The sequence below is a fragment of the Lepisma saccharinum genome, unplaced genomic scaffold (assembly GCF_977018435.1).
Source record: "Lepisma saccharinum unplaced genomic scaffold, izLepSacc3.1 HAP1_SCAFFOLD_449, whole genome shotgun sequence".
Taxonomy (NCBI): Eukaryota; Metazoa; Arthropoda; class Insecta; order Zygentoma; family Lepismatidae; genus Lepisma; species Lepisma saccharinum.
In genome coordinates this window covers 172,430-244,518 of record NW_028143146.1, presented here as the reverse complement: position 1 = coordinate 244,518, position 72,089 = coordinate 172,430, and positions in this window count along the sequence as shown.

Below are 72,089 nucleotides of genomic sequence, written 5' to 3'. Positions count from 1 at the left end.
GCAATTGCCCGATAGAACCTCTCAGAATCAGTACAATTGATGATGAATCTGCTATTCCAATTGATATGCTCTTAATTGAAGAGGATGGCAAATATCATTACACTCTGATACATAATCTTCAAGCTTTAGTGAGAACACAACTAGACAAATCTAATAGAATATTTAAGTTGTGCAGAAGATGTTTAAGTGTATTTGATGGTCAAAAAATGGTGAAGAGGGTTCCTGAAGAGAATGCAGAAATTGCTAAGAACAAATTAATTGAGCATCTGAAATATTGTGGCAATCATAAACCTGTTCATATGGTGATGCCAATGCCAAGTGAGAATTGCAAATTCAAAAAAATTGAAGCCTTGTTGGAACACCCAGCATATATTGTCTGTGATTTTGAATCAATCCTCAAATCTCTTGCATCCTGCAATCCAGATCCTGAAGAATCTTCAATTACACCATACCAGCTACATGAACCTTCCAGCTTTTGTTATGTGGTTGTACAGGATGGTGTTGTTACTAAAAAAGATTCATACTTGGGGCCAGATGCCATCAAAATATTTGCACATAGAATAGAAAATGAGTGCCGTGACATAGCATCTAATATTTTATTAAAATCAAAACCCATGTTGCCTTTAACAGAGAAACAGATTGAAGATTTCAACAATGCAGAAAAATGCCCGGTATGTGATTCTGAATTTTCAGATACAAATATCAAGGTGAAACACCATTCTCATACAGATGGTCGATATAAACAGGCCCTGTGTAATAGCTGTAATATTAAGATCAAGAGACCAAAATTTATCCCTATATTTTGCCATGGAGCATCCAATTATGATTTCCATCATTTGATCAGATACGAGGGGTTTGACAAGCAGAATTTAAATATTTTAGCTGAAAATGATGAGAAATATATATCTATTAGCAAAATAATTAAAGTTAATGGTGTTTCTATTCACATAAGATTTCTTGATTCTTACAGAATTTTATCTGCTAGCCTGGCTACACTGGCCACTCAATTATCTGATGATCAATTCAAAATCACATGTGCTTTGTTTCCAAATCAGGACCTGAAATTAATTAGGCGGAAGGGTGTATATCCATATGACTATGTTACAGATTTTTCTAAATTTGATGAGTGCTCCCTGCCACCACAAGAAGAGTTTTACAGCAAAATCAGAGGATCTGGAATCACTGATGAAGATTATCACCATGCCCAATTGATGTTTAACAATTTAAAATGCCGGACATTTGGTGATTATCACATGGCATATTTGAAACTTGATGTGACCCTCTTAGCAGATATATTGCAAACATTCAGAAAATCTTCTATGCAAAATTATGGACTGGACCCAATATATTTTTACAGTGCCCCGGGCCTAGCATGGGATGCAATGTTTTTAAATACCAAAATGCCATTGGATCTGATCCAGGATCAAGATATGTATCTGTTTATGGAGGAAAATATAAAAGGAGGTATGGTGCAATGTTCTCAGAGATATGCCAGAGCAAATAACAAATATATGCCTGATTATGATCCAGCACTGCCATCAAATTATATATTGTATGTGGATGCAAATAGCCTCTATGGTCACGCTATGATGGATAAACTGCCATATGCAGGGCTTGAGTGGGTTGAAAATTTCAATATTGAGGATCTTCAGAACTTTGATGACAGTAATTATGGCTTATTCTTAGAGGTTGATTTGACAATTCCAGATCATTTACATAACAAATTTTCTGATCTGCCCCCAATTCCTGAGGTTCAGTGCTCACCTGGCTCTAAACAGAGGAAATTGATGATGACACTGGAGGCAAAACAGGGTTATGTTATATATTACAAAAACCTCCAGTTCCTGATGAAACATGGTGTTCAAGTGACCAAACTTGGCAAAGTCTTAAGGTTCAGGCACTCAAGATGGTTGAAACCATACATTGATACAAACACGGAGCTTCGAACATCTGCAAAGAGCCAATTTGATAAGGCCTTGTTTAAATTGATGGTCAATTCTGTATATGGCAAAACAATTGAAAATGTCAGAAAACATACCGATGTTAAAATAATTACTGACCCCAGCCTGAGCAAAAAATTGGTTGCAAAGCCTAATTTCAATTACAGAAGAATTTATGATGAAAATATGGCACTTTTCAACATGAAAAAAACAAAGATTAAGTTTGATAAACCTATTTATGTAGGGGCTGCAATATTGGAATTGGCCAAATCACATATGTTAACATTGTATTATGATGTGTTGAAACCTTTTTATGGTGATAATATAAAATTGATGTACATGGACACGGATAGTTTTATTCTTGATATTAAAACAGAAGATGTTTATCAAGATATGTCCCAGCCTGAATTGTTTAAATATTTTGACACCAGTGAACATACAAAAATTCAACACCACCACAACAAAAAGGTGCCCAGCAAGTTAAAAGATGAGACACTTGGTGATGTTATTGTGGAATTTGCTGGGTTAAGTGCCAAGATGTACAGTTTTAAAACATGTAGTGCTGTTGTCAAAAAGGCCAAGGGCATTGGCAGAGTGACTGTTGACGAAGAGCCTGAATTTGAGGATTATAAAAATTGTCTCAAATCCCAGAGTTTAATCAAAACATCAGAATCCAGAATTCAGAGTGTGGATCACTTATTGACTAGCAATATTGTAAGAAAAGTGGCCCTGGACCCACATGATGATAAGAGATGTATTTTATCATGTGGCATTCATACTTTACCATGGGGTCATTGTGATTTGAAAAATGGGAATCAATGCCCAATTCCAGAGCATGATTTGAAATAAATAAACATGCCTATGAACTTATTTGGGTTCAAAAAACAGGCTATTATGGATCTGCCAGCACCACAATACTCTTCTGATATGATATCTAAACTGAGTGGCTTGTTAATTATTCATCTGAACAGCATACTTACAGATGTTGATGATGAAACAGGCAAAATATTGTACATATTTAACAATAATTTAAATCATTACCAATTACCTGTAGGTGGGCAATTACAATTTATTACAACCCCTGAGGGTGATGTTAAAATTTCAGTAGGGAGAAATATTTACAGAATTAAGCACTCAAACATGGTTTCTGGCACTGTTTATACTGTTTCTGCTGGTGACTGCTTATATATTGAAGTCCCTGGATCTTATGACAAGCTTATACCATTTTTTATAGAATTAAGAATCAGGTATTCAATAATAAATAACTACTAAATCAAAAATGCCTAATGATATTTTTGTCCATACAAGACATGAAGATCACAGTGATGAGATTCTTATGCTTGATGTTAGAGTCAAGAAATTAAGAAGTGATTTACAAGCTTTACAAACAACACTCAATGCCAGTCTTCAATTAGAAATTACAAATTTGCAATCACAATGCATGGACCCTCTTCTTAAAATTGATTCTGAACTCAAATTGCTGCTTCAGAAATATACTGATTTGGCCACATTGGATAATTTTCAAAGTTTAGAAGAGGCTGTAGCAGCTCTTCAAGCCAAATTTAAGACCCAGGCTAACAACTCTGAGCAATTGAAACAGCAATTAGAAGAGCAAATAAATAATGTCCAGACACAGCTCCAAACAATTGTCAAAAGCATAAAATCACAAGAAGATTTTGATCTAGTGATTTCCACTCTAAAAGAACAGATTCAGTCACTCCAAATTCCTAATCTGGACCCTCTGAACAATGCCATAGCCGAGGTTAAAGAAAAAATTGAGACACTTGAAAATTTTATGAGCAATTTGCCATCTTCTGATGCTTTAAATGCAATAACTCGGAGTGTTGCAAATATTAAGCTGCAACTTGAAACATATGAAGATTTTGGAAAAATTCAAAGTTCCATAACCCATCTTGAAGGTACAATAACAGCAGTGCAAAATGATTTGGCAAATGTACTAGAATCCAGATTGCCCGGGATTGTAGATACCCTTGTCAGTGTCCAGCAACAAATCACAAAGCTTGAAAACCTCAATACTGAATCTGAACTGTCTCATTTTCATTACTTGATAGATGATATCCAAACAAAACTTGAAATTTTACAACAATCAACACCCTCTCAGGCAGATATAGCCCTGCTCCAAAATGCTATGCAAAATGTGGCTCATGCTTCTGAATTAAACACTGTGAAATTGGCACTTGAATTTTTGCAAAATACAGTATCAAATCTGCCTACATCACAGGAACTTAAAAATATTAAGAGAGCAATGAATAGGATATTGAAATCAGAAGATATCAAGAATATCCAAGCAGAGATCAAACATCTCACACAGACAGTGGCCACTCTACCAACAAATCAACATATTAATGAATTGCATGCCCTGTTTGAGGATATCAGAAGGCAGGTCCATGATCTTACAGCTCAAAATTCAAAATTGGCAGTTGTTGAAAATTTGCAACAAATTGTAGCTAATATCAAGCAACAGCTAGGGACCATGGAATCCAATCAAGCAAATGCTCTGTCTGTTTTTGCCACCCAGCTACAAGAAATTGTGCAACAATACAAGAGACTTGTTGTGGACATAAAAATCAAGCCAGGCCATGATGATGTTGTTAGAACCATCAATGAGCATCTTGAATCTGTAACAAGCAGATTGCTCACAGCAGAAAAGGAAATAACAGGCATAATTGAGAATCCAAAACATTCAGTAATTCTTGAATTGTACAGCATCCCCAACAAAGAATATGATTCTCCATTTACACCAGGTGGCAAGATATATATGCTGTCCCCTGCACAATTTTATTACCAGTTTTTTGTTGGGGGCACATTGAGACCAATCAAGATCAAATATTGGCTTCAACCACAGGCACACCACTACCCCACCTTATCAATAACAAATGCTGATAACAAAGTGAAAATCACCAGTGTAGAATTGGAGGATTTTACAGATCCCAATACATTGGAAACAGCCTATACTGAAGATGATGGCACTCTGGAATTTAAAATACAGATAGGGGACAAATTATATTTAGAAAATCCAGCAGTATCAGCTGCTGAACACCCTATAGTTGCAATATTCTTGTTTACATATTATGTCTAGTTGTTGATGAATTACACAGACAGGCCAGACATAATTTTAAGAGACTGCCAGTAGTCACAAAAAGCATAGATGATTTATGGCAAAGCGACTTGATTGAAATGGCAAGTGGGCAGTTGAAAAACTTAGACAAAATCAACAAGGGCTACAAGTATCTACTCACTGTAATAGACACATTTTCAAAATTTGCCTGGGCTGTGCCACTCAAATCCAAGACTGGAAAATGTGTTACAGAAGCTTTTAGGACAATCATCAATCAGAGTGGAAGATCCCCGCGCTATTTGCAAACAGATAATGGCAAAGAATTTTATAATTCAGTGTTTCAACAATTTATTAAAAGCCAGGCAATACAACATTATTCGAGTTACAGTGACCTCAAGGCCTCAATTGTAGAAAGATTCAACAGAACCTTAAAAAATCTTATGTATAAACAATTTACACTTCAAGGTAATTATAAATGGATTAATATTCTTCCAGAACTTCTACATAAATATAACAATTCTGTCCATTCCACAATCAACATGAAACCCTCTGAAGTAACTTCATCTGATGAGCAAAAATTGATCAGTACTGTTTATTATCCTAGATATCAGCCAACAACAAGAAAGGCCAAATACAGGGTGGGGGATCAAGTAAGAATCAGTAAATATAAGCACTTATTCAAGAGAGGCTTTACAAGAAACTGGAGCACTGAATTATTTACAGTGGTTCAAATTAAACCTGGGACCCTTAACACATATATAATAAAGGATCACCGAGGAGAAATTCTCAAAGGCAGGTTCTATGAACAAGAGCTCAGCAAAACTAAACAGCCTGACACATATCTCATAGAAAAAATTATCCGCAGAAAAGGCAACAAGTTACTTGTCAAATGGCTAGGACTTCCAGAACACAGCTGGATCGATGCAAACAAAATAATAATATGAACACCTGGGATGTTATAAAAAGGCTGCCAGAACCTGAACAACAGAATAAGAGAAATGGAAAATTGCTACCTGATAATATTAGGTGTCTTATTGTTGGGCCATCTGCTTGTGGTAAAACTACACTAATGGTTGATAATTTTTTATTGGCACCCAACTGGTTAGACTGGAAAAACAGGCACTTGTATATCTTCTCTAAGAGCTTGGAACAATTAAAATATCCGCAGCTGATGAAGCTATATGATGGATTGGATATTGCCACTTTTGAACCAGATGTTAAGCCACTTGATGAATGTCTCGATAATTCTGTTGTTGTGTTTGATGATATTATACTGGATAATCAAAACAAGGTTAGGAATTTCTTTACACAGGGCCGGCACAAAAACATTGATTGCTTCTACCTGGCACAGACTTTTTCAAAAATACCCAAGCAACTGATCCGAGACAATAGCAATTTTATATGTGTGTTTCATCAAGACCATACCAACCTCAAACACATACATGATGAATATGTAGGTGGGGACTTGAGATACAATGATTTTTCTAAATTTTGCAGCAGGTGCTGGAACCAGGACAGTTATGGGTTTGTCACAATTGATATGACAAGAACACCCAATAGTGGCAAATACAGAAATAAAATCAACAATTTTCTAGACATTGAAACATAAATAAATAACCATGAAAAGGCCAATAATTGATGATCTTAAATTAAGAGATTATCTTGTAAAAAGATTTAAGGGATGGAAAGCAGAGAACCGTGGAATTTATGAAAAACACAAACAAACAGAACAGCCTGTAATTGATGCTATTAATAATTTAGGTAAAAATATCAAAACTGTTACAGAGCAAAATCAAAATTTGATCACAGAGCTTGTACCTGTAGCTGCTAGGAACATATTAGATTATCCATTCACCCCACTTTCAAGTATTCATACACCTAGTCCTATTGCTCCTAGAAGAATTGAGGCTAGTCAGGATCCCAATGAATTGGGCCTTCTTGCTCAAAAATATTTAACTACACCTAAAGACAATAAAGATGAGGTTTTTGGCTTATATGCTGACACAGAGCTTGATGGCAGCATCATACATAGAATTGGTAATTTCAGAGTAACATTTATGGGAGATGATATAATTGTATATTCAGAATCTCGACTTGGAGAAAAAGCTGCTTTTGTTAAGTACACCGGAACACCTGGATTGTGGGAACTGATGACTAGGAAAAGGCCTGGCAGCTATACAGATCAAGATTATGAATATTACAAAGAAATATTAATAAAATCAGATGCTCTATACCAGAACAATGATCCCACACAAAAAAGAGTCAAGTCTAGCAGTGGTGCAAAATACAACAATTTAATCAAGCCCATATGGTCACAGATCAAGACTGGCAGTGGAATCAAACAATACAACACCCTGCCTAAAGAATTTGTGTGGGTTGATGATGTCAGGAAACTTGTAGATAGGTTATTGGTGATAGCTGGGGAGGAAAATGCTGGGAACCACAATTTTTACAATGAAAAGGTTGGAATTATGGACATGATAAGCACAAAATTGTCTAATTTTATAGTGAATGACACTAAGGGGATTGGATATCTCATAAAAATTATTAATACTCTACCCCCCCAAATTTTGGAATATTTCTGAGGGTCGGGGCCTTGTTAATGATATTATAAACAAGCTGCCATTTGAACTACACATTCCAGGTTATCAATATTGTGGTCCAGGCACAAAATTGGATCATAGATTAAACAGAGGGGATCCTGGTGTTAATCCCTTAGATGCTGCTTGTAGAGACCATGATATTGCATACAACACACATTCTGATCTTGACAAGAGACATGTTGCAGACAAGAAATTAGAAGAGGCTGCATTTGGCAGATTTGTAAGCAAAGATGCTTCTTTGAGTGAAAAAATAGCAGCATTGGGAACCACCATAGCTATGAACACCAAACAAAAACTGGGGTGGGGGTTGTGAATATGTATATAATAAACCTACAATGAAGGCCAAGGGTGTTATGTATCAAATACCTTATGCAGGTCTCAAATCTCTTAAAACTATTGACAGTCTTTTGACCAAAAAGCAGCGCAAGAAGAAAAATTCTTGTATTGCCAAGGGTCATGGTATGAAATTATTACTTAGTACCCCCCAATTAAAAAAATTACAGCAATCAAGGAAAAAATCACATGTGGGGGGATTTATATTTACCATCCCTGCCATCTTAGCTGCTCTCGGGGCTGTGGGGAGCTTGGCCGGGTGATCAGCTGCAATAGCAAAAACAGTAATAGATGCCAAGAAAAATAGGGCAGAATTAGATGAGCAGAAGCGCCATAACCTGGCAATGGAGAAACAAGGCAAAGGTGTTAAGAGAGCCATGAATAAGTTTAAAAAAAACAAGAGCCGCTTACAAACCAAGATATTGAAGCTTTAATCAAGCCACTGGGCATCAAAAATTTTAGAGGTGTGTACATGTCTGATTCTCTACCAGAACAACCACTCAACAAAGAGTGTGGCATTGTTAATTTGGATGAGTACAAAAATCAGGGCACTCACTGGATTTGTTATCTTAAATATTTAAACAATAAGGCATTTGTGTTTGATTCATTTGGAGGTGTTCCACCTGAAAATTTAATAAAATATCTAAAATCAGCTAATCTTTATTACAATAATGCCCGTGTTCAAAATTTCAAAGATGTTAATTGTGGACATTTGTGTTTATCTGTTCTTAGATATATGTCTCAAATAAATAAACCACCAATTGAAGATTTTCAAAAGGCCTTGTGGTATCTGAAACATCATGGGGGTATTTCATCTCACCAGCCAAAATTCAATTTTGAAACTCAAATTGCATGATGACATAGTGTATCCCAAAACAATAGCTCTCAGAGTATTTTATGGCATGTACTTAATCCCCAATATTACACACCACAACAACACAATTGCAGTAGGGGATGAAAAAATTGTCATCACTCCAGGGCAATATAATCTGTCCACTCTAAATGCTCAATTACCCAGAGGTGTAGTGTTAAGTCAAAATTCTGTCACTCACAGAGTAGAAATTGTATCTGCCACAGAAACAGTGAATCTGGGTACTATAGGAGAGCTGTTAGGCTTTGAGAACAACACAAAACTTGAACCAGGCATCAAACACACTGCTATGAATATACCCAAATTCTTAGCCATAGAGACTCTGAATATTCACTGTAATGTAGCTGAGGGTATGATCATCAAATCAAATGGCATAGGCACTCACAAACAAACCGGCATCATTGCAACATTCAAGCCTAATTCTGAATTCATGGAGCCTATTATCTACAATCCATCCCCAACATTATATTTTCCTGTGTGTCATAACAGAATAGATTATATTGAATTGATGGTCACTAATGAAAAAGAAGAATTAGTTGATTTTGCTGGAGCCACAACAACTGCAATCATAGAAATTAATATTTAAATAAAAATACATACAAGAAGAAAATGGAAAATATTGAGAGTTATGAGCTACAATCATTCCCTCCAAACAGGAGGACATTTGCAAATTTAAATCAACCCTACACAGAGATTGAGGTTGATCTTGATGTAGGGGATGGCTTTATACACCCCCACAGAGCAGATCTATACATCAAATTTGATGTTGTAAAGCTCGATGGAACAGATTATCCGGCAAATACAAATATAAGATTGGTAGATAATTTTGTGCCACATCTATTCTCTGAAATTGAGATCAGAAAGCATGGCGTTGTTATAAACAGAGTGGATTATCCCGGCATTACCTCCACAGCTTTGGCCACACTAAAATTATCCAAAACCGAGGCTTCATACTACAAAATAGGTGGATTTGAGGCTGGTGATAAGATATTATCTAAAAACCACACAGTGCTGTTCCCGATGCGCCTGTTGCCAGGATTCTTCTCGGATTACAAAGAAATTATGTGGAAGGGTGGGTTAAGAATCACATTTAGAAGAGCTGCAAATGATAACAATGCTTTGATGAGGTACAGTGCAATAAACCCCACAGGAGAAGCTCTGCCTGATACCCTACCTGATGCAGGCAAATGCATTATTCAGACTATGGAGTTAAGAATCCCTGTTGTTGAATATGAGGCCAGTTATGCTCTTAAATACAAAGCTGATATAATAAAAATCCACAGGTTCCTCTGCAATTTTATACTTATCAATGTGTACAGAAGCCCGCAACTGGTACATATTATGAGTTTGATGCTACAAATTCATTCTCCAGTATTCAATATGACATGCCTGATTTTGTAGTTGTACTGTTTCAGACTGGAAGACACAATAATCAAGAAAAAAATTCAAGTAAATTTGATAGCTGCAACATCAAGAACATATATCTTAAAAATGGCAGAAATGAGGTATTTCCTAGAGAAAATTATAATTTAGACATGTCCAAGGATGATTTCCTTAAATTATATGAAGCATTTACATCCTTCAAAAGAGTCACTACAGGCAATACTGACATGTATTACACACCAGATGAATTCAAAGCACAGAGACCCATGTTTGTAATCAACACTTCAAAAAGGAAACAAGTTGTGGTGAATGACAGGACAAATATTAAAATTATCTGTGAATTCCATGAGGCTTTACCTGATGACACCATATGTAGTGTTATTCTCATAGGGGAAAAATCATATGTTTATGATGTAAGAAATGAGAGGGTCACAGAGCAATTCTAGAAGAATTATATTATTTTAATACTAGATATACAAGTTGAGCCTGGTGCCCAATTGAACTTAGACCGGAAGTAAATGTGTGTGTGTGTGTGTGTGTGTGTGGGTGGGTGTGTGTGTGTGTGTATGTGTGTGTATGTGTGTGTGTGTGGGTACGCAAATATATTCTTCTTAGGACCGGCGTATCTTTAAACACCTTTCTTAATGGGACCAAAAAAAATGTTGGGACTTTTTGCCGGTCCCAATAAGGAAAAGGCATTTCGAGACTCCTGAGAGCCCTTGCGACCTGTACGCGAAGTATTTCGAAGGTACCAAAAAGTTCATATTTGTTGGATTAGTGTTTATGTCGCTGTGTTACACTCTGCCACCTGCTGGTGAAAGCTGGTACCTTCAAGGCTGTGTAAAACTGTGGTGTTTAATCGCATCCCTTGGTACCGTGAAGTGTGGGTGTGTAAAATCTTGGATCTATTTCGCATGTATTGGTACCGAACATCCCAGGGGGTTGAGAGGCGAGGAAAGGTACGTGCAAATGCCGACGGGGTTCCCCTCTCGCCTGACCGTCTTGTTGCTTCCGAGCTGTCAATGTTGCCAACTTAAAACTTTGGAACCAGATCTGTTTTTCTATTATCTTCTAACCCTCCAAGTGTAATTGTAATTGATTTGTTTTGTTTTACTTCGCTTTTTGTACCACTGTTGGCTAATTTGCCAAGATGGGGATGAGTGATGATATCATGAAATTGATGAATCGACTCCCACAACATCCATGCCCAGACCGGGATTCGAACTCGGGAACCCTGGTGTCGTAGCGCGATGTGTTAACCACTCCACCACGGGGGTCGGCTTTAATCCTGCAATCAAACAAAATGCTACAATAGAATTTATTCCTCCAAATGTGACCGTTCTATATGTGCCTATAACAAATTATTAGTTGGGTTTTACTATAATACTGGTAAACAGAAATCCATTTGTAAAGCTCATTTTCTTCCATTACCAGGAAACGATGCTATCAGTAGAAACTCGTTACTTGTCTCCTTTCGGCCATGATGAGGATAAGAATGGAGATTTCTGACCAAGGCGACAAGCGATCCAGCAAAAGGGGGGGGGGGTTCATATCGAAGTGACAAGTGACACGATACCTCTGTCTACAAGCAAGCGTTTTTCTCAAATGCTCTAACAGACCAAGGTTACACGCTACATGACATCCATGACTTTCAGAAGCGGAAGCCGAGAAGCGACACGTTTCGAAACGAAGACGCAAGTCTCGCCTGTTACTTCCGTTTGTCAATATCCTGAATTGGGTCGCCTAGGTCTGGTGTTCGGGCTTTAACAGTGAATGCTTACTTGAAGACTGAAGTGGCTTGTCTTTCTTTTCGCTTGTCACTTCGGTATGAACTTCAGTGTCATTTGCAGCCGTCGTTTGCTACTTGTTGCCTGTCGTTTCGGTTTAAAATCTCTCTGCAAGAAAGCATTCAATGCGTAGGCATGACCACCAGACCGAAGTAACACCATAACGTCCCCAGTGCGTGAAACATGCAAGTGGCACGTGTAGTTCGTCATATCACATTTGTTAGAAAGTTTTATTTATTTAAGAATTTTTGTTTCCAAAGCCATTTATCGCTTCGGTACGAAAGTTCCATTGGGACGAAGCGACGAGCAACGAGGGGTTTCTCACTGAAGTAACACTACCCGTGCAGCATAGCATATATTATTGAATGTTTGTTTCCAAGTGACACGTGTCGCTTCTCGCTTCGGTCTGAAAGCATCCCAAGACTCGTACGGTATTCGAACATAGGATCCCTATTCGTAGAACACGAAGACAAACGTTTATACTTCTCAAAGTTAACGGCTTGATTGCAATCCTTAACTACATTTAATTTCAATGCAGTTCTTTTTTTAACAGTCGTGTTTGGCAACACTGATAAGTGAAGCGAAGTTTTCACTCTCGCCTCTGCAGCCGCGCCGAAACCGTGGACAGAGAGCTGCGATGTCTTTTTGCGACGTTGCATGCTACACGTATTTGACGTCTTCTGTACTCGCTCGCTCTGTTTAACGTGCGACTAAACGAGAGGGGAAAGTCTTCACCCGACAACGTCGCAGGGGCAAAACAATCGCTTCCTTGCTTGTAGTAAGTTTACCGCGCATTTTCCCCCTGTGTCTGTTGTCACGGTATCTTACGCTTGATCTCTCCATTGCGTTATTTTCACTGTGTCCTGCTCGTCACTTCGGTTTGCGTGTGTTTCTTCATAGTTCAAATGTAAAAAGATAACATACAAATGCTTACGCAGAGATATTCGCTTATACATAATTGATTGATTGATTTGGTGTTTTAAGTCCACTTTATGCACAATAAGGCTAATCGGGACTGGACCTACAGTTTAAAGTGGGATCCGAACCACTATGAGCTTCCACCGGTTATCGAACCCGGGATCCCTTGATTACAAGGCAACGACGCTACCACTGCGCCATCTTATGCATAAAACAACCGAGAGAACAATGACATGTACATTTGATAATGTTCCCCACCAGAAAACTTTGAGGGAAAAAGCTCGAGTTGAAGACATCGATTTAATTTTTTATATAATGCCTGAAAACAACATATTTGCCTTCTATGACCTTAACGAAAATATTAAATCCACTGTAGTAAACATTACTTTCTAGATGGCAAAATAAAATGTAAACGACATAAATACTCTTCCCGTTTCTAAACCTGATAATTTATAGCCGTGTATTTGATTGAATTTTATAATTAATAATGCAATGAAGTAAATGGTCACACAGTATTCAGGTTTAGTGAAAGATAGCGTATTACTTCCCTCAGTGTGGTCTTTATATAACAATATTTACAAAGTTACAGAAGCAACTGTACTTGAAGGGACAGCGAAGATTTTATGCCATCAAAATATATGTGGCGACTGCTACAAAAGGTAAAGTTCTCCCCTGTGTATGGCAGTCTGCCGTGACACCATTCGAGCAAATGATATGGCTCCACACATTCTCTATCTCTGCCGTAGTGAAGGATACATGAATGATACACACCACGCTCTGATGTATCTAGGGGTCGCGGGTTCGACACGCGGTGGAGGAACATGGCATGGTGTTCCCTTGACGGTGCCCTTCATCAATTTCATCATATTATTACTCATCCTCGTCGTTTGGATTAGCCAAAAATGAAAAAAGCGAACCTAAAAATCATCTAATCAAATGTATTCATTACTTACCTTCCAGCCTCCATGAAGAAGTGGCTACGAAGCCAGAAGCCCTACTTTTGAATCCTGGGTGAGGAATGAATATATCATCGTGTTCATTCGGATTCCACCATTAATGCTCATTAACGATTAACCTACGACGTAGAAAAACGCTTAAAATTAACGTAAACATACGTCGCATTCTTCAGTCGCTTCATTAATGTGGATCATTTCACTATCCTAGGGGGAAAATGTTAGTTTAGCAACGTAAAGAATATTCACTTTCGAGGCAATCCAAGGCATTGAGAGGCAGGGGTGTAGCAAGGGGTGGAAGAAGTGCGCGACCGCACGGGACTTCGCGCTTAAAGGAGCTTGATATGAAAAATGTTATAAATAGAAGTGGGGGGGGGGGTCATGGAAAATGCTATTTTTTTGTGGGCAGTAATATTAAAACATTCTGTATTTATCTGGTTTTAAATTCTAGTTAAACGTTATAATTTGAGTGAATACGTCCAATCAGAGGCATAACATACAGGCAGGCAGGTCTTAAGTCTAAGGGGCACGAAAGAAGTAAAAAATGATCGTCGTATTTCTCATGTGAAACAGTTAGGAAAAATTTACGAAAACTTGCTTAGACATTTTTACACATTTATTCTTTCATTGAATAGAACTTCCTTTGTCTTGTATTCTCTTCAATCTCTTGACCCTGCACTCCCGATTTTAATAAGTTAACAACAAACACCTCTAACTGGCACGAAGCAAGCGCGAGACATTTAAACGCTTGCGTTGTTTCCTTCCTTCCTAGAACAGGCTCGTACCCAGATTTTTTTTGAGGAGGTTGGAGACAGATCCGAAAATGTGGAACAAAAGAGAAGATCCGAAATGCTATTGGATTTGTTGAGTTAGGTTATTTTACGTCGATTTTCTGACACTTTTGGCTGATCGCGATGATGAGGATGAGTGATGATATGATGAAAATTGATCACGGAACACTCACAAAGAACGTCCATGCCCAACCCTGGATTCAAACCCGGAACCCACAGCGTCGTAGCGCGTTGTGCTAACCAGGTGGTCGACCCTGGTCGGTGAAATGCTGTTGGGAGTACTGGATGTGACCACCAATGTTTCGGTAGTGTTATTGTACGAGCTAGTGCTAGCTCGTAGCTCGTATAGTGCTAAGTGTACACCCAACGGTAAAAGCAATATGTCCATCTCCACTGTATTTTCATTCAGTCTGTTTTCCACAGTGTCATGATAATGGGTTGAAATAGAAACGCAGTCAACATAAGCTTCGCATCAAAAGAATCAATGACCCCTTAGAAGAACACAGGATGTAGAGTAGTGTTGCCCACGAGACACATGGTCAAGCTCGTCTCGTCTCGAATTTTTAAAAGCCTGTCCCGTCTCGTCCCATGGGCAACACTAAAGAGTAATTAGAGAATTAAAATGGTGGTGAACAATTTGCCTATTATTATCTTTCCTAATTGTAGAATTGTAGAGTTGCAATGTTAAGGTCCAAAGTATCGGGAAGAAATAATTATTAATTAATTATTATTAATAATTAGCAATCATTATTAAAATGAAGAACATGTCTAAATGGGGGTTAACGCCTCCAAAATAAAACCTCGAAACATTTAGTCAAATTACGACTTGAGTTTGAAAGAAATTGGGACAGGGATTTGAAAGAAAGAATAAACTGTTCCGACTAAACTGGAATGTCTTGTAAACACGCATCAATGATTAGAAAACAAAAATTACAAGGTCAGTTTAGTTTCCCTTGGCAGATAAGGTTTAGCACAGTTCTGAAAAAAGAGGGGAGCGACTGCTCACCCCCACTTCCATTTAATTTCCACCATTGGATGGGGGCCTCGCATTCTAATCTCATCCAGGGCTTCGCTATATGTTGCTACGCCACTGTTGAGAGACGATTACTAAATTCAAAAATCCATATTTCGAAGCGTCATGCATGTTTTTTGCAATTGTTTTATACTTATTGTTAGTTTACTTAGTTTATTTGACGTCGCATTTCTACCACTTCTGGCTAATTGCGAGGTTGCAAGTGAATGTCAGAAATGAAAGAAAGGTCTTAGCAATAGCAACCAATTTTCGCGACGTGTACCTTCACCCCTCTCTCTTGCCACTACTGTGTGCCGTGTTCTTTGACATTCTGACATTGTCCTCGGTTTTCTTATAGCTTTTCTTTCAATCAAAATATGTGCACAATGACAACGTGACTACTGCTGCATTTGCAAACTGGAAGTAACAAAATGCAAGTCAATGTATACTGCTATAATCTAATTTTGTATTGGTATAATTGTTATTTTCGCTTGTCGATCGCTACTCCTCGCAGACTCGTGTTGGTAAACATGTGAAGAATTAGCAAATTAGAATTCAGATCGACAAGTTACTGTTCCTGGATATTAAGGTAAAGAGATAATGGATTGTTGCAAGTCTGAATTGTGAACAGATAGACTAATCGGGACTGAATGGGATCCGAACCAATATGTGTGTCTACTAGACATCGAATCCGGGACCCCTTGATTACAAAGCTTGATTGGAAATTGAGGCGTTCTTAGTCCAGCATTAATATATGTATAGAAAAATTTCAATAGTGGGAAATATACAATATTGCAGGATTTAAAAAAAAGAAGTATAAAATCACTGTAAAATTTAAGAGCGAAAAGGAGTTACGAATAATATATATCCTATATTTTGTTAATGTTTTGGGCCTAAAAGCTTAGAAGAATCAGTTAAATTGATTTAAGGTTTTATTATAAATCCACTTTATGTACAAATAGGTTAGTCATGGTGGACCTAGAGTTTAATGTTGAATTATAACACTACGTGTCTCCATCGAACACAGGACCCCTTGCTTACAAGGCACCGAGATTGCCACCATCGGGGTGGCCCTACAGACATACTGTCTGGCTACCTTAGTGAGACCATGGACGAAAGTGCGCATACGTCAACTGGAAGTGTTCATTGGCAAAATAGGGGCACTTTGTTCAGGAAGCCGGTTTCGTGAAAATCGTCAGCTGTTGAAAAAACAATGAAGTTTCAAACGTAGTAACATCGCCGCCAAAATACGTATAGATGTTTACGAATTATGTAAGGGTACAGAATGAAAGAAATAACCATCCATATACTAAATAAGCAAACGGAACATATCAGGAAAGTATTCATTACGTCACATTAGTAGATAAACTTGTTTGTAAACATGGAACTTCATTTTCGGTCATTCAATTAAATTGGTATCCTTATTAAATCGTATAATTAGCACAAATGTACACAGCAGTAATCAGAATAGTATCAACAGTATTATTATGCAAACTATTATAAATACAGTAAAGAACATGTAGTAACTGATTGGTTTGTGGCATTGTGTATTATATCAAGGGTGTTTTGTAGAATGTGCAACAGGGACCAATACGTCTTTGTTTTCTTTGTTCCACTTTGAAACGGTTTGTTACGAATTGTAAGAGACATCACAAACACAACACAGAAAGCAGTAATAAACACAGCAAGCGGACCATACAGAGCGACCACAAGGAAAAAAAACCATGGACGAAATGTCCCAGCGTTCAGCTCGTGCCATAAGGAAGCCTGGTCCACTCTCCCCCTCCTCTCCTCGCAGGAGTACGGTGCACAGGCTTTGCTGGTCTGAGCAGGTTTTTTTGCTTGTGGTTTTACTATAGCAAGCAAGAGCCACAGGGTGGTGTTCTACCTGCTTCCCTTCTCGCGTTTGGAATCGTACTTTCCAGCTAGTTTCGTTTCCCTTGGCCGGACTGTACCAGTCAAATTATAATTTAGAACTTCAAGTTACTTGGTGACAAAAAAAATACTACACTGATCCCCCAAAAAATACCTTACTTCACAGAATATAATACTTTAACACGGAATTATCATTACCTGCAAACTATATGAGTGTTTCCAAAGATCTGCTGCATATACCCTTTCCCTCATAACAAAGATCAACTAAAAATTAAAAAAAAAACGAGCGTTTCTCTATTTGCAGTCCGTCTTTGTTTACGTGTAGCGCGAAAGGTTAAAGTTTTAGTGTTTGAAACCCAGAAAAGCATGTTTTTGCACTTGTCCTTTCTTGCATCATGATAAGATGTACAAATGCCTCAGCTCGATATAATTCAACTTCAGAGCTCTTCTGCTGCTTGCAGGAGTGGATGTTATCTGCTTCAGTAATCTACACTCCCGTGTTCCACCTGCCAGGCTGCGAGAGTAGTAGTGCTTTCAATTATTTTGACTGGTATGTAATTTTCGCTGCTGGCTGCAAGCAATGTGTAACAAAATTATACCTCATGTGTTATAACATGGCGATTATTATTATTATTATTATTAAAGATTAATTAGTGAAATAGTTTTCTCTTTCGCTAAAATTAACATAAAGAAGATAGCAAAGAATGAACTATGAATCAACGAAATTAATAACAGCGTTTGCTTTTCTTTGACGATTTAGTTAGGAAACAGACCTGTGATCCAATATTTCGTTATTATATATTATATTATTCTTCTTTAAATCTTGTATCTACAAGGAAAATCAAACAAAGAAACATAAGGACGTCTTATTTGAAATTCTTAACCCCGTAGCGTGAAACGAAAAGCGGGAGGGACTTCGAAATGCAACAGTTAACTTTAGTACTTGGTTCTTGGAGAGAACGTGCGTAATATTAACTTAACGAATGGTTTGTTCAATGAATGATTAATAATTGCGACAGGGACGAAAATCCCGTGGATAGAACGAAAGTACTATTTACATTGGGAACCATCAAACGTGATTTAGTTACCTAACAACCGCTGCATACCCAACCCAAATCTCGACAAATTAAAAGTAACAGCGAGCAAATGTAGAAATATTATGCAATAGATATTGGTCCATCATTCCCAGCTGAATTGTATCCTTAAACATCTGTCACAAGTGACTTATCGAAAGTTTCATCTGCACATGATTTTGCCAAACAGTACCTCTCCAATTCTACCTCCCTCTACAGAGGTATACCATGTTAGATATCATTTTAAAACTATAGGTCCTGTCCCATTTAACCGATCTGTGCAAAAAAGTGAACTTAAAACTATACATTTAAAAAACTCCGATCTCCGCACGGACTGCTTAGCACAGTGTTTATGAAGCCAATGGTTACGGTTCGCATCTCCCCCTGGACGTGGGTGTACTTTGTAAGTGTTTCTGTATCAATTTCCTAATTTCATCCTATCATCACTCATCCTCATCGTCGCGATTAGCCAAAGTGGTATAAAAGCGATGCTAAATAACAAAATCAAATCTTTGCAGACATACGCAAACAACATACATAAATAGAAGAAACTGAACAGGAGGAAATGTTTTATCATTTCCTTTCACAAGTGTGTTTGTTTTACATTCAAGGCAACTTAAATAATGCTTTGCGATGGGCCAAAAATATGTAGATTCGTCACTGACAGTCATTTGTTTTCTCCTCTCCACATCGCTTTTAGCCGAGTACCGCCTTGTTGCCAGTTTCCTTCATTGCTACGTTGTCAAAAGCTTCAAAAAAGAAAAATATTACATCTCTTATTTCGATGTCTAAGGTTCATGATGATACAAATGCTTAGCACTGAATAAAGGCGACGACCATCTGTTCAAGAATGCTTAACATTTTGACAACGCAGGGGTAGCAAGACATTGTAAAGAGCTGCTTGCGTCACCCACGCTCCGACCGCTCCCTTACTGTTGGACTTATGCACGTTGTGGTTCGCATACCACTTTTAATTATAGGTCAGCACCGATTAGCCCATCTTTGCATAAAATAGACTTAGAACTCAATTCCATTACCGAACATTTCGGTTTCTTGAAGGCAATTTGGGAGCTACGTGAAATAGAGGATAAAGATAACAGGGGCAAAGGGATTCGATGTGCTGACCACGTGTCAACTTATAAGGAAACCACTTAAGAGGCCTTTGTTATTCATGGCAGTTTCGCCACGGAGTTTTTTCATCGTAGCTGTTATGGAGATGATTAATTTTATATAAGATTGGCGAGAAAATATTAACAAAACATGCTATTATTGTGTTTCACGCTAATCGGAGGTGAATTCTGTTACTGGGTGATAGATGGGTGTTATGATATGTCAGCTGTAAAGTTAAGAACAGTGGCGTATTTAGAAGGAGTTTTAGAACTAGGTAGTCTTATTTTTGCTCAACTTTCCTTAAAATAAAATAAAAATAAAATTTAGGAAAATATGGCATGATCTAGGAGTGGTAAGAAATATCTGATAACCCCTTATGATTTGATTTGATTTGATTTGTTGTTTGAAGTCCACTTTATGCACAGTAAGGCTAATCGGGACTGGACCTACAGTTTAAAGTGGAATCCGAACCACATGTGCTTCCACCGGGATTCGAACCCGGGACTCCTTTATAACCACCTTATGTTCACATCCCTTTACTGCATTTGTGAGTACGTCACTGAAAGCGTGGGGAATACTGCCCGCAAATAAAATGGAGAGGGTTCCTTAAATAACGATAACAGAAGCGGGGTGTAATGCATGGCTTTCCTGCAAGAGCCTAAATGTCAACCTCTCTTCCACGTCCTGGACTCAGGGAGGAAGGGGGGTTGCCATTAGGCTATCCTAGGCTATAACCTAGGGCCAGACAAAAATGAGATGCTGAAGGGGCAGAAGTGAAAACCATGGCAAATTGAAACATGCCAAATCCTTTTACTTGCTTATTTCGTTAACGAAGGACTATCTTTCAATTAAATAAGTTCTTTTACCATGGCCTATTTTCAAACGTCACCTAGATCATACAAAGAGTATGTACAACTCTATTGTTCGAATATAAGTAATTGTTCCTCGAAAAAAACTAATGTAAACATTTTGAATGCCAACAAATAAAAGTCAATTGGGGGGATATTGGCGACCAAAATCAACATCATTGTTTACCGATTTACCGGTTCGCGTGCAGTGTGGCTACCATAAGGTAGTGTTGATTCGTTTTCCTTTAGTGCGTGTGCGGTATTAGTGTTGTCTGGCGAAATATATATTGAAAGTGGCTGTTTCAAAGGAAAACGAAGTTTAATGAGTAATTTTTAATCAGATGTATCAATGTTTTGAACTTTACAAGTGTTATTAGTACAGAGCATGATGCAGTTAGTGAAAATTAAGTACCATGAGAACAAATTATTAATAAAAATGTCTACAGTGCCCAAAATAAAGGATAGTCCAAATTCTATATATCCCGCTCTGGATGGGCTACATTTTGCAGACAATCGGTGCTTTCGCGTCTAGACTCAGATTCAGTCTGTTTGTTGCGTACTGCCCATACATTCTTGTTATTGCCCTCGCATCAATTCCATCCTAATCTTAGCGATTGACCAAAAGAGACAAAAGCGAGAAGTAATATTAGTCGAATTAATCTCTATAAAACACCAGCAAATGGCGGTGTCTTCCTCAAATTGAGGATTCCTCTCGCAGATATCCCATATAACATGAAGGTTAGGATGAATGATGAAACAGATTGTTGGAACAAAAATAATTTCATGTCCAGGTTTTCCAGGATGCGAACCTAGGACTCCGAGTTTTGTTGCACGCTACGCTAACCATTCAGCCACAGAGCCGACCTGAAATACTTTGTGCTTGCAGGAGTGATTCTCGAGACGCACACGATAAAAGTGGCAAGATGAATAAGACTTGCATTGGCGCCTTCAGGTCTCCGCCGAGCATTCAACCATATCGGTATCAATACCTCAACTTGATGTGGTTTCAAGGTGAATAGTATGTATGCCCCCATACTTCAAGTTGTTGTATTTCTGCCGTCCAACTTACAGATATGTATGTGTAACACAGTGTTAATGACCAGGGACATATAAAAAATGGGATAACCGTTAAAATAAAATAAATTATAATTGCATGATTGTGGATTTAAGGTGTTGCTTTGTTAACTGACTTTCGCAGTTATAACTATCGAAAATTAAATATTTGTGGTTAAACTCGCCTAAAATCAATTGGTAAATTGTTTTACATTTTCACACAAATGTCATGTCAAGTTAATGTACTTGAAGCTAATATATATTTTAAGTTGGGCACATCACAGAGGGCGAAGGGGTGGTTGTTGAAAGACTGCTGAATTCGCCGCATTGTTGCTTCAAGGGAAGGGGGGAAACTCATCTAAAACTAGAAATGCTAGTAGCAACAAAGAAAGAGGGGAGAATTGTTTTCAGCACTCTGTCCTCAATATTTCGCATGCATGTACTATATGAGAAGCAGCAACTTGAACTTTAATAAAGGATAAATGAAAAATCTGCTGCTACCAGGGGCTCTAGTTTCTACACTAACTCCGTGCTATTAATTCGAGGAGACGGTTGTTTTCCCATATTGACTCACATGCTAGTCATTTATGAAAATCCGCGCTTTTGGTAGATCATTCCCAATCAGTAACATGAATAGATATTGATACTTTTTAACATTAAAATTCAAGAAGCAATTTTTTAATGAATAATTTCTTCTTTTGTTGCAAATAATTGCAAAATTATCATCATTAATAAGTAGGGAACGAATTATTTCACGAGTGTTACACACGTCATATTTTATCATTCTCTAAACCTCAAAATAATATGTTAATATTGAATCAATGCTTTTTCTTGTTCACATCACAGCACCTCCAAATTAGCCGCGATTGAGGAATGTGGGAGGCCCTACACATCGTTTTATCTAGTCTAATAGATAGTCTTGTCATTGTTGAGAGACTAAACAAAATGCAGGACTACATTTAGAATATAATCGTTATATTTGCACTTTCAATCACTGCCACAATCACTGAAGGTGCAATGCCTATAAAGTGTTTGCAACACGCTCCGAAACGTTTGCCGTAATCATTGCAATGGGTGTGATTTCGCGCAAACAATTTTCGGGGAAGTTGTTGGCTGAATATCATCCAATGGAAACAGCCGCTGAGGTTCTAATGGTGATCAAACGACTAACCGCACCATTAAATGTGATACCGTTACCACTACGCCATTGGGGACAATTGCGATAGCAGAAAACATTCACACTTTTTCGCCATCTTTATTTGCAGTTGAAGTTAATAATACAGCGAACTTGAATCATATTGGGAGTACTGTATTCCCAACTAATTGCCCCCATTCACACGCCACTGTTGCTTGTGTATATAAGTGTTCACTCACTTACAACCGAAACCGAAACTCGAGCTCTCAGCGGGACAACTCCAGGCGCCGTGAAACAGATAACGGTTAAGCCACTGACGTTCGTTGGAACATGCATTTCTACTGTCTTGGCCTTTGAGTCACTGCTTTGGTTGCGATGAAGTAGGGATGGGACGATATGAAATTTTGGCCGATACCGATAAAGTACCGATATAAAATTTACCGATACCGATAACCGATATTCTACCGATCCGATATAAAATTGGAAATGGTCCTGGAAGAACCTGAAAGGTTCATTGACCTCCTTAAAAAATGTGTTTCAAAGTGACTGCAGTGCAAGAGAAATTGCATACTTAAGACATTTACTTTTTAAAAAAGTAGAGCATGGAGATTATCCATAAAAAATTGCAACAAAAATGGCAGAATTTTGCACTAAACTATCAGATATTTATCGATATATCGGATCGGTAAAATAATCGGTAATTTTACCGATAAACCGATACACCGATATGCCTATATCGGCCGATACCGATAGAGTACCGATTAATCGGTCCCATCCCTACGATGAAGTATTTTGGCAGGTGTCCTATTTCGCTGCAGGATACATGCAAGCCTTAACAGAATAATGTTAATGATATGCATATGATATAAAATGGTTACTATTATTCGGAAATTAATACATGATTTCTCTTCTGTAGAGTGTAAGAATTTTTTCTTCCGATAAAGAAATAGTAAAAAAAATATTTAACCAGAAATCAACAAAGTGAATAACAACGTTTGCTTTTATTTACCTTTTGATATATTATCAAATCAATTACCGACCTTGTTTTTAATACTGCCGATGCTGTGCGTAAATGCAGTCAGTACCCCTCCCCCCAAAATGATATGTTTACTGTCTCTTTATATACGTATATCTCTGGTTCTAATTGATTATTTATTTGCCACATAGACAGATGAAACTGACATAGGAATTCGAACCCAGAATTTATTGTGCTAATATAATGAGTTGACGGACATTTAACAATCGTGGCGTCCTTTAACTTTTCCAGGCAGTCATAGCCGAGATATATAAAGCAACGTTTCGATTATAATTTTGTTGGTTAAAGTTGGATATATTTTTTTTAAGTAACGAAAACGCTTTGCTCATTTCCGAATAGCACCTTTCAGTAAACAAATTGATAGATTGATCGAGTTCGTGTTTTAAGTCCATTTTACATACAGTATGGTTAATCGGGACTAGACGTACAGTTTAAACTGGGATACGAACCATTTTATGTCTCAACTGGTTATCGAACACGGGACTCCTTGATTACAAGGCGACGACGTTTACTACTACGCCAACAGAGAGTCCCAGTAACCTATATATATATATATATATATATATATATATATATATATATATACTTTTTCGTCTATGAAACACCCGATATTAACACACTTTCAAACAACGTCTTGTACATATGAAGCAAATTAAAATTGATATGTGAGGGCATAGGAGTGCGCACGGTGGTTGCCAGTGGTGCATGAACACCTCAAAATGCGTCCTCAAAAAATTAAGAATGTAGAAAGTACCATTATAACAATGAAAATAATGTCTCCTCTGCTGTCTCGAGATTTGAATTTTAATGGTCGGATCTTTCTAAAGTTAAAGACAGAAGAGTGAAACGACTTGCAGCCAAAGCTGGAATCCGCCTAGAAAGATGACCCTTCGTTCGGGATTCACCAGTGATAAGAGGAAATCCTTGATTGCTTAACGAGTGTCAAGCAAACTATTTTGACAAAACAATAATAATACAATGCTAACAATACCCACAATAGTTTGCAAAATGATCTACGTAATCAGTGCGATGTTTGTAGTGGTGCAACAGTCTACGTTAGAGAAAACAGGGTTTGAAGTAGAGTCCGATTGATTTGATTTTTTTGACGTCGCATTTCTTCTACTTTTGGCTAATCACGAAGATGAAGGTGAATGATAATAGGATCGGATGGATAAAGCAGTATTCGAATGAAGGGGTGAACCGGGGAATTTCCCCCCTCTATTTTTCCCATGCTCTGCTCTACATTTATATTTTCATTCCCAACCATGGGAAGAAAATGTCCCCCTCTGAACGTGTACTTTGAATGGAATGACACTGTTTGAGTCATAATTTCGAGCTTGCTCTTCAAGATGTTTTTAAGAAAGATAGTCATTGTACCCTAAATATTTTATGGATGCACTTTATTTTATTTTCAGAAAAAAATAATAGGATCTGTTCTAGAGTGGTCAAGCAGTAGAAACAACAATGATGGAAATTAGCGAAATGTTTGACATTTGTTGGGTGCCATCAAATCAATCTGTGTGGGTAATAATAAATAATTATCTGGTTCTTGTACATTTCTCTTCGAATAGTGAACTCAGTGCAGCTATCGGTTGAAAAGAAATAGAAAGTGCCAAGGAATGCTGAAGAAAGTACCAACTTAGTTATTTGTAGTACAATTTTGACTTTCCCCTGTTTTATTAGATTTCCTCAAACTGTTTCCATTGCCTCTTCAGAGAAGAAGTGCACGTCAGGAACTGGCTGTGGTAATAAAATCTCTAACGTCCCGTGTTTTAGCGAAGTACAAACTTTTCAACCTCACAACATTTATAGTATTCATCACAAAGTAGGTAAAATAGATCAATATTCTCTTTATTATTATTCCATTTACTATACATGGCATATAGTTTTTCTTGCATATCAGTTGCGTTACTGAATTCTAATTAGATTTATTTATGTGTAAATAACGTAAATATCTTCACAAAAATAAGAAAACGTGTGCTCATGTGAAAACGCATACTCATAAACCATAAGTTAAAATTTCATCTTCACACACCTTATGGTTTCTGTGAAAGGGGAAAATTAACTTGTGACAAATAGGCTAACATTGTCCAGATAGTCAACTGAAACACCCCTTTAGGCACTCCCATATGAATTAGTCTGCACGTGCGCATGTGTAGGGGAGGAGAGAGAGAAAGGAGAGCGTATATTTGAAAAATTCATTAACCAAATGTATAAGTGACATTTCCAGAAGCTGAATATGTATTCCCCGGCATTATGATGCATGAATGAGACTGCGTATCGTATCGTTATCTAAATAACGACGGAGAAAAGGATGCTCGACCGGTAATGACACACTACTAATTGATTAATTGATTTGATTTTACTTCACTTTTCTTCCACTTTTGGCAAATCGCGAAGATGAAGTTGAACTCTAGTTTTATCCCGATATTTTAGTCGAATTAGTCATCACGCACTGTTATTTAAAGGAAACCCTTCTTCCACAACTACATGAGTTTAAATAGAAAATAAAAGCGATAAGAAATGCAGATATCTGCTAGTAAAAGATCGCGATGTGTGCGCTTTAAAAATGTACGAGAAACTTTTTTTCCTCCGTGATTAACACAACTCCCAACTTTTTAGTCGCTTGCCGCCATTAGGCTTAGCTTACAAAATGTCACAGGCTCAACTACAGTGATACCCATAAAAACATATGAAGATAAAATATATGGGTTTGAAAGATCGTTTATTGCTTTCAGTGAAGTGAGAGGTTGTATAGAACTTATCCCCTTTATGTTATCGCCGAAGTACGCCGTGCAATTTTATATTCTGCCGTTGTCCTAGGTCTCCTTAGCGATTTTCTTTCAATCCTTAAATTTTGTATTGCATATGGCATAGTTATAAACATAGTGAAGGACAACTTGCCTGCAAACTTAAAATAAGAGAATGCAAATAAAAGTATGCTACTACAAGCAGTGGCGTGCCCAGGAGTTTACAAAAGGAGGGGTTACGTATACTTTGTCTTGGCAGTCTGCCCTCATTTTGTCATATTTTCCTACCTTTGACATTTTTCTTTTAGGAATGCTGGGCCAAACGGGGGGTTATAACCGCCACTAATCCCCCACCCCCTTGGGCACGCCACTGACTGCAAGTTTAATTTGTGGAAGCAAACGTTATCTTTCTCCTTCCTTGATTCCTACTCTTCGCCGACCCAAACTTGTTTCTGTCCGACTCAAATGCTAAGGGGAATAAGGCATTGGATCGCATCGTTTCTCAACCTATGGGGCGCGACTCACAGCTGGGACCCGAGGGGGTGTTTGGTGGGTGGCGAAGTCGGACTTGAGAATTTATTTACTGTCTTACAAAACTATTGTTTAAAATACTAATATATATTATTTCAATATTTTAACCCGTGTTGTACGTAGTGTAAGCTATACATTTCTGTTCATCGTAACCTAACCTCTGGAATTCAAGGCGCCTTGCTGTTGGACGCGCTCTTCTTTTCTCAGTTTCGGAGTTAAGGATAACCATGTTCCAAAGCATTTTCTTCTTTCGTGAATAATATGAATAGCCGGTTTGAAGACTCAGGTATATTTTCGCATACAGTCCCATAAAATGCACATACATGGTATTTAGATAATTGTGAAGGTGTGTGAGATGTCAGGCAAACTTTGTAAGCGAAAGGATGTGTGCGTCAATAGTTAAAAATCTTCGCACCTACAAAGAAACTCCACAACACATTGCCACGTCACTCAAAGTTTATGTGAATTATATCAAAATTGTTCCAATATCTACAGCTGAATGTGAACGCTGGTTCAGAGATTATATCTTTCTTGGATCATAGAATAAGCTACATCGCTGTAAGTTAATTTCTATAATGTCCCTTCGCTGCGACGCCAAGGGTCCCGAGTTCGAATCCTGGTCGGGCTTGGTTGTTTGTGAATGTCCATTCATCAATTTCATCATTTCATCACTCATCCCCATCTTCGCAAATTAGCCAAGAGGCACAAAACGCGAAGTAAAATAAACTAAATCAATCAATCAATCAATATAATGTCCCTTTTTCTTATCAGATATGAGCTCCAAATACGATTTTAAACCTTCGTTTTAAAAGTTATTGAAAGACAACAATGGTTATCGGGGATTACTTTAATGGGGGGTTCCCGACTTTTCTGCTTTCATTTGTTTATTTTATAAAAATATAGGGGGCTGTAGCCCATTTACCCCCCCCCCCCCTTGTGCGTACGCCAGTGGCCTGAAGTGACTACACCAAACAACAGCGTTTTCACACCTTGTGACAAACGACAGACGACAAGCGACACGAGTCGCTTGGAAACGAACACCCAGTAATCAAGTGAACCTTTCCAACAGAAGCGACAGAACAAACCGCACGTGCCGCTTGAAGCTTGTGTGTCGCTCAAACTGGCCCGTTTTCTCAATACCGTCCATGGTGTCGCTTGTCGCTTACAGCTTCTGTGTGAATTCTCCATATCGCTTGTCGCCTGTCCAGCTTCTCGCTTTGTAAGGGAAATTTCACACTGAAGCGACAAACGACACGTAACAGGCGACAAGCGATTAACCACTTTTGGTTAATCGCGGCGATGAGTGATGATCACATGAAATTGATGAAAGGGCAGTCACAAAGAATATCAATGCCCACGAGTGACTCGAACTCGGGAACTTTAATGACGGGATCCAAAATCAAACACTTAACGCACTTGACAACATTGGCCATCGAGCTGGCACGAGTTTCACAAAGGGAGGAGGAAGTTAATCTTTTATTGATGGATTACGTTTTCCCACGACATTAGATTCTATTCTTTTACAATGTCTAGAAGACATATTTCAATTTTTCAAAAATAAAATATATCTGAGTTACGGTTTTCTAAACACAAATCACTTCAGGTAGAATATTTCTGCAGTTTTCCCATAGTTTGTGGACAGTGAATTACGTGGGAAATGTTGATTTGAACAGAGTGTCCACACTCATCTTGCCTACGGTCCCATCAAATTTATCATTTCATCATTCATTTTTAATGTTGCGGTTACCATAAAGACGTAGAAAGCGACGTCAAATATCAACAGCTGCATCCTACATATACTAGACATATATAAATTATTATGAACACGCCATTATAAATAACGAACATCTGTGGAAATTTGAAGGTATGAAGGATAATAAGTGTTGGTGGCGTAGCGAAATATTTCATACGTAAAATTGCATTTATTTTCCCACAAGCAACTTTAGATTTCAATGTAGCGTGATTACTTTTTGATATTTGATACTTGATGATAGTCATTTTTGCTTGATTTGTATAACGCAATTTATTGTTATTACGTGCCGTAAACTTCTTCATATTATTGCCTAGGTCTATTCCTTGCTTTTTGCTTAATACCCTACTGTAAATGGTTGATAGAACCAAGATATGTACGATTAAGACTCGCACGCCTCTTGTTCACGTCAGAGCTTGTAGCTGCTCCTGGCCAATGAGAGACCGCTGTGTATCGGAATGTTCTTTCTATAATACTCTATAATCCTTGGTCACAGTATTCCAGATCCATCTGGCAAGGCCGCGCCCAAAACTCGTTGTCTTTTGCCGAACTTTCTGTTTAAATGTGTGCATTCAAAGTAAAAATATAAAGAAACAACATACAAATATTTACGCAGGGATATTAGCATTGATACTCGTCTATGCGTATAATACATTTTCCTATATACAAGACAACAGAGAGAACAATGAATGTACCTTTGGTAATGGTCCCCACCAGGAAACTTTGGGGAAGAAAAAAACCTTGAGTTGAAGATAGCGATTTCTTTCCTTTATGACAGTGGCCTAGCAGCCGCCCCCGCGATGGTGGTCTCTAAGCTCCTGAGATTTTATACAGTGTCGGTTTTTTTTAAAAAAAAAAAAAGAAATAGACAAAATGCACGTCAACAATGACAAAATTTGAACTCGAAATTCACTGATGTGGGCACTAAATAGATCCGGTCTATGTTTTCTTGTCGGTGAACGCCGCTCGGGATCAAGTGATGATAAAATTTGCTTACTGCATCAAACTTAACACTCCTAAGTAACTAGCAGGTATATATTTTTTACAATTATAATTCTAATACTGCCTACGTTGTTAGGTTAGGAGGGCAAGTTTAAGGCTCTTAGGCCTTAGCAGCCAATTTTCGCGACGTGTGCACGTTGCGTTACATTATCTTCTCCCATCTCTCTTATCACTACTGTGTGCCTGTTATTTGACATTCTGATATTGTGTTCGGTTTTCTTAGAGCTTTCCTTTCAATCCTCGTTTTTTGTTGCATACAACAATGTGCATAATATTCACAATGATGGACAACTTGCCTACTGCTGCATTTGGAAACTGGAAGTAACAAAATTAAAGTAATTGAATAAATCTAATTTTGTGTTGGTATAATTGTTAGTTATTTTCGCTTGTTCATCCCTAATCTTCGGGGAGTCTTGTCCAGACTTCGAGGTGCCAAGCGTTCTTCTCACGCCTGCTTCCCTCTGAAGCTCAAATGCATTGGAAGAATAAAGCTTTGAATTCAAAGCATTTAGAAGGAAAACTTTTAATGTTAATTTTGCATTTAATTCTAATGATGTTAATACAAATAAATAAATTACATAAACGTGTGTAGAATTATTTCAGATCAACAACTTACTGCTCAGGTAAAGAGCTAAAGATTTGTTGCAAGTCCGCTTTTTAAACAGATAAACTAATCGGGACTGGATGGGATCCGGACTATGTGCCTCCACCTGACATCCAATCTGAGACCACTTGCTTACAAAGCTTGATTATATAGTGGCAGCGTTCTTAGTCCACTATTAATATATGTACAGAAAAATGTCAGCACTGGGAAAAATACTATATTACTGGATTGTAAGAAGAAGTGTAAAATAATTGTAAAATTTAAGAGAAGAAGAAGTTACGAGGATTTACGAATAATACAGCAGTCCTAAATGTTGTTAATGTTTTGTGCTTGATAGGTTAGATGAATCAGGTGAGTTAAATTGACTTGAGCTTTATTTCAAACCCACTTTATATATAAATAGGCTAGTCATTGTGGACCTACAATTTAAAGTTAAATCATAACACAATGTGTGTCCATCGAACACAGAACCCTTGATTACAAGGCAAGGACGTTCCTCCTACACCATCGGGGAGGCCCTACAGATATAACAGCCAAATTATAATTCATAACTCCAAGTTACTTAGGGACAAAAAAAAATACTACACTAACACGAAAAAAATACCTAACTTCACAGAATTTAATACTAGCATGTTCCTTTCTTTAACACGGAATTAGCATTAGTCGCAGCCAAAGATCTGCTGCTTATACGCTCTCCTCATAACAAACTTCAATAAAAAATTAAAACAGGAATGTTTCTCTTCGTCAAATACTGGACAGTCTGAAAAACAAAAATGCTAGATCTAGATTTTACTTCTAGTCCGTCTTTGTTTACGTGTAGAACGCAAGGGTAACGTTTCAGGGTTCGAATCCTAGAAAAGCATGCCTTTGTACTTGTCTTTTGTTAGGGTGACCAGACATACTCTTTTTAAGAGTATTATACTCTTTTAGAGCTTCATATACTCTATACTCTTTTCAATTTGCAAAAATCCCCAAATATACTCTTTTCCTTGCTATTTAATTTCATTCATTATTTTACGCATAAAAATGCGTTAAAATCCACAGAAAGAAAAGAAACAATGATGGGTAAGTGGAGGTCAGTGTTCAAGGATTTAAAAGTGATTGTACCTCTTATAAAATTCTTGTTTACTCTACCTGGTACAAACGTTGATTGTGAAAGACTCTTCAGTGTTATTAAAACTTATTGGCGAGAGGAGAAAAGTACAATCCTGGTGTCAACACTCGAACAAGTAATGAAAGTGAAATTCAATGTGGACATGACCTTTGAAGAGTTTGGACTGCCAATAAAGGACAACTTAAATATACTCAAGAAAGCAAAATCATCCCAGAAGTATGAATGATGGTGCCCATTGGTGAGTAAGTATTTGTAATTAGCTAATTACATTATACCCATAAGTAATTTGAATCTGTAGAGTGTAGGCCTATTTTATAGGGGCTATAATAGAAGCAATAACAAATAGCCACCCTTATTCTCGTTTTATTTTTATATTTTGTGCATGCGCACCTTCAACCTATAGACTATACTCTTTTTGGCCAACAAATATCTGGTCACCCTATCTTTTGTTGCATCATGACAAGTCACTAACAGTTCTGGGTTGTAACGATTTCATTGACTTTCAGTTGGATAATTACAACCCAGAAGTGCCAGTGACTGTACAAATGGTTTCAACGGCAGAGTTCTTCTACTGCTTGCACAAGTGAGTGTTATCTGCTGCAGTAATCGTCAAGTCGTTCCCCTTCTTCCACTCATCGGGCTGCCAGAGTAGTGCGTAAGAATTATTTTGACCGGTATCTAATTTTCGCTCCAGGCTACAAGCAAGGTCTAACAAAATAATTAGTCATGCGATATAACATGACGACTATTATTAGAGATTATTTATGAATTGCTCTTTTGCAAAGTGAAATAGTTTTCCCTTTCGCTAAAGTTAACAACAATGAGATAGCAAAGTAAAGAACTATGAATCAAAACAAAAGACAATAGCTACCAGACAGCGTTTGCCTTTCTTTGACGCTTTACTTATGAAACTGGCCTGTGATCGAAACATTTCGTTCCCAGTTTTTTTTTAAATTTATAATTATTTTACAAATATTTTTTTAAATCTTGTATTTACAAGGACAAGCAAACAAACAAAAGTAAGAATGTCTTATTTCAAATTGTTAACCGCCCTGAGCCAAAAGGTTGACGGGGTTTGAAATGCAAAAGTTAACTTTCGTACTTGGTTATTGGAGAGAACGTGCATAGTATTAATATAACGAATGGTTTGTCCAATGAATGTATAATACTTGTAATTGTGACAGACAGGCGGAGCAAAGGACGAAAATCCCGTGGATACAACAAAACCAGAACTGCATACCCAGCCCAAAACTTGACAAATTGAAATTAAAAGTGCGCAAATGTAGAAATATTATGAACCAGTTATTGGTCCACCATTTCCAGCTGAATTGTATATTTAAACATCTGTCGTAAGTGACTTATGGAAAGTTTCATCTGCACATTATTTTGCAAAACTCTACCTTTACAATTCTACTTTCCTCTCTATAGGTATATACATACCATGTTCGATATCCGGTAAAGGGACATAGTGGTTCGGATTTTATTTTAAAATTGTAGGTCCAGTCCCGTTTAACCTATCTGTGCATAAAAGTGGACTTAAAAACTATACGTATACAGATATGCCGACCTCCGTACGGAGTGGTTAGGAGAGTTTACGACGCCAATGGTAACGACATATGTTTTCTTTGTGAGTGTTCCTGCATCAATTTTGTAATTTCATCGTATCATCACTCATCTTCATCGTTGCGATTAGCCAAAAGTGATAGCAAAGCGATGCAAAATAACAAAATCAAATCACACACAAACAACATACATACAGTGAAGAAACTTAGTAGCAGTAAAAGTTTTGCATTTCAGTTCACAATTACGTGTGTTTTACATTGAAGGCACATTAAGTAATGTTTTGCGATGGATCCAAAATATGTCTGTTACTGACAGTCAATTGTTTTTTTCCTCCCTTCCGTACAGCCTTCACCCGAGTATCGAGACGTCGCCAGTTTCCATCAATGTTTCGTCGACAAAGGCTTCAACAACGATAAATATCACATCTCTACTTTCGATGCGTAAGCTTCATGATTATACTGTTTAGTACTGAATAAAGGTGACGACCATCCGTTGAAAAATGCTGAACATTTTGGCAACGCAGAGGCAGGATTACATGGTAAAGAGCTCATTGCGTCAAGCAGGCTCTGGCAACTCCCTTACAGTTGACAATTTTGCAACAGCGCCAGTGAATTTCTCATCTTGCTCAAGCTCTAACATCAAAATCAAAATCATTATATCTACTTCTTTTAGGTGGAGTTCGACGTCTAATCATACATCGGATAATTCACTTCCTTTGCTGCTGATACGTTTTTGCCTTTCAAGTAAATGCAGGATTGATTGATTTGGTGTTTTAAGTCCTCTTTATGCACAGTAAAGCAAATCGGGACTGGACCTAAAGTTTAAACCCGAAATACTGTGTGTCTCCATCCGGTATCGAACTCGGGGCCCGTTGATTACAAGGCGACCACGCTACCACTGCGCCATCGGAGAGGCCCAAGTAAATGCAGGAAAATCAGGCCTTCCGTAAGAAGCTAAGAGGATTAAAAAACGTTTCTGCTCTGTCCCTCGCCCTCCTGCAAGATAGCGATAAGAAGTGCTTGCTTCTTTTTTTCTTTTCGCCGAACTACATTGAGTTAAACATGTCAAATGCAGTACAAGAAGACCTGTGACCGGTGGTTGACTGCGGACGGAGTAGATAGTCAAAATGTTACAAATGGAACATTGGACCTATCTTTCTACATTAAACTACATTACTCTTTCAATTAATATACTTTAATTTCTAACTTATCCAATTTATCTTCCAGCCGGACGCTCATTTCTTTCATGGTTCGTTTACTTTCCTCCACATTATGATACAACATGTCAATTTTTTATTCTAATTTTGCCTATATGGTACCACATAAAAAAAAACAACTACATTCTATTGCTCCCTCATAAGAAAGTTCATTGCCGCATCACTCAAGTATTTTATTCCAGCCTATTTCAGCTGCTTCGTCCTGAGAAGGAGAGATCGACGTTCGAACCATGTTTGTACCACTGACCTACTTATCGGTAGCTCGCTAATCCCTTAATCCCTTACAGCTGCAACGAAAGAGCCTGTTCACCCGATCAAACTATACAGCTTTTTCTCTTCACTTTCTTACGTCGAACACAAATATTTTACACACAAATAATCCTATCTCAACTTATTATTAACATATATTCATATTTTCACTCACTGATTGACGCATAGTCGTAACGTAATTTCCTGAGAAATATGGTGCGAAAAGATTAATTCCCCCATTTATAAAAGTTCGACTCTGTTGTTGAGTGCGTTGGGTGATCGTACACTCCGGGTTCGAGTCCCGTCAGCCTGGACGAGGCTGTTTTGCGAGTCTCTCTTCATCCATTTAACATAATCAAGATTCATCGTCGTGAATTGCCAAAAATGGAAGAAAAGAGACGTAAAATAAATAATAAATATCAAATACAAATGACTTCTAAAAAACAGTGGCCTGGCCAACGACAAAGCTTCGTACTGTCCATAACTGCACAAATTAACCTAACAGTCCATAACTCCCCCCCCCCCCCCCCTCCACGTCCCTTTTTAACAGGGAATCATTTCGTGGGCTTATAACTGAACAAAATATAAGACATAAAAAAGAACAAAGTAGGTTTCAGAGGTGACCAGTGGCATAGCAGCAGCTCCCTCAATGCAGGGAAGGGGGAAGCTAGGGACCTGTCTATGCAGTAAAGTACAGCTGTTCCCTGTGCATTGCGCCATGACTGAATATCACGGGAGTGTGGACTGTGGAGTTATAGGGCATAATATGATAAGATGACCTGATTACTGCATCAATTCTATGCTGTCTCTCTTCGCCCGAAAAATATACGCAGTGTTAGTGGTATAGGTGACTTCGCACACACCGCACTGCGAGAGAAGGGGGCCCAAGCCTCAAGACTACATTCCGAGATCGGAAAGTGAAAGAAAGAAAATAATTATGATGATAAATTGAATTCAAGTTTCTCCGATTTGAAACACAATTTATTAAATACTTTTTAATTTTGCGTACGTGTTATGTGTACCCATATTTCTATTATTCATTTAAATTATTAAACTAATTAGTATGTTAATATCTGCTATTTATATATCAAGTTAAAACATCATGACACTTTGCTGAATGAGTTGAAAAGGCGCTAAGACTTAAAATGTGCTAAGGGGACAGAGAACAGGCGATTGCTTTACAAGCCGTTAACATGTGCTGTTCCCGAACAGCGATATCTCATTATATCTAATCATCACGATCTCTTGCACAAACACTGCGTCATAAATGAAACAATAAAGAAAGATTCCGCCGAACTACCGTCCAATTCAAAATTATGGCTACTCGGGTTTGCTCTCGAATTAAAAATTAGCCAGTTAAGTTATTGCATTGTGAATTAAGCTATAATAACTATTTTTTTCAATTATGCCTTCAATTTCTTATCCTCGTGAGAACCAAATAAAATGCCGCTTTTTTGGTGTTTTCCAAACTACACTCTCTTTGAGATTCTGTAATTAAAAAAAACTTGTGGTCCAATCGTGACGAAATTTAAATACGTAGCTCTACTGGTTAATGTTTTGATTGGAGCTCAAACTCGAGTTTCCATAATGTTTAATCCGACTGTAGACAATCATTCCCTTTCAGGTCAATTGCCCTCAAATACCAACACAGAGAAAACAGGAATGGCATAGTCTCCCCCCTTTCCGTACTTTCAAGCGACAACCCTGGAATCAGCCAAAAACGGCGTCACCCACTCCCTCCCCTTCCTTGACGTCCCCTAGCCCACAAGCAAGAAAAAACAGCGTCGGAGATCCAATTGCGTACATGGGCCAATGTTGAGGGTCTCAAACTATTACGAAAATTCTGGTTTGAAAGATTGCATTAATACTTGTTATACAAAGTATAGCTAAATCTAAAGAATAGACTCGATAATATGGTGTCATGGACATCGTAATTCTACCTTCAACATTTTATCATTCCACATCATTGTCTGGATTCATCCACGAAATAGATCGGTGACGTAAAATAACCAAAATAGAAATAGCTATATAGGAAACATTTTAATTGAATAGGTCGCAAATTCTTTCAAAATAATGTGGCGTGTAGAAACGTTTATATTACAATCGAAGCAAGCAAGAAATTTTTTTTGCAAAATTGAGGGGAAAACCGGCAATTTTGAACAAATATTTAGTCTAAAATTTCTACTAAAGTAAAAAGTTGTTAACCGTAAGTGGCTGCTGGGAGCTCAGAATTTAATCTTGATTTATTTAAGAGAGGCAGAAAGTGCCTCGTCTGACCACTCACTTCCCCCAAGCACAAAGTGTGCCTGTATAAAATGAGTAGGCATAATAGTCCTTCCATTAATACTGGCCATGGTTTGATTGCACATATTTTTCAGACATCTGTATTTCAACTGACTTGCAAAAGCGTTTTAGCATGATTTTTTTTTTACATTTGTTGAACAAAGAAAACTGGGAAACATTGTTAACTGTTCGACCATTTCTTACATTAATAATACGCAAATGCGCGTAGGCGTGGAAGTAAACGTACTTGCAATCACATGTGTAGGTACTTTAACTTTGTATAATACAAGGAAACTCATTAACATACATATACGTATTGCATTCTCCGTACCTTGTCCGGTACCCCTAATGTCGTAGCGCGATGTGCTAACCAGTCCTCCACGGGGACCTGCCCCGACGATATATCGTCTTCATGATAAATATCGCCAAATATCGTGACGTTATATCGCTGACACGATAGATGTTCTAAAATTTATTGACGATATATTGTGCAACACTAGTAAGAACTAATAACCTGGAAGTTAAATTGCAAGTTTAATTCTAAAATAAACGAAAGAAGGCAAGGAGAGGAAATTTAAAATTACAAACAGATTTAATAAATGATTCAAATGTTCGTAGGTAAGTGAAGATATGTGGCCACCGAGAAAAGTGAGTTTACACTGGATATAAAGCAAAGCACACAGCCCGACTATTTCTTAAAAGTTCTTGAAAGAAATGGGCCGGAGAAATCAGGCCATCCCTTTGGCTGGTCGCAAATCCGAGTTAACCATTTTTCAGGACCAAACTTGAAACCAAAGCTGAAGAAAAGAAAACTGGCAGTTTCTGGATCCACGCATCTTTCAAATCTCCATTGCCGAAGTTGAAATTAAAAGATTGTCGAAGGGAATGTAAGGACACTTTATGTCAAAACAAATTTTGAACTTTCTTTTAGCGTATCGAACCGTACTCTTGGTTATTTGTTAGTTTGATTTTGCAAGTAATCCTCTGCTCCAACACTACACACACGCACCTGGGGCCTCTCCGATGGCGTAGTGGCAACGTTGTCGCTTTGCCAAGAGGTCCTGGCACATAGTACAGTGGTTCGGATCCCACTATAAACTGTAGGTCCAGTTCCGATTAGCCTATCTGTGCATAAAGTGCACTTTATTAACAATTCAAATCAACCCCACATGCATATATACACATTTTTGTGTGAAGTTAGGTAGAAATCGTAGAAATAGTATAAACATATGTTTAAACGTTTTGGTATTATATTATCAAAGCTCAATTATTGTTTTCCCTTCCAATAATTCCCATCAAGCATCGTGTCCCAACACCCTCCCTCCGGACACCCCTGCCTCCAGTTTGTTTCACGACTGAGTTGACTGAAAACCTTGTCCGGTCAACTTAAGTAGCTGTTTTGTAGGAATATGAGAAAACAAATGCAGAAGTTATTAATTTTGAGCATCTCAAGAATTCTCAGAATTCAAGATTAAAGAATTTTTACTTAGAAATGCAGAAAGTGATTAAAAACAAATTCTCACGATAACTTATAACATGTGTTTACAAATTATTTATATCGGTCAATAAGACTTATGAGCGAAAAATATGTGCGACTTCCAGAAAAGATAATAATGATTTGAGATTTCCGCGCAACATGCAACACAGTGGCGACAAGCTATAAAATAGTAAAAATGTACACATTTTTGTAAGTACTGTATACTGGTTGTATACATTCTGAAACAATAACATCTAAGATTACATCAACTTCATACATTCTCTCTTTCCTTTTCCCCCTACTGAAAGAACTTTTCGTTAAGTGCTTTGGTTAGCGTAATTTGCATTGGATACCAAACTCTAGATTGAATTATTCTTCTAATAAATTGTTGACTATCGGCCAAGACATCAGAAAAGCGTCTTTGTCGTATTAGAACTTTCCTAATTTTACGTCTCCTCTCTGACAATTTTGATTGATTGCGACGATGAGAACGAATGATGAAGACAAAAATGACAAAAAAATATTTAAAAATTTGTTTTAAGTCAACCTCTTGCAAAGATCGGACTCCACAATGTGCCTCCGCAGGGAATAGAACCTGGAACCCCTTGATTACAAGGCAACAGTGTTACCCACTGCACGATACACTACACAAAAATAAAACATTCATTCCCAAACAAGGGGTGTATGCTTTATGTGAATAAAGTGGCCTTAAAATCAAAAACTAAAAAAAAGGAAGAAAGAAAGCAGAAATAAACTCAAGGGGTTCAACCTTGGACCGTTGATGTGGATATCTACATTCTGTCATTTGACATCTGAAACCTTTAGTCGATTTCCGTTGCGGAGTAAACGACGTAACACGCTGTGAAGCCTCAGGTTCCTACGTACCTGGTCAGGTATGGATGTATCATTTTGTGTTCCATCACCATTTCATCGGTTCGTCATTTATCCTCATCGTCGCGATTAACCAGATAGGTAGAAAATGGGCGTAAAATAGAAATACACTGGAACCCTTAGTTTAATGTTCACATTGGCGATGCATGGCAACTGTGAGCACAAACATTTGTGTATTAGACGACCAAGATTTGAAATGTGTGCTCCTTTTCGAAAAATTCAATTGCCACATTTTGCACAGAAAGGCTATTCGAGACTGAACCTACAGTCTAAAGTGGAATCCGAAACACTGTACCACGTGTCCCCACCGGTATCAAACCCGTGACGCGACCCCTTCATTACAAGGCGACGACGCTATCGTTTTCCAAGACCACAGCAAAACGTCCTTTTGCTGTATACAGTCAACGGCTAAAATTATAGCAGGCAAGATATCAATAGTTTTTCTCCATTATTTACTTTCCCAGACAGGGCTTTTTTTAAGAAGCTGTATGACGATTCCGATCCTTGAAAATCGAATTGAGGAACACAGACTTAATTAACATAATGATGAGCAATTTGTCTATTATTACATTTGCCTTCGATTGTGCGCACAACACAGGAATTCTGCATTTATCGCAAGTCACACAGAAAGAGCGACAGAAACCTGGGAAGTGCTTCTACAGATAACATCTAAAAACAACACAGAGTGGTTTCCCCTCATCTCTTGTCTGCGAGGGCGAGGGATTTAGTGGGCATGGTTGCCACTGCCTCAGATACACATGCAGGTCGTGTGGGAAGACAGAGAACTAAGAACGCTCACTCCCGTGTTCTCTCAGCATTGCTTCACGAAACGTATAACAGAAATATTCTCAATTTAAACTGTCTAAACCAACTTTATGCTTTAATGTTGAAAAAATAACGTTATTTAAAAGCAGCGAAGTTAAGCATAAAAGATGAAGGTCTGGCAACCTTAGATACCGATAGAGAAAAAAAGTCGCCAGCTTGACAGTAAGGTTGTCCTGTCTCCTGGTTGCAACGTTGCAAACGCAAGCTGCAGAAAATGCAAGCTCTTCGAAAAAAAGTTTAGAAAACATTTTTTTTTATAATCAATCGGTCTACAAACCGAAGGCAATAGCAATTGAATAGAATGGCCATATTTCCACGCAACAACTTTACTTTTTAATCTAACTTTTTTTGTCTGAGAGCGTACCGGGGGTGGGGGTGGAGTCTGTAGACTCCCCTAATACATGAGCAATATTCAAAGAAATTTAAATGCAGTATTTATTCATTAATTCAGTATAGGTTATATACGCGTGACTTACAAAGTACGAAATTACCTTGCATATAACTTTGTTGTGGATTTGTCACATTTTATATTGTTATAACAATTTTCTTCTGCGATAAACAAGTGCTTAGCTTTCCTTAAGCTGTCATTGAATATAAGTCAACTAAGGAGAAAACCGAAATCCTCAGCATTGTACCAACATGTGACACTGGAGACACCACACAAAATTAGATGAACTTCATAATACAACGACCTCGTACTCTAAACCAAACCAATGCATTGCTCAGGTTATAATATGTCCACCGTTCCAAGTATTTTTTTTCTTTTTGTGAAAGTATTGTGGATTGTGTGGATTAGTACGAGGCGAAAGTAACTAATTTGTACCGTCTGGTTAACGACGACACGGATATGAGAGGGCGTGCAGAACGGAAGAAACGGGATGTTTCCTGCAAGTTATGAAAGGTTCTGGTCAAATAATCGTCTGCAATAAGTGAGAAATAATTTTCCAAAGGGCGGAATCACAGCCTGATTTACTGAAATTGCTGTTCTCTGCTTGCTTTCCTACTCAATAACATGCAACTCACTATCACTACAATTCACGAATGTTGACGAAAATAAGATTTAAATAAGATAAGGCTTTTTGCCACCCCAAACTCGTGCACCCCAAGGTCCGGGCTGAGAAGTTAACTTGAGGTCCAGCCCTGAGTAACTGAACTTATAACTAATATTAGAGGCAAAATAAATTCAATAAATGAAGGACACGGGTGTAAATCATAGTAAGTGACATCTTACCATGTACATCTTACATGTACCATCTTACAAAATGTCACAAACAGTTCAATCTGTTCTTTATACTTAATTTCTTGCGATTTTCTTGTCACCTGAAGTCAAACGAAGGAAGGTTTTTCACCGTAACACTAGATTCCTCAATATCCCTCGAAACGATGTCCTCTCAGCGGATGATAGTGCATGAGAACTATTAGGAGCGGAGAGGTCCAAGGGCAAGTTGCAACGGGGGTATTCCCCAACAATCTCTCCTTCAAAAGATCATTAACAGATCTACAGCAATAGCAACGTATTTATTCACAATTAAAGTGAAACAAGAAAGGACAATAAATATAAAAATGGAACCTAATTGATTTATATTACTAGAAAAACTAAACACAATGTTTCAAGTGTTACGCCGACATCCGGGGCGGAGTGGTTAGCATAGCGTGCTACGACGCCTGAGATCCCGGGTTCGAATCCCGGCCTGGGCATGGGTATTTGTGAGTGTCCCTTCATCGGTTTCATTGTACATCAGCCATTTCCATCTTCGCGATTAGCCAAAAGTGGCAGAAAAGCGAAGTAAAATAAACCAATTTAATCAATCAATCTTTCAGCTCTTCTATAATAAAACAATTTCAACAATTTTGAAATTAATTGACATTTTTAACCACTTAGTAAAGAAATCAGTTTGCTTCTTGATGCAAATCTGATATTTATAAATGTAAAAAAAATCCTTTAAATGTATTTAATAATGTTATTTTTAAATATTTAGTGATTTAGTAATTAGTAATGTTGTACTTAATTACGTATACATATAAGCGCGCACGTGCGTGTAGATTAAGATCTTTGTCCCCCTCAACCAGTGATTTCACACCATGTACACGAAGCAAAAAGAAGAAGAAGAGTCAGTATTGATTGATTTATTTGGTGTTTTAAGTTCACTTTATGCACAGTAAGGCTAATCGGAACTGGATCTACAGTTTAAAGTGGGATCCGAACCACTATGTGCCTCCACCGGGCATCGAACCCGGCACCCCTTGATTACAAGGCGACGACGAAGAGTCAATATGATGATGTTACACCCATATTCTGCCTTCCGTTTCAAAGATAAGGGCCTCCCTGAATGTTTCATGCCCAACGCTGTCGCTTTGTAATGGATGGATTCCGAAATCGAACTTTCATGCCTGCTTGCGGTAGATTGATCAGAGGCTCGAATCCCACTTTAAACTGTAGGTCCTTCCCAATTAGCCTGTCATGCAAAACGTGGACTCAAAACAAAGTTAAACCACAGATGAATGTGGTTTGACCAAAGTTTTGCTATGACACGTATTCTATATTAAACGATGAAACAACATTAACCCCCCCCCCCCCACTCATCCGTTCTGCTTTGTAGTTCGCATGTATTGACTCCAGTTATATCCTTCTTAAGTGGATGATAGACAGATATTACCAACGATGGCAAAAACGAAGTACGTAGTGACTAGCAGCTAATGCAAACGCAATTTTCCGTCTGTAGCTTTTCCGACCGGGGTATGAGACTTCCTGGCGCCATTCTTTACTCCGCTGACGCTTCCAGCAAGGGAGGTCAAGAAGCAAGTTGCACAGCATTAGCTATCGCTTGTGGTGTTCTGAAAGCCCACTGTGGAAGAAAATAAAGGAACCCACCAAAGAGTGTTTTCTTTTTACTTTGTACAGTCAACGGCAAAGAAATGGTAGGCAAATTGTCCATTGCTATTTTCATTACTTTTCATTCTACATCCTGTGTTGTTTTAAGGTATGACACTCTACTGGTTCGAAGCAGGCATTGTTCTCTGCATATTAACGTCATTATTTCAATTCAGTATCATCACATTGTGTAATACAGACTGAATGAAAATGGTGGTGGACAATTTGCCTACTGTTTCTTTCGCCGCTGAGTGTACAGCAGAACTATTAATTACATTTATAAAATTATCAGAAAATACTTTAAATAACTTTAGATCAATTCGTATTTTCTTTAAAATAATTCAGCCTGAGGCTATCCAACTACTCTTCTTTAGCCAACATATTTAAGCTTGTAGAAAATTATGTAACGAGATTGCTAATTTGAAGCAAGTATATATGATAAAATATTTTGAGACTCTTTTTAATCAACGCAAAGCAATGTCCATTATCTTCAGCGACCAGTTTATTCGTCCAACAAACTTATATAAGCTATTTAGATAACTAACCACTTCTACTCGTTCCTTTGGGCCGGCCCCAGAAGGCAGAGTGGTTAGCACATCGCGCTACGACGCTAGGGGTCCCGGGTTCGAATCCTGGCCTGGGCATCGATGTTTGTGAGTGTCTATTCATCAATTTCATCATATCATCACTCATCCTCATCTTCGCAAATTAGCCAAAAGTGGCACAAGAAGCGAAGTAAAGTAAAGCAATTCAATCAATCAATCAATCGTTCCTTTGGGGCAGACAGGAGATTCAGTTCAGAAGCGATAGAGTAATGTGCAACAGTTTCGCCCCTAAATGGAACCGAGGCGCAGTGCGATAATATTTTCTTTCGCCCTTCTTTTCCTTAGATGTTCGACTATGCAATATGGCAATTGCCAATGAGTCACTGATAAAGTAAAAACATATAAATGTGAAGGATAATAGCAGGTTGGCGTGTGAATATACAACATTATTGCTTTGGAGTACCTAACAAAACAATTAACAAAACAGGAAGAAAATTCACGTAAAATATACAGTGCGTTCAAGTTAAAATTGAACCCACCGGAAAAGCATCATGAGAGTAAGTATCAATTTTCTTTTCCATTTCCTTGCCTCTTCGTTCCACACCAAGCTACGTGACTATGCAGCCGTAGTGTTACCATTACAAACAAAGAAATGCATTGCGTTAGGTATTCGTAAATGGGCGGAGTGCGGTACAATTTTAAATTGAACGCGCTGTAAATAACCGAGCATAAATAGTTGTTTATTAACTTTGAATTTTCGTTTTGTGTTGCTTACGAATTTAAAAACAGTACCTGAATACTTTCTTCCGAAAGAAGCACTGCACAGGCACACAGCCTCCACATGTGTACATATGTATAAGTGTGTGATTAGAAAATAAATATGAATGATAAGAAACGTGATACTTTTTAAAGATGGTGGAGTTATTGATTTACCGTTACTTGAAAATACCGGAATCTCAGGTATTGGCAACAACGAAATATCGATATATCGAAACGGTACCTTCGTTATTTTCCGGTACTTTCTGCATCTTCGATGGAACCGGTAGTTCGAGATATTGAACCAGGGTATCTAAAACTCACTCTATACTCGTGATATTCTGAAACTGACACTTTCAAGGTATAAGTTTACTCTCCAGCACTTGAAATGAGAATTCTCAGGCTGGAGGAGGGAAAGGAAGGGAGGGATTTCTCGCGCCCATAAGCAAAGATGAAGACACGGGACTGGATCACAATTCTACCATTGATTGCAACAACTAGGGTGATGTTTTAGCCCCTTTTAGCCCTAGTAATGAGCATCACCTCACATCATGTCTCCGGGGTGTCACTTCGCGAGGTTTTCTTTCTCCTGATAGGAGAGGGAGTTCCTTTTTTAGTTTTACCGACGGGGCAAAATGAGCCGACATCTGGACAAAGCATGACAGACTGTTGACCACGTGGCATCGGGTTCGAATCTCGAAAGTCCCACAACCTTTACGTTGCAGAGAAGGCAATGGCAAATGGGCGCGGTAGGAAGAAAACCAACGAAACGCACGCATTCATGTAATAAAAAGATTTTCATCTAAAACGTTGTTAAATGTTCAAAAACTCATACTTGACTGATCGAAATGAAATTATTTCAAGGATGATCACATCATCACTCTTTTGGTTTGCCTTTAATTGTGGTCATCCATTCTTAACTTACTTATTTCTTTATTTCATTGCTTTTGAAGTGGAGATGAGTGGAGTGTCAGGAAATTTCGTTAGAGGACGCAGTTGCGGGGGGAAAAGTGTCAAAATTTGAGGGGAGGCAACTACCCCCACGCCCCCATAATCGCCGCCACTGTGCATAATCCTATTCTATTTAATATTATTAATAATAATATGTTAATGTAATTGCTCTTCTTCACCAAGAAGTGATTCCATGGTTGATGGTTACTGTGGCACGATATTAAATCAAATGGTGTAAAGCCCACTACAGGGAAACGCGCAAAATCGAAGCACGAAATTTTTGGCAGGTTATGTTACAGATTATCGCCCACTGAGCCGCCGGAAACGGGTCTGTCGTGTTCATTTGCTGAGTTTCTCCGCGTCTCGGTGGACGTCATGCTTTATGCAGTACTTACATGGTCACTGTCCGTCCCACTTCACGCTAAATAAAAAGTCGAAAGCAAGCGATTCCAGGCCCGCGTTTGTCCTTGGCAAGGGTGTTGGAAAGAACTCGTCTACGCTGCCCAAAAATGTTCTAATTTCCAGAATTTTACATGCATCCGTGGAACCAGCTAACTCGGTACGATTATTCATGTGTCAAACTTTTCAGTAATCAACAAATTACCATATAAAGTTAGTCAATGATCAATGGTCGTATGGTATATTATTATAAGTAAAATCACCAACCAATACTTGGCCATATCCGGCATGTGATCAGTAACTCCGAAATATAGAGAGTACGTAACACTGCAAATAGGGCTAGGAAGAGGGTGCTATTTGGAAGCGTAGCGTGGGAGCTGCGGACACGTGTTTTCTTTACTGTGGCCATCGTCCTGTGTTATTCTGTTATTTTGTGTCGTGCTTCTGCTATCTTGAGTGAAAGATCTATATTGAAAATGACCGCCATGGATGACAAACCAGACGAACCACCGATTTGCAGTTGTGCAGGTAAGTACTCGATTAGGGATTTTTTTAAATTCAGTTGAAGAACTTCTACCGAAATGTTGGAGGTGGTGCATTATGAGAGACCGTGCCCTGAACTATGCATAACCAAATCAAGTAAGAAAAACGGGAAAATTTTCAACAATCAGTAAAAAACAGTATTGTGTGGTGGTTCTTGTTGAATTTGTTTTAATTCCACTTTTTAAATACCACAGAACGGCTAATTTGGATTGGGCCACAGTTTAAAGTGGGAGCGGGCTACGCCTCGACCGAGTATCGAACCCTTTCATTACAAGTTAACGACGTTACGTATTACGTGTGTTATAATTAGCCGAAATGGAAAATTCACTCGTCGTTTGTCTATTACGAAAAGTCACGCCCCTGTCCCCCTTCGTATTGTATAGCAGTTTGTCTGTGCATTCTGGCGAATGTCAGTGAGAGAAGGGTACACTTAAAATAATATATTAGTAAAAACATTAAAATGATTCACAGTTTAGAAGTATATAAGATCGTCACGGTTAACCCAATACAAAGAAAAGTGCCATAAAATTACTTAGTATAAATAGAAGTAATACTTAATTTGTCTAAAGTTGCATTATTTTCATAAAGCTTATCCCTTTTACGTTGATTGCCAATTTGGTAAAAAAAAAAACGAACGCACGTTCACCCCCCATAAAATTTTAGTTTTGAGTTTGTATTTTAAGGCCACTTTATGCATAGATAAGCTAATCGGAACTGGACCCACAGAAGTGCAGAAATGCAGGACGTTGTCTGATTGCAAAATAAATACAACTCGTAAGAAACGTGATACTTATTAGGGCTGCTGGAAATATGAATATAGCAGACCCCCAAGTATTGGCATCAAACAAATATGTTCTGCACCTTCGATGTGACCTGTATTTCGATACACCGAAAACTGGTATCTAAAATTCATAACTGGATGTCCTACGCATTTTATTCTGGGATTGACACTTCCAAGGCACAGTCAACGGCAAAGATAATGGTAGGAAATTTGCCCAACGCTATTTTCATTACATTTTCATTCTATTGTACATCCTATGTTGTTTTTAGGAGTAAATTATGTTAGTTCGAAGCGGGCAATGGTCTCTGCTTATGCTGTGCAAGGTGCCAAAACTGCGGTGCAAGGTGCCAAAACTGCGGGGAAGGTGCCAAAACGGGGGGGGGGGAAGGTGGCAAGGACAGTTTACTTTTCCTTCGTATATAAGGTTTAGCATAAAAGTTGCAAAGAATGGGAGGAAGTGCCCCCTTGCCGCCACTGGCGATGGACAATTCGTCGTTACCAGGATTTCTGAATAATAGAGATGTCCTATGTTTTGTTGATCTTTTGTGCATAATAGGTTACACGAACCAGGTGATTTAAATTGACTTGAGCTTTTATTATAAATCCACTTTGTGTAGAAATAGGCTAGTCACGGTGGGCCTACAGTTTAAAGTTGAATCATAACACTGTGTCTCCATCGAACACAGGACATCTTGATTACAAGACAACGAAGTTGCCACTACACCATCGGGGAGGGCCTCTACAGACACACCAGCCAAATTATAATCGAAAACTCCAAGTTACTTAGGGACAAATAAAAAAAAATACTACACTAATCCGAAAATGTAATACTAGTATGTTCCTTTCTTTAACACGAAATTAGCATGACCTGCAGAACTACATGAGTGTTTCCAAAGACCAAAGATATGTTGCTTATTCTCTCTCCTTCACAACATACTTCAACTAAAAATTAAAACAAGAGTGTTTCTCTTCGTCATATTCTGGTGAACCTGATTAACAAAAATGTCAGATCTAAATTTTACTTCCAGTCCGTCTTTATTTACGTGCAGCACGCAAGGGTAACGTTTCAGGTTTCGAATCCCAGAAAAGCATGCTTTGTACTTGTCCTCTCTTGCATCATGACAAGCTGTACAGTCACGAACAGTTCTGTTTTGTAACGATTTCATTGACTTTCAATTGGACAATTACAAACCAGTAGTGTCAGTGACTGTACAAATGTCCCAATTCGATATTTCAATGGCAGAGTGCTTCTACTGCTTGCGCAAGTGGGTGTTATCTGCTGCCGTATTAAAGAGTCGTTCCCCTTGTCCCAGTTGTTTGGCTGCGAGAGTAGTGCGTAAGAATTATTTTGACTGGTATCTAATTTTCGCTGCGGGCTACAAGCAAGGTGTAACAAAATGATACCTCATGCCACATATAACATGACGATTATTACTAGAGACTAATTATGATTGCCCTTTTGCAGAGTGAAATACTTTTCTCTTTCGCAATAACTAACAACAACGGGATAGCAAAGTTATGAACTATGAATTAACAAAATGAATAACAGCGTTGGTTTTTCTGTGACAGTTTACTTAGGAAACTCACCTGTGATCGAACGTTTCATTCCTAGTTTTTCTAAATGTAATATTATAATTTTTATTATTTTTCTAAATCTTGTATTTACAACGACACTCAAAGAAAAGTAAGAATACCTTATTTAAAATTGTTAATCCCCCGAGACACAGGGAGACGGAGTTCGGAATGCAAAAGTTAACCTTCGTACTTGGTTCTTGGAGAGAACCTGCATAGTATTAATATTACGAATGGTTTGTTCAATGAATGAGTAATAATTGTAACAAACAGGCGGAGCAAGGGACGAAAATTCCGTGGATAGAACGAAATTACTATTTACATTGGGAACCATCAAACCTGATTTGCTTACCTAAACACTACTGCATACCCAGCCCAAAGCTTGACAAATTAAAAGTAATAACGAGCAAATGTAGAATGAAATGTATTATGAAACAGTTATTGGTCCATCATTCCCAGCTGAGTTTTATCTTTAGACATCTCTCATAAGTGACTTATCAAAAGTTTCATCTGTCCATGATTTTGCAAAACTCTACCTTTCCAATTCCACCTTCCTCTTCAGAGGTATACCTTGTTCGATACCCGGTGGAGGCACATAGTGGTTCGGATCTCATTTTAAAACTTTAGGTCCAGTCCCATTTAGCCTACCTGTGCATAAAAATGGACTTAAAACTATCAGTAAAAAATCCAGAGATATACCGACCTCCGTACGAAGTGCTTAGCACAGAGTTTACGACGCCAGTGGTAACGGGTTCGCATCTCTGCCTGGGCATGGCTGTTCTTTGTGAGTGTTGCTGCATCCATTCCGTAATTTTATCCTATCATCACTCATCCTCATCGTCGCGAATAGACACACTCTGTAGAAAAGCGTCGCTAAATAACAAAATCAATTTTTTCCAGGGGCCCGCACGCACGAACAATATGTACATACATTGAAAAAACGGAATAGCAGCAAAGGTTTTGACATTTCCTTTCACATACTTGTGTATTTTACATTGAAGGGACCTTAAGTGATGTTTGCCATGGGCCCAAAATATGTAGATCCGTCACTGGCAGTCATTTCTTTTCTCCTCTCTCTTCCGCATTTACCCGACTACCGCCATGTTGCCACTTTCCTTCACTCCTTCGTTATCAAAAGCTTCAACAACGATAAATATTACATCTCGACATCTCGATGTGTGACGTTCATAATGATAATGCTTAGCACTGAATAAAGGTGACGACCATCTGTTGAAGAATGCTGAACATTTTGGCAACGCAGGGGCAAGATGACATGGTAAAGAGCTCATTGCGTCACCACTCTCCGACCGCTCCCTTACTGTTGAAAATTAAATAACAGGGCCAGTGGATTTTTCTCATCTTGGTCAAGCTTAAACATCAAATTCATTCTCTCTATTTTTCTTAGGTTAAGTTCGACTTTCAATCATACTTCGGCTAATTCCGTCCTTTGATGCTGATACGTTTTCATCTTTCAAGTAAATGCAGGATTGATTGATTTGGTGTTTTAATAGCACTTTATGCTAATCGGGACTGGGCCTACAGTTTAAAGTGGGATCCAAACCACTGTGTGCCTCTACCGGGTATCGAACCCAGGACCTCATCACTACAAGGCGACGACGCCACTGCGCCATCGGGGAGACCCAAGTAAATGCAGGAAAAATCATGCCTTGTGTAAGAACTAAGAAGCTAAGAGGATGAAAAACGTTTCTGCTCTGTCCCTCTCCCTTCCTGCAAGAAAGCGATAAGAAGTGCGTGCTTTTTTTTTTCCTTTCGCCAAACTACATTGCACATGCAGTACAAGAAGACCTGTGTCTGGGGGTTGACTGCGGAAGGAATAGATAGTCAAAATGCTACAAAAGGAACGTTTGACCCATCTTTCAGGGCTGAAAGACGATGTTACGGAGTATCTTTGCGAAACTTTTCTTTGGTTTGTTCAAAAGATTTACTGGTAATTCATTACTGCAAAGATTACTGTAACTGTGTTTGCTTTATCAATATTATTTCCGTACTAAACCCACGATTTTCAAAGTGCTTTGAAGCAGTCGAACGGTTAGTGCCTAACATATAGGGTCTGCCCTATGTAGTTGTGGTAATTTCTTCGGCCTGTAACCAAGGAGATCCGGGTTCGATACCCGGGGGAGACACACAGTGGTTCGGATACAACTTTAAACTGTAGGTCCAGTCCTGATTAGCCCATCTTTGCATAAAGTAAACTTAGAACTCAAGTTTCGCCACGTAGTTTATTCATCGTGACTGTTATATAGATGATTAATTTATAAGATGAGCGGGAAATATTAAAGAATCAGTCTGTTATCCTAACCACTACGTCAGCTTGTATTGTGTTTCACGTTAAACAGAGCCAAATTCTGTCACTGGGTGAATCACGGGTGTTAAGATAGGCCAGCTGCAAAGTTATGAAACAGCTGCCTATCTACTCGTACAAGGGGTTTTAGAGCAACTTTCCTTTTAAGAAAACGTCAAATTTAGGAAAAAATTGCATGATCCAGGAGTGGTAAGAAATAACTCATATCCTCCTTATGCTCACATCACTTTACTACATTTATAGGCACGCCACTGAAAGGGTGGGAATATTGCCCACAAACAGGAGCGGGGTGTAAGGGATGACTTTCCTTCAAGCGCCAAAATGTCAACGTCTCTTTTACGTATGACAAGATGGACTCAAGGAAGGGGGGCGGGGGTTGGTACTAGGATATCTAGGAACGAACAAAAATGAGAAGCTGAAGGAGCAGAAGTGAAGAAGACCATGTACTATTAAAATTTCTTAACGTTGTTATAATAGCAAAATAGAACATGTCAAATCCTTTTACTTGCTTATTTCATGAACGAAGGAGTATCTAGCGCTTAAATAAGTTCTTACCATAAGTTCTAACCATATTTTCAAAGGTCACGTGATACAAACAATATGTACAATTTTATTGCTCGAATATAAACAATTGTTCCTCGAAATAAACGAATGTAAACATTTTGAATGACAACAATTAAAAGTCAAGTAGAGAGATATTGAAGGCTGAAATCAACATCCTTGTTTCTTGGTTCGCGTCCAGTGTTGCTACCGTTTTCCTTTAGTGCGTTTGCGGTATTTGTGTTATATGGCGAACCATATTAAAAGTGGCAGTTTTAAAGGACAACGAAGTTTAATGAATATTTTTAATCAGATGTATCGATATTTTAAACTATACAAGTGCTATTAGTACAGAGTGTGCATTTTGCAGACAAACGGGGCTTTGGCGTCTAGCCTCACACTCAGTCTGTGTGTTGCTAACCGCCCATGCGTGTTCGTCATTGCCTGGCTTCAATTTCACCCTAATCTTCGCGAGTGACCAAAAGAGACAGAAGCGAGATGTAAACTAATCAAATCAATAAGTAGATAACAGCAGCAAATGTTGTGTCTTCATGCAAATGTCGCATATAATATGAAGGCTAGGATGAATGATGAAACAGACTGTTGGAACAAACACAACTTCATGTCCAGGTTTTATAGTAACTGGGAAGATGAAAAGAGACTGTTGCATTGGCGTCTTCAAGTCTGCACGGAGCATTCACCACGTCAGTTGCAAAACCTTAACTTGATTTTGCGGTTTCATTGGTGAATATTATTTATTCCCATACTTCCGTTCATTGTGTTTCTGTATAATCAAGGGGTCCCGGGTTCGATACCCGGTGGAGGCACTAGTGGTTCGGATCCCAATTTAAACTGTAGGCCCAGTCCCGATTATGGAAAATTAAATCATTGTACGTAGGCTCACCTAAAGACTACTGGTAAAATGTTTTACTTTTATTCAAATGGCAAGTTAATGTACTTGAAGGTATTATATATTTTCAATTTGAGACATCACAGAGGGCGGATGGGTGGCTGTTGTAGGACTGCTGAATTCACCGCATTATTCCTACAAGGGAAGGGAAACTATGCGTTCAAAATGTAAATACTTTTATCCAAAACCCGATTAGCCTTCCTGTGCATAAAGTGGACTTGAAACAAAAAATCAATCAATCAATCTTATCCAAAACGCTAGTAACAATAAAAAAGAGGGTGGGAAAAGTTGTTTTCAGCACTCTGTCGCTGTCCTCACGGATTTGAACTTTCCTACAGGATAAAGGAAAAATTACGTGCAACCCTCCCCCACTCCATCCGCCAAAAAATCTGCTGCTACCAGGGGGCTCTGGGTTCTTTCTACTCTAATTCCGCGCTTTTAATCCGAGGAGACGGGGTTCTTCACACATTGACTCACATGCTAGCCTTTCATGAAAATCCGCGCTTTTAGTACGTCATTCCAAATGAATACAACTGCGGAGGTATAGCTCGCGCACATTGAAACAATGTTTTTTAAAAAGAACGTATGAGGCTTGGTTCACGTCAAAATAGAGGCCTAGCAGACTTTGTCGAATTGTATGACTCGTTCCCGTGTGTCTCTATATCGATGGCGGGGCAATCGTTTCACGGTTAAGCTGTCGCAATTAGTAATATTTTATCATTACTGCAAGAATTGTGCGTTACTTTTCCTTTCCTTTATGCTTACTTGAAAAATGTAGATTATTTATTTCAATTTCACTGGTTTTTTATAGTTTTCACTTTGTTCTACAATACGTATATCCTTTCAACATACGTATTTTGTATTTTTACTTGCTCAAATGATTTAACTTGGTTCTTTAATATCTAGAGTTGAAGCACGGTCAATTTGTAGTCATTTTTATAGCTTACTGAAAACTGTTATTCCGACAAAAATGAATTGTGTTATTGAAGTCACGACTTTAGAATTTTATGATCTGTAGGAATCGAAGATGAAAAAGGTACAAATTACATTAGCTATACCTTTTTCGACTACATTTGAATTGTATTCTAGCTCAGGAGTAAAATACAGAACAGGAAAGGTTGAATGAATGGGAATCTGACCAAAGCGAAGAACCCTTGCAGCAATACCATATAAGACACAATTGCAAGCGTGAAACCATTGTTTTACAAAAGAACTGCAGTTAAGACTGGAAGAAGTTTGGTTTTTCTTATCCCTAGCTTCCCCTGGCGTACAAGAAATTAACTTACCTGAGGGGGTCTCAGAGGCCCAGACATTTGTTTCCTTTTTAACATTAAAATTCATGAAACTTTTTTTAATGAATCATTTCTTCTTTTGTTGTTCATATAGATGCACTTATATAACAAATATAATAATTGCAAAATGACCATCATGTGCCAATTATTGCACACATTTCATCATTCACTAGACCTCAAAATTACATGTTAATGATGAATCAATGCTATTTCTTGTTTTCGTATGTGCTGTTCTCAAGTAATTATAATAACTACATTAATTACTTTAATTACCAACCAATTGTACACTGTTACAGGCACAAGTTTTATGGCGGAACATACTGATAGGCCTACAGCGTGAATGTTCCTTCTATGTACGTTACCTTCATCATTGTATGAGCAAAGTTAATTCAGAAAGATTGGTAGGCATCATTGCAACGTATTTTAATTTATTTTCATTTTTTAAATACAAATGTCCACAGTTGGGAATTTGATAAACAAGAGGTGGTTGGCCTGGAATTCCCCCCCGGGTAAGCTATATTATTTTAATTAGGGGCGGGGGGGTGAGGGGCTGATTCCAAATAAATAATGGTTATACACAATATAATGTAATCTAGTCAGTAGGGCGCCTGGCTGCCACACGGGAGTCCCTTGAATGATCTAAGGTCGAAATATTTCCGTCGTTGTCCCCGCGTAAAGCGACTGGAGCTCATCCAGCCTCAAATAAATGGTGGGTAACTAGAGGTAAAACTCTGGTGTGTAAAGGCGGCAGGAACGTAGTGCTGATCACATCACCTCCAAATTGGCCGTGATCGAAGAGTGTGTGAGGCCTTACACATCATTTTTGATAGTCTGATAGATAGTCTGGTAATTTTTACGAGACTAAAACAAAATGAAGAAGAACTGCATTTAGAATGTAATCATTTTGTTACGGGCTGCTAATTTAATAATAACTAATTAACTCAATTAACTCAACTGAACTGAGCTTAGCAACGCAACAACGAAGAATCTCTCGCCTCACCTGCTGGGCGAATTAAACATTACATGAAGTATAATACGGTTAGGATAAGTGCCTAACAGTCGGAGTTACCGAGAATAAACCTAGGAGGATTTCATTTTAAATACCTGAAATGACGTTACATAATACTACGGTGTTTCTGAATATACACATATATTAAAGCACAGATAAATACACATTACATCTTGCCCTCTTTCACTCGATCTCACATTCATTCTCTCATTCTATGGCATATTGCGACAATATGACAAATACAAAGGTTAGATTAATTACTACTTTGACCATACTCTTGCTATGTCTTGGCTACATTGCCTTTTACAATTTATCGTTTAGGATTTTAAGCATAAAGTGAATAATTGTTCCTTGTGCGAACCCCTTCTATCTTTTCTGAAGGTATAAATATATTTCATGAACTATCGTTTGCGGCTAACATAAACTCTCATCTTTAACATTTGATTACTCCGCCGGAAAACAGATGTCTAGGGTTGCCATAGCACTGATTTAAGTTATGCAATGACTTGATTCACGCAGATTCGCGGTAGATAGTCGTCATCTTTCTCACACACGCACATGGTTGGATCTTACCTTAGCTGCATTCCCTCTGACCTGGGTTGGGCGGAAGTGGTCCTACAGTTCTGGAAGACATCTGCACTCCAGTGTTGCACTTCGCGGTTATCCTGGTTGGCGAAAGTGGATCGGTCGGCGGCTCCATCTGGCCTCATCGGATCCTGGCTTCACTCGTTCACTGTCGACTCCATACGACAACTTGCGCAATAATTGGTCAGTTCTTCGCGGTCACTCGTAAGTACAGATACGTGACTTGGGCGATGAGGCGAACATACGCGATGAGCCATTCGCGGTTTCACATGGATATCAAATGTTATTAACTTTCACTACTTTGGACGTTGTTTCGGACGATTGACACAGGTGGACGTGTCTGGCGTTATTCTCACATAACCACACGTATGTGCACGGATGCGTTGACGGCAAGGGGAGGACGACCCCCTGATTCTACTTTGCTCTACTCCATGGCTCTGAAACACTCACTCGTGGAAAAACAAATCCAGACCTCGAGTCTGCTTGCAACTCGCAGCTCGGTCGCGCCTAGCTCACACTCCGGTGGCGATTGTAGGCAAAACTGTGTAAAACTGTGTCTCGCTATTCCTTTTATTCCAGATTTGAACGTAGTGACGCGCTACCCTCTATGATCAGGTGCTTGTTTATTGTTTCTGGTGCTTTGACCGTTGTCCTCCTATCCTGGTCAATGCTCACTCAGGTCCTTAACCCCTGGTAGCAGCCCCTCGCGCAGAGATTAGGCTAACTCTTCCTCTTTTGTATTCAGTCACGAAAAGCAAAGACAACTCGGTAGGGTAGCTTCTCCCTTTCAATGCAGCGATAAATCTTTAATAAATCATAACTCCCGTATTTCTGTTCTGATTAGGCTCAAATCTTGGAATCAGTACTTTCAAGATGTGGTCTTCCGCTGGTGAAAATCTCATCCAATTCGGTCCATTGGTTTAGAAGTTGCATTGTTCTTGATATTCCCATAAGAATGCATGTAACTCCGAATTCGGGCGAAAAACGGTGGTTGAGCAAGCTAGTGTTGGCTAAGGCAGTTCGCTAGACACCTGTATTCGCGACGGATATTAATATTACAAATGCAATTAATTCCTACTAACGGGCAATTAGATTAATTACTTGTCACTCAATATTTGACCGTTATAACATTCCCCTCCTTTTAATTATGAATTTTTTTCAGAGCGAACTTGCGAGTGACAGGAAAAATTCATACCACATATTAATGATATTTGTTAGTGATTGCACACTTAGGCGTCTGAATAGGGACTCGAACCCTGGACTGTATAACTTTTAACTCAACATTAGAATGAAGTTATACTTTCTGCAATTGTACTATAATTATGAGAATATAAACAAATATAATAAAGTATACAAGAATACAATATAAAGTACATTTTACATCAAAATCTCAACGTATATTACCACATATATACTAACTTTGGGTTCACCCTGTAGTTTTATACATAATAAGTGAATACTGAAGAATAACCTAAATAAGATATAAGTAAATATTTGATTTGCAATTTGTTCCCTCTCACACATATGTTTGCATACTTCTTGCATTAATTATAAGAAAGGTCTACATTTTTTGCCTTTTAATATAAAAAAAATAATCTCTAATTTCCCTAATGTTTACTTTACAATCGGGGTGGCTCTAGTGCAATATTTTCTTCAGTGTCTCCTTTGACATGAGCCGGACTGGCAAAGGAGTCTTTTAGTCTCCCGTCGGGCCTTGAATATCGGTTATCTGCTCCAGAGATCGCTGTTCTTGACTCAGTCTACTTCGTCCGGGTTGGTAATCCGGGGAGAGTGGGTTCGCGCTACGGCTAGAAGACGGTCTATTCCAGTCGAGTAAATTAGCATTAGACTGTGGGGCCACGACTGTTCTAACTGCATTCACAGCACGATTCCTCTCAACTTGACTCGGGTTGTTTTGACCCCGGCAGTGTTGCCATCTCGCGTTTTCTCCATCCCTATCGTCTCTGAAGTGTTGTTGTTGTGGGCGGTGATTGCTGTACTGGCCTCGCTGGGGATAAGCTTCTCTATAGTTCCTCCCAGAGTTCTGTCTCCGACTATTGTTCGTTGCCAAGTTTACTTTCGGGAATCCCCCTTGCCTTCCTTCATCAAAATCTCCAAACTTTCTTCTCTGATTCTTGTTTTCCCAGGATGCTCGTTTCTCTTGCTCCAGCGCGTCCAAATCGCAAAGAATCATCGACATCGTGTCCAGATTGGAAAGTGCGTCTCCGGTTAGCTGACGTTGCACATAATGCGGAAACATTGCGCGTATTGCGGCTAACATTTCAACTGGCTCAATTCCGGGCTTCAGGGCGTGGAAATCACTCACTCGCTGCCAAAAGAATTGTTTATAGGTGATTTTCTGGCTCTCATCAAACCTGCGATTTCTAAGTAAAGTGATTTTTCTTTCTACTAGCTGGCGACCTTGAAACTGTTGTAGAAATGCTCGTTCAAACTCTTCAAAGCTATTAAATTGTGGATTACGCTGCTCGAGCCAGATCCTTGCACTCCCTTTGAGTAATTTTCGCATTAGCCTCAAGCAGTCTGGGCTATCGACACCGTACAACAAACAATCTTCCTTGAAGTCCCTCATGAACATTGACGGTAAAGTCTCGTCGTGATCGGGGTTGTACGTTTGAAAATGATCTAGGCTGACCTTTGAGAATATTCCTCGAGTACTCGACTCCGGGTTGGAAACACTGCGTGTCTCCTGCTGGACGAAAGCGTTCAAGCTCGGCGAGCTCCCGCTCCGGCCGATGACGTCACGCGCTGCTTGGCGATCTAAGGAAGTTGGTGCTGATTGACAGGTCAGCTGGTTGGTCACGTCTGCTGCGACGAGCAAAGGAGTTGGGTTCGCATCCCTGGACGTTGCCTCCAATCGGCGAATCTCTTCGTCCTCGTTTCTTCTCCGTTGCGTGATTTGGAAACCCTTCAATTCACGTGTCTCTGCTTCCATTCGTTCCAATCGGCTGGTTAGGCTCGTCCGATTCTCGGTCATTCTTGCGTCCAGCGTTCCAATAGTTTCTTGAACCTGACGTAACTCTACACGCAGATCTTTCTCCATTGCGACTACATGGTCGTTTGTCTCTTCATGTCTCCTTTCGCACTCCTTCTCCGACTGAAGTACTTTCTCCTTCATTCGGTCATTTTCGGATAGCAGTACTTGGAAACGGCGGTCCCATTTTTCTTCCCACTCTTTTCTTCTTCTTTCTTCCATTTCTTCCTTCTCCCTCCTTTCGGCAGCCTCTATCTTCCGCCTTTCTTCTTCTTCTCTCTTCCTCTTTTGATCTCTTTCTTCATCTCTGGCTTGGATATAGCTGATTAGCTGAGAGAACATGGCCTGCACGTCCATCTTCTCTGGAACTGGCAACCCTGTTACCGACTGATCTTTCCCTAGATCCTTATCGATGTTGCTGGTTGGCGAAGCGCCTGCGTCTGTGGAATGCTCAACCTCTGGGCGGTCCATCGTATTGTCGGCTAATCGCTGGCGGCGTCGAGTGCTCATTTGCATGCCTCTCTCCCTTCTTCTTCTTCTTCTTCTTCTTCTTCTTCTTCTTCTCGTGGCTTGCTATCGCCGAAGGAAAAAGATATCAAAATTCTTTTCCTGGTTTCTGGTTTCAGATCCCGGGGATCGTACCCCTCACCTGCTTCCGTGTGTCATAACGCGTGTCCTTTTGTCCTTTATCGTCCGAAGTTAATAACGCCCATTGTTAATAAAATAATAAGATCCTCTAATAATTCTGCTATGGAAAAATGCTATAGTCGCGACAAAGTATTTTCACTATTACACCATAAAAAACACACAAAATGGTTCTCGCTACACATCGATTGCATATTCAGTTAATTAAATCACCGTACAAATTACACATTAATACTTTATATGAACACGTCTTTATAGATTCTTATCAGGATTTTCAGTTACAGGTTGCAATTATTTAACTTACAACAAAAAAATCTTAGTTCCCCCTTAGCGTTAAATTCTGGTACCCTGTCGTAGACATTCGTAGGCTGAAAACTCTCTTTAACAACAAGTATTAAATCCCCTTGGGTAATAGACATAACTGATTGTTAACCATTACAATCAAACTTAATAAAATTCACATTGAGTAGATAAGCAACTAATTAGAATACTCGTGACCTCCAGGTTCCTTACTAGCCTGCCTGTAACATCGTCCTACGAGCCTAATTCCTATTTGCTTCCTATTTGCCTACTCTTCTATTTGCCTATTCGTCGATTATTCGGGCCTACTTTTTACACCCTTACTTGTCTATTCACATACTCGTCGATTATTCGGCGTACTTTTTACTTGCCTACTTTCTTATTTGCCTACATATTTATTTGCCTACATATTTATTTGCCTACATATTTATTTGCCTACTCGTCGCATGTTCGGGCAACCTTTTATATGCCTACATATCTATTCGCCTACTCGTCGCTTGTTCGGGCGCCATATTTTGTTACGGGCTGCTAATTTAATAATAACTAATTAACTCAATTAACTCAACTGAACTGAGCTTAGCAACGCAACAACGAAGAATCTCTCGCCTCACCTGCTGGGCGAATTAAACATTACATGAAGTATAATACGGTTAGGATAAGTGCCTAACAGTCGGAGTTACCGAGAATAAACCTAGGAGGATTTCATTTTAAATACCTGAAATGACGTTACATAATACTACGGTGTTTCTGAATATACACATATATTAAAGCACAGATAAATACACATTACATCTTGCCCTCTTTCACTCGATCTCACATTCATTCTCTCATTCTATGGCATATTGCGACAATATGACAAATACAAAGGTTAGATTAATTACTACTTTGACCATACTCTTGCTATGTCTTGGCTACATTGCCTTTTACAATTTATCGTTTAGGATTTTAAGCATAAAGTGAATAATTGTTCCTTGTGCGAACCCCTTCTATCTTTTCTGAAGGTATAAATATACACTGCCCTCCAGAAATTAAGCAACAACAAGAAAATGCGAGATAAAAGAGAAAACAGTTGGAGAAAGAGAAGAAGAGTGGTGGGCACGCTGAAAGAAAGCAACGAATGCGTTAGGGAAAACAGGTGAGTCATAAAGTGCGATCATCGTGCCCTCGCACGGATTTCTGGCGTACCAGGTATTGGAGTCGAAGACGCGCGTTCACGGAAGAGGTGTGTGTCTCTATCTGGAGAGTGCAGAGGTGAGTCAAGTGTGCGGAAAGGGTCGAATATGGCAACCAGGCATCATTTGGCTGATGAATTACGGTGGCGTGCCATCGGTAGACTAGAAGCAGGGCAGCGTCAGGACGAAGTGGCCAGATGGCTCAATGTCGATCGTTCAGTTGTCAGTAGGTTATGGAACAAGTTCCAGAGAACGCAAAATGCATCGCGGAGTTTCAGTGGAGGTCGACCGCGTGTGACATCGGTCAGGGATGACCGATATATCCGTTTGACAAGTCGGCGTAACAGGTCCGCAACAGCTACCCAAGTGCGTGCAGCGGCTATTGCTGCCACAGGACGGCCTATGTCAACGAGTACAGTACGCAGACGGCTACGCGAGCGTGGGTTGTATGCCAGGAGACCAGTGTTGTGTATACCACTCACCCAGCGTCAGAAGACAGCCCGCTTACGTTGGGCACGAGAACATGTGAACTGGACACTGGACCAGTGGCAGTCCGTTCTCTTCACTGATGAGTCCAGATTCTCACTGGACAGTGATTCGCGACGCCGATTGGTCTGGAGAGAGGCAGGAACTCGTTTCCATCCCTCCAATATTGTTGAAAGGGAGAGATATGGTGGTGGAGGTGTGCTTGTATGGGGTGGCATTTCTATTGGTGGACGTACTGACCTCTCTATCCTCCCACGTGGCACCATGACAGGTCAGCGCTATAGGGATGAGGTCCTTGCACGTTATGTGGAACTATTCGCACGAGAACGAGGTCCGGGCTTCATTCTGCAGGACGATAATGCCCGTCCCCATAGGGCAGGACTAGTCGATCGGTTCTTGGACGAACACCATATTCAACGCATGGTGTGGCCATCCCGTTCCCCGGACCCTAACCCCATTGAACACATGTGGGATGCTCTGGGGAGACGTCTCGCTGGTCTTGTGCCCCCTCCACAAACACTCCAAGACCTTCAACTGTCTCTCTCCCAACAATGGACCCTCATACCCAATGAGTTGGTGGACAACCTTATTGGCAGCATGCGGCGGCGTTGTGAGGCGTGCATTGCTGCGCGCGGTGATCATATCCCTTATTAGTGTCAGATAATGGTCACTTTCCGTCTCCAACGTTTACCACCTGTGATGCTCCATGCGTACATTTCATTTCTTTTGCCCACGAGTGTACCTTGTTTTGTGTTTCTTCTGTTCTGTAAGGCGTGGGACACTTGTTTCTTTCGTTACAAATAAAATATGTACACCCTCCGGCCTTGTGTTTGATTCTATTGGATGATCACCATTTGTTGCTTAATTTATGGAGAGCAGTGTATTTCATGAACTATCGTTTGCGGCTAACATAAACTCTCATCTTTAACATTTGATTACTCCGCCGGAAAACAGATGTCTAGGGTTGCCATAGCACTGATTTAAGTTATGCAATGATTTGATTCACGCAGATTCGCGGTAGATAGTCGTCATCTTTCTCACACACGCACATGGTTGGATCTTACCTTAGCTGCATTCCCTCTGACCTGGGTTGGGCGGAAGTGGTCCTACAGTTCTGGAAGACATCTGCACTCCAGTGTTGCACTTCGCGGTTATCCTGGTTGGCGAAAGTGGATCGGTCGGCGGCTCCATCTGGCCTCATCGGATCCTGGCTTCACTCGTTCACTGTCGACTCCATACGACAACTTGCGCAATAATTGGTCAGTTCTTCGCGGTCACTCGTAAGTACAGATACGTGACTTGGGCGATGAGGCGAACATACGCGATGAGCCATTCGCGGTTTCACATGGATATCAAATGTTATTAACTTTCACTACTTTGGACGTTGTTTCGGACGATTGACACAGGTGGACGTGTCTGGCGTTATTCTCACATAACCACACGTATGTGCACGGATGCGTTGACGGCAAGGGGAGGACGACCCCCTGATTCTACTTTGCTCTACTCCATGGCTCTGAAACACTCACTCGTGGAAAAACAAATCCAGACCTCGAGTCTGCTTGCAACTCGCAGCTCGGTCGCGCCTAGCTCACACTCCGGTGGCGATTGTAGGCAAAACTGTGTAAAACTGTGTCTCGCTATTCCTTTTATTCCAGATTTGAACGTAGTGACGCGCTACCCTCTATGATCAGGTGCTTGTTTATTGTTTCTGGTGCTTTGACCGTTGTCCTCCTATCCTGGTCAATGCTCACTCAGGTCCTTAACCCCTGGTAGCAGCCCCTCGCGCAGAGATTAGGCTAACTCTTCCTCTTTTGTATTCAGTCACGAAAAGCAAAGACAACTCGGTAGGGTAGCTTCTCCCTTTCAATGCAGCGATAAATCTTTAATAAATCATAACTCCCGTATTTCTGTTCTGATTAGGCTCAAATCTTGGAATCAGTACTTTCAAGATGTGGTCTTCCGCTGGTGAAAATCTCATCCAATTCGGTCCATTGGTTTAGAAGTTGCATTGTTCTTGATATTCCCATAAGAATGCATGTAACTCCGAATTCGGGCGAAAAACGGTGGTTGAGCAAGCTAGTGTTGGCTAAGGCAGTTCGCTAGACACCTGTATTCGCGACGGATATTAATATTACAAATGCAATTAATTCCTACTAACGGGCAATTAGATTAATTACTTGTCACTCAATATTTGACCGTTATAGTTATGTGCGTACCTTCAGTCACTGCCACAGATACTGTAGGCGCAATGCCTATCAAGTGTGTTAAAATCACACCCCGAAACGTTTGCCGAAATCGTGGCCATGACGGTGGGTGTGATATCATCCAGTGGAAACTGAACCACCGAGGCTCGAACGCCGCATCGTTACATGTGATACCGTTACCACTACGTGACTTGCGATAGCGGACAGCAGTAATACTATTTCCCCATCTTTCTTTGCAGTTCACGTTAATTGTGCAGCGAACTTGAATCAATCGGGAGTATTGCGTTCCCAACTATAACTATCCCCATGCACACACCACTGATGCTTGGGTGTATACATTACTCTTGTTCACTTGGAAGTGAACCTGAAAATCGAGCTCTCACAGTAGATCCAGCACACATGTCTGGGCGAAACAACTCCCAGAGTCCAGACGCTTAGGCGCCAGTAACAGATAGCGGTCGAGTAGTGCGAGTTTCGTTGAAAGGAACGTTCATTTCTACACACGTTGCCAAAGGCCTTTGTTACACTGGTTTTGTTGCGTTTTTACTGTTGTCCATATCTAGCTGCAGGATACATGCAAGGCGTAACAAAATTACGATTTATCTTTTGCAGAGTAAAAAAAAAATTCTCTTTCGATAAAGTTAACAACAACGAGATAGGAAAATACTTAACCAGACATCAACAAAGTGAAGAACAGCATTTGCTTTTTCTTTACCTTTTGATGTATTACCAAGGCAAATAGATGCCACTGTTTTTTTTTAAAACTGCCGATACTGTGCGTAGATGCAGCGAGTACTTCTGCCACCAAAATGGCACGTTTGCTGTCTCTTCCAATTCTCTCTATACTCTGTCCCGGGTATCTATGGAGCAAGAGTGAGTAAGCGGAGCGAATCAGTGCTGGAAAGGGTGGTCGCTGTTCACCTTTACCACAATCCCGTTCCCTCGCACGCGTTCGTTAGTCAGTCCTCCATATTGACTGATTGCGCAGAGACTTGCTTTCGTTCGGCCGCTGCAGAGGATATTTCCAAATTATTTCCTATTTGCCTCATTAGAGAGACGAAACTGACGTAGGTACAATCCTAACGTCCTTTAACTTTTCCAAGCAATTATAGCTGAAAGATATAAAACGTTTCGATTATAATTCTGTTAAAGTAGAAGCATTTTTCGTAAGTAACGAAAGCGCTTTGCTCATATTCGAATAGCACCGTTCAGTAAACAAACGATTCATTGATTGACTTTGTGTTTTAAGTACACTTTATGCACAGTATGGCTAATCGGGACTAGACCTACAGTTTAAAGTGGAACCCCAAACACTATATTCCTATGCCTTCGTCGGCTATCGAACCCGGGACCCCTTGATTACAAGGCGACGACGTTAACACTACACCAACGGGGAGGTCCCAGTCAACAAACGAAACACAATACGAGTACAAGGAAGAGTAACATTGTAAATAATGCTTTATTTTCTTCTACAACACACCCGATATTAACACACTTTCAAACAACATCGTTAATTTTGGTTACCGTCAATACTTTCTTCTACAGATGAAGCATATGAAAATTGATATGTGAGGGCATAGTCTTGCGCACGGGGGGCGCCAATGGTGCCTGACCACCCTGGAATGTGTCCTCAAAAAATAAAATGTGTAGAAACAACCACTACAATAATGAAAATTATATCTCCCGTACTGCCTCCAAATTTGAATTTTAACAGTTTGGTCTTTCTCCAGATGGGAGAAGCGATTTGCTGCCAAAGCCTCTCGTTCTCTCATTCTCATTCTACCTTTACTAACCAGATATCGGTGTTGAGAAGCATCTACATGGAGAAAAAGAATACAAAATTGAAGAAAACTACTAATTTTCGGATGGGGTATCATATGGTCAAATTTATTGCAAATTGTCTCTACTTTAACCCCTTTCAGGGAATACATCTAATTACCAGTCATCCTGTATATGTATATATATGTATATATAGCCCCAATCCCACCACTCACTGGCCTCCCCAATGGCGCAGTGATTGCGTCGTCGCCTTGTAATCAAGGGGTCCCGGGTTCGATACCCGGTGGAGGCACAAGTGGTTCGGATCCCACTTTAAACTGTAGGTCCAGTCCCGATTAGCCTTACTGTGCATAAAGTGGACTTAAAACACCAACTCAACTCAACCCACCACTCACTGACATAAATGTTCTCCATGAAGGAAACCCCGGAGGCAAAAAATACCCGATTACGACCCCACATGAAATTGTCCCAAAAAGCCGAGAAAATTAAAAAATCGCTCATTTGGCCCTTTCTTAAGGGTGAAAATGCCCTTTTTTCATGTCCTTAGCAACCGTTTCCATGGCTTTTCTTTTTGCTCACATTGTTTCCTTTAATTCTTAACATTATATTTCTCACAGATCACACACAGATGAATGAACTCCTGGTTTTGAAAAGGTGCCTCAAACAAGGATGACATCTACATAAGAAGAAGATTCAGTCCAGATACAATTACGTATATGTATATTGGTATACTCAATGCGAGAATATCTACATCGTGCTCGTTTCAACTAAATGTTTAGAGGTATAATGACAAGCAATTCTTTAGAGCTTGCCGTGCATGTTGTTGACCATGGAAACGGACGTTGCTAGGGAACTTAATGAAAGTTTATTTTAACCTCGATAACTAGTGTAAGTGAATTATGCTAGACTTTTCGAATTTCAAAATATGAGCGTCAGAATTTATTACTGAGGAGAGGGAGGAATTCGATTACGTTTAAAAATGCGAAAATGACAAGAGACGTAAAATATTGCTATTCCGATTTAGTGTCGCTATTGAATTCGTTTATACAAAACATCCAACTAACTAAGCTTGAAACGGTTATTACTTACTTAGTTTATTATTAAGAAAATAGACAATATGTGTACCATATTAGAGCCCAAACACACATAACATTACGTTGAATACTTTTCAAATAAGCGATCCACGTCGGCGAGAGCATGAGACGCTCACTTAGCCTTTTTCAAAGGGTGAAAATGCCTGTTTCATACTCCCTAGCAACGTCTGTTTCTTCCGTCCAGGAGCTAGAAATCCGCCAATTTTCCCACACAATAATTAAATTTGAAATTCACATACCTTCTTTAAATATTTTTCTAATTGCAAACTAAATTTGAAAATAGTTAATCTTGATATCTAAAATAACAACAAATCTCCTGCATATGTTTCGATTTTTTATGAATCGCACTGGTTAATGCAAGCGCAGATGTTGCAATGCTAGATTAAAAATGTACACGGTCATACTCGACTGAGGCGACACATGTTGCCCAAGAAAATAATAACAATTAAAATGACTTGCACTTTGTAACTTTCGGTGCTTAGTTGAGAGTTTTTAGTGCCTTCCAAAACTTTTTTATTACCCTCGAGATAATGGCCATCACATATGATTAAATTCCTAGTTAGAAAACATGCATCAGACAAGAGTGACATAAGAAGATTTTGTCCAGATAAAACATAAACAGTCATGAATAACTTACTTAATTAGTACTCAAAATTCGATAAATCATGGTTATTTTAATGAATTGTTTAGACATGCAATACTGTTGTGCTAGCCATGCTTGTAATTGAACTTGGAAGCAGACGTTGAAAATGTTACCTTAATGTCATATTTTTCAAGTAGTAACGTAACGTAAAATATGACTCGTATCAACTGTCCATACCTTACGGAAAATAAATTTTATGAAAGGGAATTGACTACCAGATGAAAACTAAGATTGTGGCTCATGTTGTTTAAAAATGATTCTTGTGCACAATAAGAGATTCTAACAATATACCATAGAACATATGGGCTGTATCTGTCAAAAGAATATAACATATGTTTCATTAATTTTATTGTTGAGAAAACAAATGAACATTGATGGATAGCAAGTTTATTAGAAGTATATAGATGGATAGTATGTTAGATATAACTACAATTACCTTCACCGTAAGTTAGGTTTCAAGGTTTGTGCAGTATATAATTAGTATGTTATCTTAAAAATGGATACTAGGGAACATAAAGAAAGTTTATTTACACCCCGGAAACTACTGTAAGTGAATTATGCCAAATTTTCGAATTTCAAAATATGAGCGTCAGAATTTATTACAGAGGTAGGAATTCAAAGGGAATGACGGAAAACAATTATTTTTCATTTACGTTCAAAAATGTGAAAATGACAAGATACGTAAAATATTGCTTTTCCGATTTAGTGTCGCTATTGAATTCGTTTATACAAAACATACAACTAACTGTCTTGTTTGATTCAAGTCTTTATTGTGAAGCTACATTATTTCTCACAGATCGCACACACTCTTGGTTTTGAGAAGGAGCTTCAAACAAGGTTGACATCTACATAAGATGTTTCAGTCCAGATACAATTAAATATTGGTATACTCAATGCGATAATATCTACATCGTGTTTGCTTTAACTAAATGTTTGGAGGTATAATGACAAACAATTCTTCAGAGCTTAACTTGCTTGTTGTTGACCATGGCAACAGACGTTGCTAGGGAACTTTATTTTCATCCCAGAAACTACTAAGTGAATTATGCTAGACTGTTCGAATTTCAAAATATGAGCCTCATAATTTATTACACAGGAGAGGTGGAATTCGAGGGAATGACGGAAAACAATTATTTTTTAATTACGTTTTAAATTGTGAAAATGACACAATACGTAAATATTGCTTTTCCAATTTAGTGTCCCTATTGAATCCGTTTACAGAAAACATCCAACTAACTAACTTGAAACGCTTTCTACTTACACAGCTTATTATTAAGAAAGTAAACAAGAGGCCGAACACACATAACGTTATGTTCAAAACTTTTCAAATAAGCGAGCCACGTCGGCGAGCGCACGAGACATGTCGCTATTTAATTCGTTTATATGAAATATCTAAATATTTTGAAACGGACCATATGTACCCAGTTTATTATAATGAAACTAGACAATAATATGTGTTAAATATTTGTAAAATATTAGAGCACATACACACAAAAGCGAACTTATACACTTGTTTCCCTTCATCCAATACAACATGCACGCATCTTCAAAATCATTAAGATCATTGAGGATCCCCATCTATAACATGATTGCGCCCACAACGTGGCCGAAGGTCAAGCATGCGATCGTACAAGACGTGGCCAAAGGACACGCCAAAAGTGCGCGAGTCTTTCCATATAGAAACGCTGCAGCACAGTCGATGTGTTATAGGGTAGAATATTGGCCACCGTTCTTCTTCACACCACTGTTCGATCATATCAAATTACATGCTCATGTTGATGGTTCGAAATCTCTGGAATTCAGAAGGAGCGACCGAGTGATTTAGCGTGCCAAGGAACACGCCCTCCCCCTTCTGTTCTAGCCGTAAATACGATAACGTGATGATTCAGTTACAGAAGAAGAAAATAATAGCTACTATAGTTTTATTTAATTTTTCGCGGAAGACGTCAGCTCAGGCGCGTCTAAAAGAAACAGTAAGAACCGGCTGTATAGGAGCATAGCTACTTAATGGACAAATCGCAGAATAACTGACAACCTTGCAGAATGTGTACTGACAATGGACTTATCATCAATGTCCTTCAAGAACGTAGTTTCTGAGGTGTATTACGTGGAAGTGGAAACGTTGATATTGGAGTGCCTTCTAACAGTTCACTCATTAGGTCCTTAGTTATGTTGTCATTTATATAGCGTCACCGTACGTCCCGTTTTGAAAGAGACAGTCCCGTTTGAGAAGCGTGTCCCGGTCGTCCCTTCGATATTATTTAAAAACACTATTTGTACCGTTTTAGAAAAGCCTAGGGGTTAGCTTGAAAACCAAGTACAAAGTTTAGAGACATTTCATGCTAAAAAAAAGTTGTATTGTTTTGCGTGTGTTCCGTTATTTGTAGAGAGTGCATAAGTATGCCCAAGAAACGTATATGCAGTTTCAATATGAACTTGGGACAAACCACAAACTGAAGTGGGAAATCACGCGTCAGATGTGTGGGGTAAGGTTTTTGAGGAGATTTACAAACGGTTGGTGAAAAATAAAGCCGCTCTCAAGAAGATTGATTGTTCTGATACATACTTCTGGCACTCCCCAACTTCTGCGTAGGGCTAACATCAAAGGTTGATCAGAAGGAACCAGAAATACTGTATAAGTCACACCGAGATTATAATAAATAATACCTTTTGACAACGAGAGATCATATTTCAAATAATAAAATAATAATAATAATAATACTTTAATTATAACAAAAAAAATATAATTAGGCCTAACTGATTTTTCAGGAGGGGAGGAGGTAAACTGATCTCCTTGGGATGTCCCGTTTTGGGGTCAAAATATTATGATCACCCTACTACTAGGGCGCCAAAATATCTAGCTCCTGGGTTCTCATTCTATTGTAATTATCATACTCTTACCATGAAAATGTCTCCCGCGTATTATCTGCGGTCCCGGGTTCGAACTTAGATGAGAGCTCCAAAATTTGGGTGATGACGCAACACAATTAATATAATTCAAAGACTTAATAAGGTTCTCCAGGCGGGGGAGAACCGAAAATTTTTCCACCTGTTCAAGCAGCTCTGGCGTCCACCCAGCGTCGTATAAAGTGGGTACCTGGAGGAAAGTCTGGGGGTAAAGGCGGCAAGGGGTGTGGTGCTGATGACATCACCCCCACCTTCGACCGTGACCAAGAAAGTGTGAGGCCCTAACCTCACATCCCCTATACGCCTTCATGGAGTGGTGCATTGCACAGGGGAGCACTTTCCCTTCACTTTTTTTTTAAAATAAAGACGATCAGGCTCCTATTGAGAAAGTCTGATAACAGCGTCGATGGGACTCAATGCGCTCAACGAAGAACCCATTTGATAGGCTCTGGTCTTCAAATGGCTGTTGGACTCTAGAGTGTACCTTTCCATGGCTATGCAGAGCAGCTGCGTTACATTGAAAAACTGAAAACTTCCACTACGTGAAGTCAAATTAACATTTTTTTAATAGCCTCTACACCCGGTGCCAATCGAAGACCACAGTTCTGCCTTTTCTAATCCATTGTTACTTGATTCCACACAAGCTTTATCTTGTTCATGCTTATTAGAATTTGTTTGAAATTTGAGTTCCCGTTAGCACACAGTATGCGCGAGAACTGAGAAGAAGGGAAGATGTAGAATGTTGATTGCAATACTGAAATTGAATCATTACAACACTAACTTGAAAACTTGGTCAAGGCCGTCCGCAGAAATGTATCCATGTTGGGCCAAAGTCACTTTCATACATTATGTGCCTATTTGTTCGAATTTCTAGAGAAAGCAAGGCATATACTATAGAAAATAAACATTTCTCAGTTAAGTGCATCGTTATTAGTAGTATTAGTATTACATAACAATTTCGTTGTTTGACGATAAAATTACTTTACCTTTTGTTTTAATATTTACCCAGAAATGAAACATGAATCATAAATGGATAGTTTATGGTCGGGTCGAGAATAGAATATGACGTTATTTGTATCTCATATTAGGAAATTTTTATTAATACCTAAGAAATATTTTTTAAACAAGGGAAGTGTGCATGAGCGTCATAAAGCAATATGTATTTCGAGAAAAGCAAAACAAAATTCTAAATGGGACATTTGGAGAGGAGTGAGCAAGTGAGCAGGATTTTCTTGAAACTGACAAAATCCATTTAAGTCTCCTGTTCTTTCTAAATAAGAATGAGATGGATGTGACTATTAAGAACGGTTCGCAGTGCGTGTCGGAGTGAGCAAGAAATGTTTAGTAAATAGATTTCTTGGAAAACTGAGTGCTAACTTTAAAGTAAAAAGCATAACCTCGAGTTGCGGGCCATAGAAACAATTAGAGTCCAGAGCGAGCAAAACAATTGTTACTAAATACATGGTAAAAACAGACAACTTGGTCCAAATTTAATAAAGTATATCTTGTCCCAACCCTCCATCCCCGGTCACGTTCCTGGTCTTGTATAAGTGGCACTTCACCAGAAACCTAATTCATTGCCTGTGTGCTCACTGAAGGTCTGTCTGCATGAGACGATTCCAGACAATTTGGCGCCAGCGGCCAGCTGGGTCGCTCGGAACTTGCTTTTGACGCGGCACGATTCGAATGGAAACAGACAACTCTGGTAGTGATTGTTGCAGTCTAATTATCAAATGGATATTTCACTTACTCTCGTTGCCTTCAGGAATTCTATTTAAAGCAGCCCAATAATCAAAGAACGAAATAGCTATATTGGGAACCTTTCAACAACTCCAAGTCCACTTTATGCACAATAAGGCTAATCGGGACTGGACCTACAGTTTAAAGTGGGATCCGAGCCACTTGTGCCTTCACCGGGTATCGAACCCTGGACCCCTTGATTGCAAGGCGACGACGCTACCACTGCGCCATCGGGGAGGCCCAGTACATAGTGTGCCAGAATATTTTAAATAGCAGGTGTTAATTGTATTTTTGACTGTAAACACGAGAATCTAATAAAACTGTTCCTACATTTTTCATCACGTTCTAATGAAGTCAAAAATACAATGTTCAAACTTTCTTGTAATACTTTTCTATATATCCAAATTACAAGATGTAATTTCTGAATGATAACTTTGTTGCAACATTAATATATGTCTGTCATTGTAATCAGCATTTCTCAGCTACGGTATAGTAAACGTTCATGAAACTTCTCACTCTTTAAAATTATGCACTTTTTGCGTGAGGCCCGCCATCATAAATTAGGAGGTAGGAAAAGAAACGGATGACACGCTCACTCACCAAGAGGCCTTGCATCAGTGGTGCTTTCAAATCTGGGCCGAATAACAATTACAAAAGTCAGAACGAGTTTACGCCATAGATTAAGCTGATGCACTCGTATCCGGACTAAAATTTTCTGTCTTCTACAGATGACTGCAGCCATAGCAGCTTCGTCGACGGTCAATATTTTCCAAATAATTGCCCTAAATCAAGAAATGTTCCAAAATAGTGGGACATTAAGTGAAATATAATATGTGGCCCCTTACAACTACATCCATGCAACGCTGTAATGCACTTTACTTTACCCTTGCATGTTTCCCATTCATATTATTTATTAGTATTTTTTGTGTTAAGCACTCTACACCTTTCCAACGACATTGAAATCTAAAGTCTTAAAATACCACCATAAAATAGA